The 71575-nt window shown below is 41.8% G+C and overlaps 5 protein-coding genes across 5 annotated transcripts; 3 read left to right on the top strand and 2 right to left on the bottom strand.

Annotated features, from left to right (window-relative positions):
• LOC110435634 lies at positions 13917-15855 on the top strand. The gene is made up of 2 exons (XM_021461400.1): positions 13917-15756; positions 15842-15855. Exons 1-2 carry the CDS (start codon positions 13917-13919, stop codon positions 15853-15855), a joined length of 1854 nt encoding a protein of 617 aa, XP_021317075.1.
• LOC8069305 (heavy metal-associated isoprenylated plant protein 32) lies at positions 26302-29564 on the bottom strand. The gene is made up of 4 exons (XM_002448933.2): positions 29424-29564; positions 28750-28849; positions 28227-28302; positions 26302-27941 (listed from the first exon to the last, which is right to left on the bottom strand). The coding sequence occupies exons 2-4, from the start codon at positions 28777-28779 to the stop codon at positions 26539-26541; spliced, it is 1509 nt and encodes a 502-aa protein (XP_002448978.1). The 5' UTR covers positions 28780-28849; positions 29424-29564; the 3' UTR covers positions 26302-26538.
• On the top strand, positions 44551-49454 carry LOC110435675 (microfibrillar-associated protein 1-like). Its single transcript, XM_021461534.1, has 4 exons — positions 44551-44705; positions 44911-46131; positions 46488-46610; positions 49115-49454. Exons 2-3 carry the CDS (start codon positions 44957-44959, stop codon positions 46600-46602), a joined length of 1290 nt encoding a protein of 429 aa, XP_021317209.1. The 5' UTR covers positions 44551-44705; positions 44911-44956; the 3' UTR covers positions 46603-46610; positions 49115-49454.
• LOC8085655 lies at positions 51205-54733 on the bottom strand. The gene is made up of 7 exons (XM_002448932.2): positions 54167-54733; positions 53965-54035; positions 53589-53697; positions 52755-52837; positions 52436-52594; positions 51697-51798; positions 51205-51592 (listed from the first exon to the last, which is right to left on the bottom strand). The coding sequence occupies exons 1-7, from the start codon at positions 54231-54233 to the stop codon at positions 51443-51445; spliced, it is 741 nt and encodes a 246-aa protein (XP_002448977.1). The 5' UTR covers positions 54234-54733; the 3' UTR covers positions 51205-51442.
• LOC8085654 (long chain acyl-CoA synthetase 6, peroxisomal) lies at positions 57562-69181 on the top strand. Its single transcript, XM_021460760.1, has 23 exons — positions 57562-58041; positions 59435-59495; positions 59567-59644; positions 62602-62673; positions 62768-62849; positions 63156-63261; positions 63344-63420; positions 63547-63591; positions 63664-63750; positions 64736-64825; positions 64924-65003; positions 65107-65200; positions 65713-65801; positions 65928-66016; positions 66486-66615; positions 66729-66844; positions 67344-67467; positions 67553-67639; positions 67927-68030; positions 68109-68194; positions 68405-68491; positions 68600-68686; positions 68768-69181. Exons 1-23 carry the CDS (start codon positions 57915-57917, stop codon positions 68861-68863), a joined length of 2094 nt encoding a protein of 697 aa, XP_021316435.1. The 5' UTR covers positions 57562-57914; the 3' UTR covers positions 68864-69181.

The following is a 71575-nucleotide window of genomic DNA, read 5'->3' as shown; positions in this document are numbered from 1 at the left end:
CCATAGAGACTTCCACAAGTTAAACCACTATATTAATCATTACTAATAGAAATATGTGGCCTGTAGCTACATTTATATCATAATGCCTTAAAATGCTAAAAATAGTCCACAACACAAATAGTTTTTTTTTATAGAAAACTATATACTTATACATCCACAAGAAGCACTCACACACTAAATAAACCAAAACATTTGTATTTTATCTGTGGCTAGTAAAAATGCCCGTGTGTTGCAACGGGTAGTTATTTTCACTCTTAAGATGTTAAAACATCTTTCGCACAGTTCTTCTATCTTTGCATCCGTCAATGATAATATCTATCGACAACATAAATGACAATATGTATTGACACCCTCGATGCACCTACGAACACATTATTTAGTTGTTCACCTTCACCAGAGTAGTCATGAACAGGTGGTTCTCTATTGCACGCGCTATCAGCTTGATGACAACGATGGCTCAATATTTGTCGTCTTTATTAGTCATACAACAAATCTGTCTCTTCTTAGACATGGTCGCACTAACGAGGACTATGCTCGTTCATCCACAGAAGCTAATATCATCCACAAAAGCCACCGCTATGACCGTTGTCGCCTGCTTTGTTCCAGTCGTCGAGGAGCAGCTACAACACAGCCTGCAAGCTCCGCCCACCATGGCTGCCCCCACTTACTCTGCTCACCATAGAGGATGCAACCGCCCAGTAACCTCCCTGCTCCACCCGCTGAGAACGTCCAGCCACTTGTGATGGAGCTCTCTATGCCGGCCCACAACTGATCTCTCCTGTGTCGTCACTCATGGAGGAGCTAGATCGACCGCCCGGGATGTTGTTGAAGTGGGACGAATCTCACATATGTGGCATATATTGAAAGGGGATGGAGCTTGCATATGATCAGCTATATGTGCTCTTCTCTTCGGGTACCTGTGAATCTTCCAAAGCGTGACAGTCGATGGGGCCGGGTGGAAGCTTCGGTACTTGTGCGCCACCTTGGTTGCATGCTGCTTGCGTAACATATCTATTTAGAATTATTAGAAAAGTGAGAAGGTGTTCGATTCTCACAAACTCATAGGTGGTTTTTTGTTTGCTTTATTACTTTGTGTGTATATGTGTTGTACCTGAGCTTTTGCTCTACCAGGAGCGCCTAGGATTAGATTTTTATTGTTATTGTAATATTATTCATGTATCATTTTTTTTATTTTCATTTAGTTGAACAGGTTTGGATCGAGAGAAAAAAGGACAAGAAAATTTAGTAAAAAGAAGACATCCGAAAAAATAAATAAATTGAAGAAGAAATAACATATATAGATAATGGATGGTACTCCTGTGCAAGATGGATGAGGACGCATGTACGGTAACCTTGTGCATGACGGACAATTCTCTCTTGCTCTAAGCTAGAGAAATTTGAATGCTCACATAAAAAAATCAGAGAAAGAAAAAGATAGAAAAACAAAAAAAGGCCAAAGATAATGAGATAATTGTCTAATTTCTATTTTTTCCTTTTCTATCTGGATTAAGATTTCTATTCAACTTACTTAGGATCGGAGAATATATTTGGAAAAGGACTCCTAGCTATGCTTGGCACTGAGAAAAATTAGCGTACATATGAGAGCGCTTATTACGTGCAATAATCAATCATATTTAGATTAGAATTTCAACTATATATATATGTTACCTTAAGAACTGGTGTTGGATTAGCATTTTGATTCATACCTATCCTGGTTATCTCAAGAAGGCCTACGTCTTCTTATCTTATTCTTATACAACTAAAACATACGAAGAACAATCGTCCACAGACTCCTTCGCTCCGCCCGCGACCAAGCATCGCCTCGACTCCTTCGCGCTGACAGGTGGGCCCCACATGCACAGACGCGACCCGTGCAAACCACCAGGCCTCACATCTAGCACGCCAGCCGGCAGCCGCTGCGTCCGCTTCCTCCCGCATGGCCACCACTGGCGGCGGTGGCGCCACCGTGGCCGATGGTAATACCGCCGACGCCACCACCACCACCACCGGTTGCTCTGCGCGGGGCATAATTGTCGGATCCTCAATGAAGGAAGCCGGCGGCGGCGGCGGAGGAGGAGGGAGCGGGAGTGGCAGCGATGGGACTGTGTCGGCGTCAGGGTCGATGGGGAAGACGCGGCCGAGCGATAGGATGCGATGCGGGTCGAGGAGCCCGCCGAGCCCGGCCAGCCTGGACAAGGTCAGCGAGCTGTAGAATGATGGTGTCGATGACGAGGGCGACTTGGGTGGCAGCTTCCACCTCGCCCCCCACTCCCTCGCCCCCGCCGCCGTCGGGGACGCGGCTGAGGACAGGAGCAGGCGGAGGTCGGGGCTGTCCGACACACCGCCGCCGCGCCTCCGGTGGGCGCACAGGCCCTGCCGCGCCGCATCCGCCGCCATGTGGTGTGGTGTGGCACCCTGTCACGGCGTGGGATCTGGAGCCGAGCGAGCTGCTGCGTACTGGATGGGGATTGGGCGGAGGAGGAGGCGGCGGCCATTGGGAGGTGGGAGCCTCCACCATCGGCCATCGTGAAGATCATGTCCAAGATGGACATCTGGGGCTGAACATCACCTCCGACCTGTTCGGTAGTGCTGCGTCGCCTAGCCTGTTCGCTTGTGACAGCTCGCTCGCCCGCGCCTGTGCCCCTCGTCGACGATAGATCACCAGTCCTAGTCCCAACGACCGTTTGCCTGAGGTAGGATCTCGATGCTGGAAGCTTGATTCATGTCGGGCCCATGCGTGTGATGCTGAGATGGCACGATGCCCACGATGTCGTCAACCACAACCATCATCCTCACCGTTTCCAACTTCATGCCTTCAGCCATGCACGCGACGAGGATGGCATCTGGAAGGGGAAGGAAAATGATGAAAGCATGAAGATCTGAGCAGAGTTTTGACGTGGAAGGGGAACGCCCGTGGTCTGCTGGAGAACAAAAGATACGACTGGGAGGTGGGAAGACGAACGAGTGGATAAAGAGCAAGGTCGGCGTCCGTCTGTGAGGTAATCTTGTGCTGGGTCTTCCTTTTTTTTATTTTATTACACACGGTGACAGCTTTTTCATGTGAGAAGTTTTGACGGCAGAGTCTTCCTGTTCATTTGTTACTTTACTTTTCAATTTTGTTTGATAATTGTAGTTCCTATGTTATCCAACTACGTGTTTCAGTTTGGTGATAAACTGAAATTAACTGAATGACAAGCCAATGCCAACATCTTTCATTTTTTTTTGATCTTGTGATGCTCAGGCGCTCACTGCTTGTAACTCTCCATTTGTTAAAAAAATCATGTTTTGTGAATTGCAGATTGTGCCTATTCCTACATGGCGGAGCAAGTCTCCTTATCGTTACTAAACTGTCGTGCTAACAAGTGTCAAAATATGGGACTTTATGTATATATTGGATTCCGATATTGAATCACTTAAGGACCAAAATCATTAACTCTCCATTTGTATATCCCTCACCCTGATATGTAATGTAACCTATTCACTATTCTTGGCCTCCTAATGCATTGGTTATCCTACACTTTCTGCATATAGTTAGAGAACTAACATGTTACTCATTTTGTTCTGCAGCTATTTGGAGAGCACAAAGACAGAGAACTTATTTGCGTAGATATTTGGATAGCAGACAATTGTCTACCAAACACAATCTGTGCATCCAAAAAATCAAAGTGGTATGGTGAATTTGGCAACCAATTATTTATTTCTTATTCAGTTTCTTGTATAAAGGTGTCAATGCTCTATCCTTATCTATAGGTTGATTCAGCTTCTTCTATAAAGGTGTCAATGCTCTGTCCTTACTTGTAGGCAAGTGACCTATTTCTTTGTTGGGATACATCACAGTATTTTTGCTTAGTAATGAGGTACTTTAAACATGGATCAACCAAAAAACAGTGGAAAGGAGGCAATACCTAAATGTGTTTCTTTGAAGCTTTAGTTTCCTTATTAGCCTCGAGCCCCAAAGATACCTCATTGCTGAGTCACACAGCCTATTCTTGACAAAATTCCCTAACCATTTTAGTTTAAACTTGCCCATGCTGCTCCACTGCTGTGCTCAGTAATTTGAAGGACAAAAGGATATCAGGCAGGAAAAAAAGGCAATGACATTGAGTGGTAACAGTAGGTAGCCAAGTTTCAAAAATTTATATGTTATAGCTTGTTCTCAGAAGAAACTCTCCCCTTGGTTGATGCAGCTTGGAAGAGATTCTTTGTTCTGTTATAGGAATGGATGCCCAAGTGTCTTATATGTGTTTCATTCTTAGTGAAAATTGCATCCAAAGCTTAAGTTGTCCAATCAGGTGAAATAAGCCATTGTGCTTTCTCTATTTGTTTGGATCAAAGGATCAATGTTAAGGTTGCAGAAAATCATTCCAACAATATGTAATCAACGGACCCCTTTTTCAAAGTTGCATTCATCACTTCTGTGAAGACAGCTTCTCAATAATTAAACTGTCGGCCGGCCATGCTCTGCAGGCTACATTGTTGGTTGCAAGGATATGCATTATATTGTTGTTTCTTTGACATTTGAAATGCTTAGGGAGGTGCGCAACTAGCAAAGGTGAGTGTCGGGATCCCGACATCAACAGATGGTACAACGACAATTCTGAATGGCCAAAAACTCAATCTGACATCCGATGGCAACTCAAGTATGGTATATGAAAAACTTGATTTAAAAATATCAAATTTGATACTATTTCTTTCGGGACTATGGGGGTGATTCATGCTCTTTCATGAAAAAAAATGTGATTCCTATAACCCGCTTCATGTTTTGTATTGTTGCAGGTGCTTTCCTGATGGTGACCAAACTCTGAGCTGATGATAGCTTGACCTACTCCATATGCTTGAGATTTTTGGCATTGAGCTGCCTGTAACTACTGTACAATGAATCTGTTGTCTGTAATTAGAGAAGCCAATATAATGTTGGCATTCATATGGTTGGGAGTGTCTTTCACAAGCTTAGAAGTTCATTAATACCCTTTCTTTTTACGTGAATTTGAATACTTAAGAGAATAACCAGTGCTAAGATTCATCTATATTTTTCTTATTTTTGCTAATTTAATCTTGTTACTACCAATTTTTGTTGTTGGCAGCAACATACCAATTATACTCTTAAAACTGTTTCCTTTCAGTCAGTGGCAGAGCCAGAAGCTTTCAAGAGCCTGGGCAATCTTTATTATGTAAAACGTATTTAGTAAATTACAGTACTCTTCTTTGACATAAAAGAAAATTTTTTTAGGAGTCACTAACGAGCCCGGCCGGCCGCCCGAGGTGGCCGGGCGGTGGCTCCACCACTGCTTTCAGTTCCCGTGGAAGCAAAAGCGAGAGCACATGCGTGAGCTGTGGCAAGCCGGAGGTTAGAGGGAAGAAGAGCAAATGTAAAATGGAAGAAAAATACGCAATGTGGATACAAAACATTATACCCATCATCAATGAACTTCCCAACCGCCTTATGATTTCACTCACACATAAGTTTAATAGGATAATATCGTTTAGATTTATATAATGGTGCTAAATCCTCTATTCTGTTCGGCCAGGCCTGCTAGGCTATAACTGAAAAAGTCACGTTTGCTAGCAGCATATTTATTTACTCAGTGAAATTATCAATTTAAAATTTTGTTGCATGTCATGATACTTCTTGTATGCTTTAACCATGTGAATATATATTATGAAATTCTATATAAACCTGTAGCAACGCACGGGCACTTAACTAGTAAGTTATTATATATATAAAATAGAAGAGTCGTAGAGAGAGAGGAACAGAAATAGTTTTCACGTTCACGGAGTTAGTTAGAGAAAGCCACATACACCAAAAAAAGGTACAAAAAAGGTGAAAATTTTACCTTTTTGTTATTAAGTATAGATTTATTACTGCCGCTAGAGATAGACACGCATGTTCTGCTATAGCTAGACTGATATCATGATATCTTCAAGTGCTACGGAAAGATATCATAAAGAAAAAGGATTAATATAATGTTTATAAATTAGTAGGACTCCAAATATTTCCATATGTTTGCAGGCTTAACATTCAATTCGCCCTATTCACTAGGCTAAAAAACCACGAGTAAAAGTATTGCTTGCTCATGGCCTGTGATAGCTACATAGATTAATATAATGTCGTGTCTCGGTGTGAAAATAATCAATCTCTAAGTGTGAAGATAACAGTAGTTTTTCCCTCTACAACTCATTTTAACACGGCCTAGTACTATCTACAATGATGATACGATGAATGGTCAGATAGACAAAATGCATGTGCCAGTATGTATAGCTCGACACACAGACTTCAATGATCGCCTCTTCAAAGCCTAGTTATTCGAACCGGACCGGACCGGCGGTTCGACCGGTAAAATACCGAAACGGAGCCTTCACCGGTCCGGTTCACCTTAGAGGATCGGAATGCAGTCGAACTGGTGAAAACCGGTTGAACCGGCCGGTTTTTAGGTCAAACCAGTGAACCGGGCGGTTTTATGCGAACCGGTGATGTTTTGAGTTTTTTCAAAGTTACCCCTCTGGATGTTCAGAACGACATGGTCTACTCAGGGGTATTCATGGAAATTGCATCTTTAGGGCTTCTTTTGGCGCTGGGCGGCTTGGGGAGGGAAATGTATGTTGTTTGTGTTCGTGATTGTCTTTTTAGCATGAACTTGTTTGGAACTTTGTTACCAGTTTATTACGGTATCATGCATGTTGTTATTTTTTGTATTAAAGAACCTGTGAGGTTGTGTTGCTGCCTTGCTAGCCATGAGCCCGTGACTGTTTTTATGAACTATGAATATGAAATTATGAACTATGTGTTAAGCTGAAAGCTATGTTATCAATATCGATATTCTTCACTACTTCACTTTGTGTTTATAATATATTAAGAACATGTCGTTGCATTTGCATTGCATATATATATATATATATATATATATATATATATATATATATATATATATATATATATATATATATATATATATATATATATATATATATATATATATATATATATATATATATATATATATATATATATATGGTAGCGCTATTCTACACCATAGGTGTAGAATATTATTCTACACCGCAAGTCAAAACTAACCTGAAAATAATACTAAGCAGTACTGAACATCGTTCAGTATCATCCAACACTACACCTAGGACCACGAAATACTGAACAATACTGAAACACAAATACTCAATGATGTGTTTGGTGTAGAATAGTATTCTACACCTAGGATGTAGAATAGCACTTGTATATATATATATATATACCGGTTCAATTATTTTGTGGCCGGTTCGATTTGTCCGGTTCAAAACAATCGAACCGGCGGTTCAACCGGTTCCTAATGGTTGGACCATTGAACCATTGAACCGACGGCTTAGCCGGTTTGATTTTCGGTCCGGTCCTATGCTTCAAAGCGCTAAAACAGGAACAACTACGTACGGTCGCTTTTTACTACTGTACTATTTTTTTTCTCTCCTATAACTTCACAGCTCAGTGGAGTTCAAAAAAAAAAAAACTTCACAGCTCAGTGGTTAAAAAAAAATTAATGGGCTGGCGTAATAATTTCTTGAAAGCGCATGAGTAGTGCACAGCTGGAACTACTGCCAGCATTAATATATATCTGGTAATACTGAGCTGTGATATTGTGACTTATTTCCCATATTCTCCCAGCCAAGCTTTTTATTATATTAAAAATATACTCACCTGCATAAAAAGAGTATATACTCACCTTCCAATAAACAAGTGTAATTTTATATTCAAATCAAAGTTTGACTAAGTATATAAAAAATGATATTAGAACTTTGATTTGGACCGAAACAAGCGAAGTTAGGCTCGACCAAAATCCAAAACGACGAGAACTTTTGTCTTTTTATTATTAGATAGAGAAGAAGAAGAAGGAACCACATATTAGGACTTTGATTTTTCTTTTGCCTCGGATTGACATCTAACTAAATAAAGAAAGCAGAGCAAAATAAAGAACGTAATTCTTATCTTTTTCTGTTTGGCTATTAAGAGTTCTATTTAGAATACTTAGGATGTAAGGAATCTATTTATATTAGGACCCCTACTTCATATTGGTTTAGATGCAAGTTATTCTAACTCGTATGAGCACGGGTTATATATATATAAGTCCAGATAAATCTTTAGACCGACGGACATATAAAGATATGATGGACTGAAATTTTCATAATTATATATTAGAGAAATATTATTAGATATATAATTAGGTAATAGAGATATAGATATAAATATAGATTCGATAGCTTTTTTGTTCTTCTGTTGCAACGCATAGACATTTTTGCTAGTTAATAATAATATGAGAGAGAGAATGTGAGAGAATGCTTCTGGCCGGGTACACGGTACAGGGTACACAGGGCAACACAATTTGCAACTGCAGACACGGAATACCTGATGGTGGTGGGCGATGACGTTAACGTGTCTGCCTAATAACGCCGCTACACAACGCGGTACGTAGCGCTAGTGTGTTGCAGCGGCATCAGAGGACAGAGGTAGACATACATGCATACGGTTCGGTGTTTGTACTTGGGTTATATGTAGTCATTGCCTTTTTACCTGTACTGTACTAGTACTTGTATCAATCAGAGAGGCTCTCGTTTGCAATAAATTGGTCGGACGTACTCGTACACGTATGCTTGTACGGTTGCGAGAAATTGGCCTCAGCTGTGTACATCTTCCAAACGGTGAGGTCCAGTTCCTGGTTGTACGAAGGTTAGTAGTCTTCATTCTTTTTAATGCATGGCCTTCCCTCAAGAGGATGATGGGCTTTATCGTTCAGGTCATATAAGGATACTAAAAATTCAGTGTCTCATACTGTCTATGTTTCATTATATTTGGGGTTTTCAGCAGTGGCGAAGCCAGAAGTTTTAGAGAGCCTAGACGGGACAATACGTCATTTTTTGGTAAGAGCCACACACAAATTATAACATATTAAATTAAGCTACAATTTTCTCGGATGCAAAATTGGATAAAGATTGCGTCCTAAACCTTTTTAGAGTGAAGGTAGAGTATGTGTTAATTTAGGTAACTACGAGCAAATAAAATTGATCTTTAACAAGTAACTAAGAAAAAAAAGATTTCTAGCACTATAGATCTACATGAAACAGTGTTGATGATCAAACATAACAATACAATTAATTGAAACCGTCAATATATGGACACGAATACATAAAGATAAAAGAAGAGCACGAACTAGTGTTCCATGGAAAAGATTTTTTTTGAGCAGTCAATTGCATAATATCAAGATGAGCTAAAATCAAACATTCAAACATATCTACAATAATCAAATCAGGCTACTATTCTTGGCACTGTGGTCAACATTGCTCCTGCGACCTGCCACATGCTGCTCATATACCCTTGCAAGCGTAGTATATTAAAGGTTACCGTCATCTGTTAAAGACTCGCGCCCTCACATATTAGTGGCAGATTGGCAGGGGAGCCCGGCCACTGGCCTAGGGTGGCCGAGCCTTGGCTCCGCCCATGGTTTTCAGAACTGTCTTTTATAATTTCTTTAACGTGTGTTTGTTTCGGGGACTATATGGATTGAGGCATTGTTTAGTCAAATTTTTTTCAAGATTTCTCGTTACATTAAATCTTTAGACACATGCATAAAATTTTAAATATAGATAAAAAATAACAAATTATATAGTTTATCTGTAATTTACGTGAAGAATATTTTGAGCCTGGTTAGTTTATAATTAGACAATAATTACCAAATAAAAACAAAAATACTAGCCAAAACCAAAAATTTTCTCCAATTAAACAAAGCGTGAGTTGACCCCTTCCAATTTCTTTAAAGTCATGTCCATTATCGAACCTGGGCCACCCCTCACCTGCACACGCACCTTTACTCCAAAATTAAAAAAAAATAAATATTTTTATTATATCGAATCTAACGGCAAATGCATAGAAGGTCACCACTGCTGCTACTGTACACGTCCAAAGTTCCGAACTCCTTGTGTTGGAGCTAGCTACTGGTCTCACGTACGCCACTGCAGCAAAGTGGTCATTTGTCTCATTGTTTGGCAATTAATTGTGCTGGGAGCGCATATGTATGCATCCTGTTTGTGGAGATTCACTAAAGGCAGGTAGGGAACAGATCGGACATGATTCTAGACTTCTAGTGGACATTGAGTTTTTTTAAGCTCCTAACTCCTAATATAAATAGCGAAAAGATTAATTTTTTGTCTGATACAAACTAGAATGTACGCAGATTTTTTCATTACTCCTATTTGGATATAAAGAGAGTGATATTCTTGCGGAGAAATTGTTTTAAGAAACAACTTATCGTGTATAATATATATTCCACTTTTTCTATATTTTAGGTGTTTGAATTTTAAAATAATTTCAGGCAACACTCTTGTACTATAATTAGTACAAGTAAATTGTTACTTTTGTGATTTGTTATTTATATTTATCTTTGTACCATAACATATTGTTTTTTGTCCTTGTCTGACTATAAAAAATAATTTTTAATTTTTAAATTGTCTTTGTGCCAACAGATATAAGATTTTTTCAGGTTTGCGGTTTTGTCTAACTATTTTATTCTCGGAACCAAAAATTACAGATTGTGTTTATAAAAATTGCAATAAACTAAAACTACAATTTTAATACAAAATATATGCAATAATCATTGCCTGAAGGAAAACTAAAATTCAGGCACCTAAAATTTAGCAAATCCTACCTTGTATATGACTTATTGTCGGCACTTTTTTTAGGCAAGCTTGCCTTTCATTCATATCAAAAACCAAATTAATCACACATACATGTCGGTATTTCATGCCACATCTCTGACTAGTGTGTGTTCATGACTTTTTTAGCTAACACATGAGCAGCCTTATTATAGGATCTACTAACATACTAAGGATGGACCTTTCCCACAATTGAACAATCTCTAGACAATCCGTTTCCTGGTGAACCCGCTCCATTCTGAATTGTCTTGTCAATCTCGATTACCGTGTCTCTAGATGCCAACGCCTTACCCTGGCCGGGCACATGGTCGAACAAGGAGCTTGGGAAACAAACCATCTGGCCCATCATTGATCAAGCACACACCTCTATCTGGCGCGCCAAGTGTTAACTAAACTTGCTTGGCAGTCCACCAAAGGGCGACCCGAGATGGTTGGTTTGTTTTGACTATCAGCGTGACGTAACACCCTAGTCATGTGTCCTGTTGATTATTGCTGGGTATCATATATGATTGCATGTGTTTGAGGGGGTCCCCTACCTGCCTTATATAACATAGGGCGTAAGGTTGCACGTTAGCCAGGCGGCTGGCTAACCAACTACGAAACTAGGATTACATCAAGGATTACATCTGGCACTTTCCTAACAAACTCTACGATATTTTCGGGATCATGCCGACCCGTCTTGCGGCAGATGATGAGCTCCCCCAAGGCGAGTTCTGCAGGGTGCCGTCGATCGTTATGGGCTGGGCTGCCTATGGTGGCGTGGCCCATGTAGTTCGCCGTGGGTACGAGGGGTCAGACCCCCCACAGGCAGAGTGCCCTGAAAGGGTTTGAGAACTTCGACATGGAAGACGTCGTGGATGCTAGTGTGCTCCGGTAGTTGTAGACAATAGGCAACCAGACCAATGTGTTCCACCATCTTGAACGGCCCTGCATACGATGGCGAGAGCTTGCTGCGAGGTCCAGGAAGCACTGATTGCGCCGGTTGGTGGAGAATGCGGAAAAGCGCCCAATCGCCGATGGTAAACTCCAAGGGTCGATGATGGGCATCATTGTGTCGCTTCACATATTCCTGTGCCTAGAGCAAACGGTCGCGAACATCCACCAAGAACGCATTGCAGTCGCGGAGGATGTGTAAGTGCAATCAAGCCCTATTGTGGGTTTTGGTGATAATGACAACAAAATTAGAAGACTAACAAGTTTTATCGAGTTAATGAGCAGGGGATCAAACTATAGAAGTGATGAACAGGTTGCTGGTGTTCTGAAAGCATGTTGGAGCTGATCCAAACTCAAGGACGTGTTACTCAGTTTTATAATCTTTATTTGAGTTTAGGAAAAGCCGCACTATAAAGGGGAATTCTAGAATTGTTGATCAATTGTGCAACCAGATGCTCATCTTATCAAAACAACTTCCTCTTTCTCAGCCAAAGCAGCTAGCAAAACAGTTTACCTCTTAACCTGCTCTGGCCAGGGTGGCAGTGCCGCCCATCATGGGCGGCAGTGCCGCCCTCTTATGACCGTTGGGACCCAGGGGAGGTATATACCTCTGGACGCTCCTCACAACGGTTATCACCAACCTCAGACGACTTACCTCGTGCTCAGACAGAATAGAGCTCTCTCTCTCCCCTCCATTGTTGCTCCTCCTTCATCAAGCAATCTTTGATTTCAACCATCATTCCTTGAGAGAAAAGGCAGCAAAACTCGATTGGAGAGTAGATCCATCGTTCCCCAAAGTCTAAGAGCATTTGGTTCACGTTTGGTCGGCGATTCTAGGGTTTGTTACTCTTGGAGCTTGCTCCTAGCCGGCTAGGCGTCGCCCATGAGCTTGCCATCCTGTGTGGCAGCCTTGGGAGGTTTGTAAACTTGTTTTTGCAGCTAAGAAATCACCCCTCACTTCAAGAGTTTACTCTCTTGACTTGAGAACGAGGGTAGGGCAAGCCTTTGTGGCAAGCCTAAGCCTTTGTGGCTTCCTCAACAACGTGGACCTAGGCAAGCCTTTGTGGTGAGCTGAACCACGGGATAAATCTCTGAGTCTTGTGTGCTCCTTGCAGTTTATTTCTCAAAGTTTTACTCTTCTAGGGTTTGGCAACCCGATCTAATCTTGTGAGACTTTTCTGTGGTATCCAGTCTTCGTACTGGATATGTTCTTTGTTTTGCAGGATTGGACTCTTCTTTACCTAAGTTAATTTACTACGATTTCCTAACACCGTGGGATTTTTATTTGCAGGCCGGCAGTGCCGCCCTAGTAGGCCGGCAGTGCCGCCCTCTGTTCTAACACAATGTTGAGTTATTTTTTTTAAACAGGCCTATTCACCCCCCCCTCTAGGCCTCCTTTGCTTCCAGGAGATCCTACAAGTGGTATCAGAGCCTCGTTACTTCAGATACGCTTCACCGCGTGAAGTATAGAAGTTGGAGGAGGTTCGAGACCCGTTCGAGAACCAAAGGATGATGTGATTGTCGAGGATACAAGGAGTGGCAGTGAAATGTCACTGTCCACAGCAAGCAATGCCACCCTCAAAGATGACAAGACCACCGATGCGGAAAGAAAGAAAGAAAGAAGAGCAAGAAGAGAAGCAAGGAGAAAAGCAAAAGAAGAACAACAAAAGCATGATGAGAAGCTGAAGAGAAAAGAAGAAAGAAAGCACATACGCGAAGAAAGAGCAAAAAGAAGGGCTGCAAGAACAAAGCAAGAAGAAAAGAAGACCTATGATGCTTCTTCTAGTGAGCTATCTAGTATCTCGGAAGATGGTGATGATGATGCATCGTATCACATTTCCAAGGAACAAGGGAAGAACAAGAAAAAGGCAAACAAGGACAGGGAGAGCAGCAACAAGAAGAAATATTCAGCTGTATCCTTTAATTATTCTTACTTGACTAATCATGACCGCAAGTCCTTCATTAACGTGCCCGCCGGGAAGCTGCCTCATTTCGATGGGACAAACTTTGCCAAGTGGAAGCACTTGATGAAGGCTTATCTTATCGGTCTTCACCCCGGTCTTTGGGAAATTGTGTGTAGTGGATTTCAAACACCGGAGAATCCCGAAGAGCCAACAAATGAAGAGCTAGCTGCTGTCCACCTCAATGGTCAAGCCACAAGCATTCTCCTTAGTGCTCTAGATGAAAATGAGTACAATAGAGTGATAAATGTTGATGTGGCAAAACAGATTTGGGACACCTTGCATCTTGCACATGAAGGTGTGGACAAAGTGAGAAGAGCCAAAATTGACCTACTAATGGCTAAGCTAAATAGGTTTGTGATAATTGATGGAGAAGGTCCTCAAGAGATGTTTGATAGATTGATGACCTTGGTTGGCAAAATTAGAGGGTATGGTTGTGAAGAACTTGATGATCACAAGGTAGTAAAAATCATGTTGGAAGCATACTCACCAAGAAATGAGACCGTAGTCACCTTGATTAGGGATAAGAAAAAGTTTGAGCACTTCACACCAAATGATGTGCTTGGAAGATTATTGACTTTTGACATGCAAAGAGAAGAAGCAAATGAGAGAAGGAAGCTCGGTGAGCTGCAAGCAAAACTAGATGGCATGAAGATTAAAGAAGTTGCTCTCAAAGCCAATAAATCAAGCAAGAAAGGAAGCTCAAACAAGATCAAGGACAGCAAGCAAGCATCAACAAATCAATCCAAAGAACCAAAACAAGTGCAAACAAGAGAGGACACAAGCTCATCTTCAAGTGAAGAAGAAGGAACACAAGGGGCTGATTTCGAGAAAATTGATGACATGGCTTTGTTTATAAGGAAGTATCACAAGGGGCTGAAGCAAAATGGATATAAAGTTGTCCAAAGAAAGTTTCCAAACAAGAAAAAGAAAACTTACTATAACTGTGGCAGCACCGATCATTTTGTTGCCAAGTGTCCTTATGAGAAGAAGGAGAATAACTACAAGAGGGACAACACTAGAGAAGGCAAGCATGAATACAAGAAGAAAAATAAGCAATTGGGAGAAGCACATATTGGACATGAGTGGGATTCAACTAAAGAGTCAAGTGATGAGGATATGAAAGTTGCAACCTTGGCGATTCAAGGATCATCCTCAACACCGAAGCTCTTCTCCAACATGTCCGATGACGATGATCATATCTCCCCTCACATTTGTCTCATGGCAAAGGGTGAGAAGGTAAAAACGAAATCTAAATCCTCTTTAATTCCCAGTGATATATCAAGTAGTGAACTTAGTGAAAGCTCTAGTGATGATGATCTTAGTGACAATGATGAATTCGTTCAAATAACAAGAAATTTAGATCCTAAGACCAAAGTATTTATCACTAAACTATTGGAGGATTTAGAGAGTGTGCGAGCTGAGCTAGCAACAAGAGATGATGACTTACTTGAGCAAGAAAATATGTACATTGCGTGTAAGGAAGCTCTTGTGCTGGAGAGAAGTGAGGTGGACTCTTTGACCAAGGTCTTGACCGAGGAACAAAGAGAACATGCTCTCACAAAGAAGGCAAATATTGCACTCAACGATAAGTATTGTGTCTTAAAGGAAAAGCACAACAAACTCGAGAAGCAATATTATCTTCTTTTGGAGAGCAACTCACAGCCCTCTAGTACAAAAGACACCTCTAATTCCTCCACTAGCTTAAAATGTGAAACTTGCCATAATGTTGACAAAAATACTTATGCTACTAACCTTATGAACATATGTGAAATGAGAAAAGAGATCTCAAGATTAAATGTTGTGATAAGTGAGAAGTGCAACAAGGTTAGTAGTGGCAAGGAGAGTTCATCAAAGAAAACACAATACAAGGATGGAAGACACCCCTATATAAGGGATGGACTTGGTCTAAAGAAAGGGGCCAAGACAAATGGAAGAAAGGTAATAAATGGATATGAGTGTGTGAAATTTACTAGCAAAGGAAAAATAGGTACAGAACAGCCTGCACAGAAGGTGACACCATGGCTGCCTCGAGCAGCACTGCCAACCAAGGGCGGCAGTGCCGCCACCCACTGGAAAGGGAAGGCTACCCATACCTCCTACGCTAGTGACAAGTCCAAAAGGCACATGTTCCCGCAGGAGAAAAAGATTCAGAAGCCAAGAGATCCAGTCTGGGGTACATCAAGCAAGCTTAAGTATCAACCCAAGGCACAAATATTTCAACAAAGCTTGAACTCTAGTTTTGTGCTGAAAAACAACAGCAAAGGGGAAGTGATTGCCAAATATATTGGCAAGGACAGAAATATTTATCTTCACACCTCTATTTGGGTTCCTAAGGTTCTTGTGACTAACATGAGAGGCCCCAATAATGATTGGGGACCTAAACCTAGCAACTAAACTTGTTTTGTAGGCATACTCCTCCGGTGGATCAAGTTGGGTGCTTGATAGTGGCTGTACAAATCATATGACCGGAGAAAGGAGTATGTTCACATCATATTCCCCAACAACAAACTCCAATGACAACATTGTTTTTGGTGATAACTCAAAAGGGGAAGTGATAGGTCTTGGTAAAGTAGCTATATCACTTGATCATTCTATTTCAAATGTTTTACATGTTGATTCGTTGAGTTACAATTTGCTGTCCGTTTCTCAACTATGTGAAATGGTATACAATTGTCTCTTTACGGATAAGGGCGTGGAAGTTTTCAAGAGGGAGGATGCCTCTATTGTCTTTACGGGTCGGTTGAAAAATAAACTTTACCTTGTTGACTTCAGCAAGAGTGAAACCAAGATTGAGACCTGTTTAGTGGCAAAATCCAGCATGGGTTGGTTGTGGCATCGACAGCTAGCTCATGTTGGGATGAGGAATTTGGCCAAACTCTTGAAAGACAACCACATCCTTGGACTAACAAATGTTAGTTTTGAAAAGGACAGGATTTGCAGCGCTTGCCAGGCCGGAAAACAAGTAGGTGTACCTCACCCACCAAAGAGCATAATGACTACCACTCAACCCTTGGAGTTGATACACATGGATCTCTTTGGACCGGTCGCCTACCTAAGCTTTGGGGGTAACAAATATGGATTAGTAATTGTTGATGATTATTCACGTTTCACTTGGGTGTTCTTTGTCTATGATAAGTGTCAGGTACAAGACAAGGTGAAAACCTTCGTCAGACGAGCACAAAAGGAATTCGGTCTTCCCATCAAGAAAGTAAGAAGTGACAATGGGACCGAATTAAAAAACACTCAAGTTGAAGAGTTTCTTGATGATGAAGGTATCAAGCATGAATTTTCAACCGCGTACACCCCACAACAAAATGGTGTGGTAGAGAGGAAGAATAGAACAATTATTGACATGGCAAGAACTATGCTTGATGAATACAAGACGTCGGATATATTTTGGTATGAGGCCATCAACACCGCTTGTCATGCCATCAATCGTCTCTACCTACACAAGAAACTCAAGAAGACTTCCTATGAGCTTCTCACCGGTAACAAACCCAAGGTGTCTTACTTTAGAGTGTTTGGGTGTAAGTGCTTCATACTAAACAAAAGACCTAAAACCTCTAAGTTTGCACCTAAAGTAGATGAAGGTTTTCTTCTTGGCTATGGATCAAATGAGCACGCCTATCGAGTCTTCAATAAAACTCTAGGTAGAGTTGAAGTGTCGATAGATGTGACATTTGATGAATCTAATGGCTCTCAAGTGGAGCAAGTTGATCTAAGTGTTGTAGGAAAGGAAGATCCACCTTGTAAGGCAATCAAGCAAATGTCCATCGGTGACATTAGGCCACTGGAAGGACAAGTCTCAGAAGAGGAGGATCCACCAGCTGTTGCTGCACAAATTTCCGCTGACGTACTCGACAAGGATGTGCAACACACACCTGCTGGAAATCAGCAGGGCGGCAGTGCCGCACCTAAGGGCGGCAGTGCCGCCCCCTCAACCTCAGCAGCAGACCCTCCTGTTCCTACATCACAAGTTGAAGGGCTCAACCTAGAGCCCATTTTTGAACAAGAAGAAGCTGAAGACTCAGAGGAGCAGACAAATCTTAATGAGTATCCAAGACTTCGACAAACTATACAACGAGATCATCCCATCGACAACATTCTTGGAAGCATTCGAAAAGGGGTAACAACCAGATCTCATTTGGTTAACTTTTGTCAATTTTACTCGTTTGTCTCCTCTTTGGAACCACTCAAGGTAGAGCAAGCACTTGGAGATCCGGATTGGGTCATGGCAATGCAAGAAGAGCTCAACAACTTTGAGAGAAATCAAGTTTGGACCTTAGTTGAAAGGCCAAATACCAATGTTATTGGAACAAAATGGGTCTTTCGCAACAAGCAAGATGAACATGGTGTGGTGACAAGAAACAAGGCAAGATTGGTAGCTCAAGGTTTTACTCAAGTAGAGGGATTGGATTTTGAAGAAACATATGCACCGGTAGCACGGCTTGAGGCAATTCGAATGCTCTTAGCCTTTGCTGCCCATCATGACTTCAAGTTATATCAAATGGATGTCAAGAGTGCATTCCTCAACGGTCCAATACAAGAATTGGTCTACGTTGAGCAACCACCGGGATTTGAAGACCCCAAGTTTCCAAACCATGTATTCAAACTCCAAAAGGCGCTCTATGGGCTGAAACAAGCACCAAGAGCATGGTATGAATGCCTTAAGGAATTCTTGCTCAAACAAGGCTTTGACATAGGGAAAGCCGACCCTACACTCTTCACTCATAAAGTTCGTAATGATATATTTGTGTGCCAAATATATGTCGATGACATAATATTTGATAGTACTAATCATTTGTATGTTGAATAATTTAGTAGGACCATGACAAAGAGGTTTGAGATGTCCATGATGGGCGAATTGAAGTTCTTCCTTGGGTTTCAAATCAAACAAGTGAAGGATGGAACTTTCATAAGTCAAACCAAGTACACTCATGATATGCTCAAGAAGTTTGACATGGTGAATGCAAAGCCTATCAAAACACCCATGCCAACTAATGGACATCTTGATCTAAATGAAGAAGGGACAGCCGTGGATATTAAGGTATATCGCTCCATGATTGGCTCCCTTCTCTACTTATGTGCTTCTAGGCCGGACATAATGCTTAGTGTGTGCATGTGTGCTAGATTTCAAGCCAACCCGAAAGAGTGTCACTTAGTGGCTGTTAAGAGAATTTTACGATATCTAGTTCACACACCGAACCTTGGCTTGTGGTATCCTAGGGGTTCCAAGTTCAATCTACTTGGCTATTCGGACTCCGATTACGCCGGTTGCAAAGTAGATAGAAAAAGCACTTCGGGGACATGTCAATTCCTTGGACGGTCCTTAGTGTCTTGGAGCTCTAAGAAGCAAAATTGTGTAGCCCTTTCCACCGCGGAGGCCGAGTATGTTGCAGCCGGCGCATGCTGTGCTCAACTACTTTGGATGAAGCAAACCCTTAAAGATTTCAGATGTCACTTCACCAAAATCCCATTATTGTGTGACAATGAAAGCGCCATAAAGCTTGCAAATTAATCCCATAAGCCACTCAAGAACTAAACATATAGACATCCGACATCATTTCTTGAGAGACCACGAAGCTAAAGGAGATATCAAAATTTGCCATGTGAGCACCGAAAAGCAACTAGCCGATATCTTCACTAAACCCCTCGATGAGTCAAGGTTTTGTGAGCTGCGTAGTGAACTAAATATCCTTGATTCTCGTAACGTGACTTGAAATCCAGCACACGTGTGTTTGTCAACCTAGCGACATAGGCAAAATCTTGAAAAATTGATTCACTTGTTTTCAAAAACATTTTTAAAATGTCTCTTAGTATTATGATCATAGTATGTATTGTTGATTGTGTTCTGATCATAATATTTAGAGATTATCATGTCCTTATCTAAAGTAAAGAATAGGAAAAGGTTTTAGCTATAACCCTGCAATTTGGGCAGGGCGGCAGTGCCGCCCATTAAGGCCGGCAGTGCCGCCCTTTGAATCCACAGCGGATTCGGGTCCAATTTGACAGAGGCGCGGGGCCCGTCTCTCTCTACCTCTTGTCTCTCTGGCTCCGCCCCTCTTCTTTCCCTTCTCTCTCAGATTGCGCCAGCACCTCCCTCTCTTCCTCTCCTCTCCTCTAGGGTTAGGGCAAGGTGCAAGTGCTCTTGGCCGTGATCTCCACGGCCCTTGGCGAGTTCCCAGCCTCTCCTCTCGTTGCTGGTGACTGCCTCCCCTCGCTCAAGCTTTGGGCATTGCTCTTCTTTCCTCTTCACTCAACGCATAAGGTAAAAGCCTAACCCCAATTTCTTCGATCCATGGAATATGATGCTCTGACTAGGGATTTGAGTTTCTGGGGTGAGTATGAAGGTTTTGGGAATAGTTTGTGTGAATAAATCGAGTTGATTTGGAAGTTCACGGTTAGGGGGATCTCGGGTAGGGCGGCAGTGCCGCCCTCGGAGGGCGACAGTGCCGCCCCCAGCAGAATGAACCTGCTGACTTGATTTCTCCCTGGCAAAGGACTCTCAAATGGATTGGATTTATTCTTACAAAGTATTTTACAAAATCTCTCATACTTACCCTACCAAGTCTCTAGTTAGGGTTTCACTTGTTGGTTGGATAGAACTATGTTTCTGAAATTGTGATATGTAGTAGAGGTTGTTGAAACAAGGATTTAATTAGAATGAGAAAGATTTGACATGAAGTAGTGAAGCCACTGAGGGCGGCAGTGCCGCCCCTTCCAAGCTGATTCAAAACAGTTGGCTTCTCACTTCATATCCAATCTTCTTCTAATTTAAACCTGTTGCAGCTATCTTTACAACATACTTAAACAGTTTCTTATCCAATCCTATTACCTCTTTGCCTAGATGGATCGAGGAGGAGATGATGCTAGAGGAAAGAGAAAAGTGTTGACAAAGCAATTAGCTCGCAGAGGCAGGGGGAGGACAGCTGGAGGCAGTGGTGCAGCACCAAGAGCCACCGATAGAGCAGCACATGATCAATATGTGGCTGAGGAGGAAATGAATCAAAGGATTGGATACACCATTCCAATTATGCATGGTACACCAAATCACCTCACTGAGTTTGATAACAGCTATATGAGGGACAACGGGGATCAGTTTGTTCTCACAGAGCCTCACAACAACGTGAGACATGCAGTGGTTGACTACGGGAGGAGTTGGAAGGCCACTAGTGATGCTAGAGAGATTGATCCCTATGCTGCAGACAAGCTTTTGGGGGTTGATTACAGATTTTGGAATGTCTTCCACTCCAACTTCTATGCCACAGCCATCATGACAAAGCCTAAGGGAAAAATCTGCAAAATGCAATATGTTGATTTCAATGAGTTGCAAGATAGAAGTGAGTTTGCTGCTGCAATAAAAACCTGTGATAGATTCCAGTTGACCGATATCATGAGCTTCAGGTATGATTGGAATAGAGAAATCCTTGCACAGTTTCATGCCACATATTTTTGGAACAGGGATGAGGATGAGATTCACTGGATGACAGATGGTAGGCATTATCGCATTGATTTTGTCACCTTTTGTCGTATTCTTGGTTTTGGACAGATTCACGGATCCTTTAGTAGGATCCATGATGTGCGTCGCCTTGAGCCACATGAGGTGAGCTTTATGTGGGAAGATCCTAGCAAGGCTGATGGGAGAAGGACAGGGTTAAAGGCAATTTATTACACCATGAACAACCTGTTTAGAATCACCCTCAATCCTAAGGACAATGCAACTGATCTAAATGGATATATCACTAATGTGTTGTCTAGATTCCCAGGAAAGATTCAATGTGGGGAGATTTATTTGGGTTGAGTTGGCCTATGCCATGGATGATGGGCGAAGATCGCTGCCATATGCACCCTACCTAATGTTCATGATTGAGAGGGTTTCAAGTCAGAGATTCCCCAAGGACTGCATTCATGGTGTCTACAACATAAAGAAGACACATGGGGGTAAGGATAGCAGCGGGGCAGCAGCTGGTTCACCCATTAGAGAGACTTCCTTTGCTCACAGAGATGTTCCTGAGTCCTCTAGGAGTGGCAAGAAAAAGAAGAGCAAGAAGCTGGAAAAAAATGAGTGAATGGATTAAGGCTATTTTTGCTACATGCACCTATGCTGCGAACACTGCTTATGAGGATCGTTTGGAGAACAGAGAGGCAGTTAGGGAAGCTAGGGAGTTGGCTGGTCTTCCCCCTCTTGCACCAGTTAGGCCTCCTCCTCAATTCCCTAACCTACCTAGTCTGTCAGACACATCTTCTGAGGATGAGCAGCCCCATGGAGATACACAGGAGCAGCATTTTGAGCAGCCTGATGGTGATGACAGTGATGATGAGGGAATCCGGGCAGCAGAAGAAGATCCACAGGTTTAGGAGACCTTACTGCGTGTCTACTCTCGTCGCCCTCGTGACCCTTCAGAGGCAGCTGGGCCTTCTTCGTCAGCTCCACCCCGCCGTTCAGGACGCTTCACCTCGACCACTCACGTTCAGGGACGGGCTAGAGTTGACTCCAGCAGCGATGACGAGTGATTTCTCTTCTTTTCTCTTCTCTTTTTGGTGCTTGACGCCAAAGGGGGAGAAAATTAGAGGGGTCAAATTATTTTCGAGATCTAGCTGCGTTTCTTGTTTTAGCTTGTGAGAGAGATCAGTTGAAAAACTCTACTTTATGTATTATCGCTACCTTATCTTACTATTTGCTTTGGATATGGACATGTATTTAAGACCAGCAGTTTCTTTATGGTGTTTTAGTTCACTGTGTTGTTTCTCCTCTCTAGTTTCTGCTATGTTTTTCTGTCTGTGGTCTGACTGTTGGGTGATAGGCCGGCAGTGCCGCCCTGTGCCTCAACAGTCAAGTAGCTTTGCTGTTTATCTGTCTGTGCTTCACGTCTTGTCTTGTGACACTTTGCACTTCACCCCACAGCAGGCATGGATGTAGGGGGAGGCCCTCCTACCTGAAGTTGTAAAACCTTGCATCATAAAGCAAGTTCTTAGGATTCAATCCTCATTTACATCTTCAGGGGGAGGCCCCTATTTACCTAGCTCGAAAATCTTAATTCTTGTTTATATTGTTGGAAGCCCTAATTAGGTTGTCATCAATCACCAAAAAGGGGGAGATTGTAAGTGCAATCAAGCCCTATTGTGGGTTTTGGTGATAATGACAACAAAATTAGAAGACTAACAAGTTTTATCGAGTTAATGAGCAGGGGATCAAACTATAGATGTGATGAACAGGTTGCTGGTGTTCTGAAAGCATGTTGGAGCTGATCCAAACTCAAGGACGTGTTACTCAGTTTTATAATCTTTATTTGAGTTTAGGAAAAGCCGCACTATAAAGGGGAATTTTAGAATTGTTGATCAATTGTGCAACCAGATGCTCATCTTATCAAAACAACTTCCTCTTTCTCAGCCAAAGCAGCTAGCAAAACAGTTTACCTCTTAACCTGCTCTGGCCAGGGCGGCAGTGCCGCCCTCTTATGACCGTTGGGACCTAGGGGAGGTATATACCTCTGGACGCTCCTCACAACGGTTATCACCAACCTCAGACGACTTACCTCGTGCTCAGACAGAATAGAGCTCTCTCTCTCTCTCCCCTCCATTGTTGCTCCTCCTTCATCAAGCAATCTTTGATTTCAACCATCATTCCTTGAGAGAAAAGGCAGCAAAACTCGATTGGAGAGTAGATCCATCATTCCCCAAAGTCTAAGAGCATTTGGTTCACGTTTGGTCGGCGATTCTAGGGTTTGTTACTCTTGGAGCTTGCTCCTAGCCGGCTAGGCGTCGCCCATGAGCTTGCCATCCTGTGTGGCAGCCTTGGGAGGTTTGTAAACTTGTTTTTGCAGCTAAGAAATCACCCCTCACTTCAAGAGTTTACTCTCTTGACTTGAGAACGAGGGTAGGGCAAGCCTTTGTGGCAAGCCTAAGCCTTTGTGGCTTCCTCAACAACGTGGACCTAGGCAAGCCTTTGTGGTGAGTTGAACCACGGGATAAATCTCTGAGTCTTGTGTGCTCCTTGCAGTTTATTTCTCAAAGTTTTACTCTTCTAGGGTTTGGCAACCCGATCTAGTCTTATGAGACTTTTCTGTGGTATCCAGTCTTCGTACTGGATCTGTTCTTTGTTTTGCAGGATTGGACTCTTCTTTACCTAAGTTAATTTACTGCGATTTCCTAACACCGTGGGATTTTTATTTGCAGGCCGGCAGTGCCGCCCTAGTAGGCCGGCAGTGCCGCCCTCTGTTCTAACACAGTGTTGAGTTATTTTTTTTAAACAGGCCTATTCACCCCCCCCCCCTCTAGGCCTCCTTTGCTTCTAGGAGATCCTACAGGATGTCGTCGATAGCTTCTGTGCGTGCCATGCCTGCAACATAAGGAAGTAAGGCCAGCAGTGGCCGCCCGTATACCACCTCAAATGTGTCATCTGTAGCCCCTAATGGTACAGTACGTATTGTAGCTAGCAATATTCAGCCAATGGAAGCCAGTCTAGCCATACTCAAGGATGGTCACCTATGATGCATCGTAAGTACATAGCGATAGACTGATTCACCACCTTGGACCGGTCGTGTTTGAGGGTGGAACGCCATGCTCCATCTGTAGCTTGACGTCGGCCATCTTGAACATGTCACGCCACACAGAGAGGTGCATGAGGCAGCACGCACAAGCGCCACCTCGGGCTGGTGACCTCTGATGAGTTTCTTTCCTTACGGTTCTCAATCTAATATTCTTGTTCTTCTGTTCTTGACTGCTTGTTGCTTGATTTCCCCCTTTTCCCTCCCCGTGGCAGCAGCAAATTCGATTAGTGCTGCTCCTATGTTAGCTATGGTGGCATGGAGAGAGAGAAGGTATATAAGTAGAGGGGAATTTAGACTTTGTTTCCTTCATAACAATACTCGATAGCCACTATAAAATTTAGAGTCTGCTCCTATATTAATTAGTTTTCATGAGCTACTATAGAATTCCTTCATCTACGTATGCAAACTATCAAGTGATTTTTGAGCTCACATGCATATATGATAAATCAAAATATTCACCATTGTTCCCAATCTAGAAATTAAACCACAGGTTTCTCTATTTCAAGACCATGAAATGAGGCAATAAAAGGTGCATACTAGTTTTGATGAACTACTATAAGCTTCCTTCACCTCGATATTCAAATTGTCAAGTGATTTCAAGCACAAATGGTATATAAATTAAACAAAAATGCACCATCATTCACAATCTAAAAAACCATAAATTTCTCTATTTCTGGACCACAAAATGAACCATGCTAGTGTGAAATATGAGAGGATGAATCTGCTAACCTTTTAGCACCAAAAATGGATGGAGGAGTCGAAGGAGGTGTTGAAATGTCGACCAGCGACGAGCAAGAACAAAGAGCTTGAAATGGCTCGGGACGGAGGAGAAAGGAGAGAGAGAGAGAGAGAGAGAGAGAGAGAGAGAGAGAGAGAGAGAGAGAGTATATGTCAGGCTCTGTAGTCTCGGTTTGTGATACGAACCCGGACTATAGATTGACTTCTAATCTCGGTTGGAGCCACCAATCGGTTTTAAAGCTTTAGCCATGGCTGGTGGCTCCAATCAGGACTGTAAGTGGACCTTTAGTCCCGGTTTGAGCCACAAATCGGGACTAAAAGTTCCCTCCTACACCTCTCCCGCAAGAGCTATGTGTCTAGCTGTTAGTCCCGGTTGGTATGCCTAACCGGGACAAATACTTTCTTTAGCCCTAGGTCCAAAAGTCGCGACTGAAGGCTCGGATGGAAAGTCTCATCTGTACTAGTGAGGACATCCAAGTAATCAGTTCACTTCCAGTGCAGAGATGGATGATGTAGCAGGTTGGCATTACGACATCAAAGGTCATTTCTCAGTCAAATCGGACTATAAAGTGCATTGGGCTAGTGAAGAAAGGAGAATGCAGAAAGCTAGACCAGGAGCAAAGGAAGTGGAGGCAAGGATGACCTGTGGCAGAAACTATGGAAGTTTGATTGTCCACAGAAGATCAGACACTTTCTGCGGCGACTCGGCTACAATAGGCTTGTGCTGAGGAGCTTACAGCAACGGGGGCATGAAAACTGAGACAAGCTGCTGCCTATGCGAGAGATTAGATGCGGACGGTGATTATTTGTTTCCAAAATGCAAGGAGGTGAGGATAGTTTGGAGGGAGTTAAATTTGGAGGTGATGTGATGTCAACTAGTTGAATCTACCTCACCAAAAGAAATGGTATGCTTCATTCTAAAGTTAGAGCCTAAAACACAGATTACTGTCATACTGCTTTTGTGGCTCTGGTGAAACAAGTTTAGAGAAGAGGTAAGAATGAAGAAGACCGGCTCTAGAAGCAGCATATGTGACTACAACATTTTGGTGGAAAGAATTCAGACAAAGGGCACCCAAACCCTGTTGTCGGATTCCCGTCAATGAATGAAATGGGCCAAACCACAACAAGGAGTACTTAAGAACTGATGGTGCATATGACAATGTAACTAGCTCGGACGATTGGGGCTTTATAATTCGTGATGATCAAAGGCCTTATGGTGATGGCGGGCGTAGGTAAGGAACAATTCCTACATAGCGCTTTTCTAAGAGAGTACCATTGAGATGGCTTATCTTACCCGTTTCTAACCAAAACTTAGATCCTTCTGAATCCATAGGAGTTATTAGATACGAATACGAGAGAGTAGACAGGCCAAGAAATCGTGTGCAACATAACATGAACCACAATCTGGTTTTAAAATCAGGAATTTCAGTGATATAAATGTGCAAAAGCATCAGAGTACTAGAAACATATAGGTTTATCCTATGCAATAATATTGCAATGCATCCACTCTTTTACCGATTTTCTAATCTCCTATAAGAAGCAACCTATAATAATATAGGTTTATCCTATATGCAATGCAATGCATCCACTCTCCCATCCAGCCACGGCGATCTCCTCCGACGAGACCTGAACTCTCCTCTCCTACCCCGGCGACCGACCTCCACAGCTCACATCACCGAGCACGCGTTGGGGTTCTCGTCGCTGAACATGTTGTCGTGCGGGTGACGCTGCGGAGGGATCGCGTAGTAGTACGGCGCTGGCGGTGGGTACTGCGGCATCGGCGGGTACGACGGCATCGCCGGGCGCCCGTACCCGTACCCGTAGCTCGGCGGCGGCGGCGGATACCCCTGGCCGCCGTGGCCATGGTGGGTGTGGTGGTGGTTGCCCATTGGCATGCCCACGCCACCCATGTAGTAGGGGTGGCCGCCCATTGGCAGGCCGCCAGCCGGCTTGCCATGCGCGCCGCCGCCGCCGCCGCTCGGCTGTATGCCGGGGACACCCATGTGGGGAAGGCCCATCGGCATGCCACCAGCCGGCTTGCCGTGCGCACCGGCGCCAACCATATGGGGGTGGCCCATAGGCATGCTGACCAGGGGTCCGCCACCGCCCATCTGGACCATGGCGGGGAACCTGGCGCCGTCACCCGCGCCCATCATGTGGCCGGGCGGCCTCATCATCATCGGCGGAGCGCCGCCGGCCATCATGGGCCCGCCGAGACCAGCGTCGGCGGGGCCGCCGCCCTTCTTGCCCTGCCTGGGCTGGTTCTCTCCGCCCAGGCCGTTCTTCGGCGGCTGCTGCGCGCCGCCACCGCCACCCTTCTTGCCGCCGGCGCCATTGCCTCCGCCGTTGCCGTGGCCGCCACCAGCCTTCTTGTCGCCACCGCCGGCGGCCGGTGGCATGCCCATAGGCCTTGTCATCATCGCGGGGTCATCGTCGTCGAACATGTCGTCGTCGAGGTCATCGTCCTCATCCTCGAAATCGACGTCGTCGTACTCGTCGCCGAACCCGCTGCTGTCGTCGTCCCCGAACTCGTCGCCCCCGGGGAGGTCGAACTTCACTGTCCTCGGGTCCTTGGCCGCCACGGCCTTCGCTGGCGGCGCTGCCGCCGGGAACGGCATCGGCATCGGCATCGGCATCTTGCCGGCGCCCATGGGTATGGGTAGGAGCGTCGTCATCTGCTCGAAGCGCTGCGGCGTCGGCTGCGGGTGCGGCGGCGGTGCCACCATCTTCGCCTCCTTCGCACCGCCGGCAGCGGCGCCACCACCGCCCGCTCCACCCTTGGGCTGCTTGCCCTGGCCATGGTCCTTGCCGCCGGCATCCTTGGGCTGTTGTTGCAGCTGCTGCTGGCCCTTGCCGCCGTCATCCTTGGGCTGCTGCTGGCCCTTCCCGTTCCCATCGCTGCCAAGCTTGAGGTTCTGGAGCTGGACCTCCAGGGGAACGCCAGGCTTCTCTCCCCAGACGCGCACCGGCTTGCCGGACTTGTGGATCTTGGTGATGACGGTCTCTGGGTCCATCAGGCCGGTGACCGTCACCTTCCCCAGCGCTGCGTCGACGCTGCTCTGGTACACACCTGCACAACAAATCATCCCAGCGCATTTGTTCTTGTTAGAACACAAGAAAACGAGAGAGGAAAAAAATGCTATTTTGGAATGGACAGCGAAGTGTCCATCGTTTCAGTTATGAAGAAGAACAGAGCCTGACTTCTCTGAAGTCTGAACTGAACACACTCCAGATGTGATCTCATCTCATTCTCCCCGAGCAGCAGGGAAGAAGACGAACACTAAAGAAGGGAAATAGTAAAATAAAAACAAATAAAAAAGGCAAGCAATCGATGGTTCTTAATCCAGAAACTTACCATCAATTTTTTGAACAATCTTCTTCACTTTTTTGAGGCAGCCCTCGCAGTGGATGGGAACTTTGAGCTCCAGGGTCTGTGGTCAGAGAGAGAGATAGAGAGAGTCACAGAAACGGATTAGGAGAATTCGCAAAAAAAAAAAAGAAAAGGATTAGGAGAAGACAGATATGCGGGGTGAAACGTGCATATACATTGTGTGGAACATTTGAAGAAAAATGAATAGAAGGATCTTTCAAAACGTGCACATGACGGCGCAAAAGTTGCCTCTATGACCAAAGATGACATGATGCAGAGACATAAGACCATGTTAATGGGTGGGTAAATAATTTTGTGAAGTTTGAATTTTTCTTCTACTCTAGTCCAAAGCACCATGTGTTTTGGCATAGCAGTTGCCATGTGTACATAAAACCTCTCATGCAGCATGGCATGGAATGCATGTGAAGTGAAGTTGCTTGACCTGGAAGAACTGAGAAGAAGCAAACAAACAAACAAACAAACAAACAAGACAGGCAAACAAACGCACCTGGACCTTCAGGATATCCTGCCTGCTCATGCTGACCGGCCGACTTCTCACGCTCTGCCACACGTACGCTCCGATGGAAAGGCACGAGAGACCTTCAGATCTGAAATCAGGGAGAATTGAAATCAGGGAGGGAGGAGAAGAACAGTGACAGCGGCATCCGGCATGCAGAAGAAGCAATCCTCTTCCTCTCGTCTGCCTCTCTGAGAGAGTGAAGACTGAAGAGAGACGCACGAGCACCAGACGGACAAAAAAAACAGCAGGCTAGCCCCTTGCCCCCCTTTTTTTTAAAAGAGAAATCTTCTGCTTTTAAGAAAGCACCACGTTTGGATACAAAGGATACCAGTATCTCAAGCAAACAGAAAACAAACTAAACCTATTACACAGATAGGCAAAGTAGCCCCTTGCCCCTTGCTTGTTAGAGTCCGTATCTTGCAGAAAACCAAGACCAAATCAAGAGCCAGCCCCTGCAGTCAGCCGGGCAGCCGGCAGCTGCGCCTGCGTGGTCCAGGACCAGGAGAAACCAAAAAAAAAAGAAAAAAAAAAGGAAGAGACTCTCATCTCCTGGCTCCTCATGACTAATCCCACCACCTAATCTCTCTCTATTCACGGATCTACTATAGATGAAAACTAAGCACCTAGAGAAAATGACTGGAGTGGAGTTCATGCGCGTATACCTTCTTTTACTCCGCTCCTAGAGGTTGGTTGCCTTAGAAGCGGAAGGAAGACCTTTTAGCTTTCTTCTTCTTCCTCTTCTTCTTGACAAGGGGAAGGCTCTTTTTCTTTTCTTCCTTTTGAGGGGAAGAGAGAGAAGGCTTCTTCCGTTCTGAGATGGTGTTGTGTTATGTGAAAGATCATTACCCAAAGTGTGGTTTAAATAGGCTATGACATGGTGGTTTTCTTGGGTTTTTTTTGTTAAGAATTCTAATTTTAGAAATCGGTCCCTGTATTAATTCCACTAGGCTAGCAAGTATTATTACTATTATGACCTTTTGGAGGAAATAACAACTGTTCAACTAGAGAAATGGTGGAATATGCAGTACGAGAAGGAAAAGTTTAGCGTTTGTAGCATCATTAAATCAAGATATATGAACCAAACTATGAAAGAAGTGATCCTTTTTTTAGCCAGAGAAGCCGTGGAACAAAGTGGCATCGCCTATGTAGTATAAAAATGACTCCCGCGCTCATTGGAGCTTCACTCGACAAGCCGTCTCTGAAATTATGTAGAGATCCACCAAGAGCCATATAGTGGAACCGGAGCTAGAGCTATTCAAAACTCCCGCCAAAGAGGGTCTCTGTCGTATCAACACGTGTTCCGCACGAAACGTTACGTTTTGCATGGGAAACCATGCAGCGTACCGACGTCGTGGTAGGCAAGTTTGCTCGGACTAACGTAGTAACACATTTTTTGCTACATTTAATTAGTAATCTGATGTGATGAGAGCATGTGATGGGGATCCGTTAGTTGTCATTACAATGTACTTCAAGCATCCGTACTTTTCTATGATCGAAGCAAAACTGTCTTCGTAATAACTATGTCAGCAGTGTTAGCTCTACGTGTAAAGTTTCCGAAATTAGCAGAGCATACGTTAGATGCCCTCATTATAGGATGCGGTATATGACAAAGATTGTTCATGGATTCGGAGGCATAGGTCATGCTCGTAATACGCTAGACATGTTAGCTCTATGTTCCGTAACGTTTCCAAAATTTGTGGAACATATCTTAGATACCCTCGCTATAGAGCGTGTATACGACAATGACGATCAAGGATTCGACGACACAGACATGTTCCCTATGGGGACATTGTCAGTATCCTCAATTATTGAGAAGAATTAATTTTCTCTTATATACGACAATAATAAGTGGTCAATGTCATTAGACAAATCAAACCGCCGAAAACATACATTTAGAATATATGAACACCACTCCAACCACTTGTTAGGTTATTTTTCAGAGCACTAAAAATAATTTATATCTCAAAAATATGGACTAACAAGCGGGGTGAACTCTTCATACATGGATATTTTCTAAATTTTCCCACCTTTTACTATGGTGGTGAGGGTGGACAGGTTAACAACTGAAGTACTTGATTAGAAATAGTCCACAAGACGAGGGCTTGGATGCAAAAAAATACTGGAGGACAACGGATCCGGCCGCAGGCTGCAGCACATAGCAACACATGATGACTCATCCCACACCAAACCATGGTAATTAGCTACAGTTTATGGTAGCTCTAACCATCTTTGTCTCTTGTGGCGTGCTAGCCCGAGACGTAGTGCCATTACTCCCCTCCCTGCATGGCTGCATGCGACAATGCATATGATGTGCTAGAGACGCAACATCTCTCCATCTCTATCTCTATTTATATCTCTATCTCTATCTCCCTAGCTTGCTGCACAGGCAGCACAGTTCCGACGGCTAGCCACGATCCACTTTAGCCTGTGTAGACCACACATCATCCGCTGCTAGCGAATGCAATGTGGCGTCCATTGTCACGTCAGTTTGTAGAAATGGACGGTGGACAACAAAGTAACTCTCAATGATCATCATCATGTCCACGTTATAAGCTGGTCTAAGATTCTTTTTTTCTTCTTTTTCTTTCCGTTAGTTTGTTAGTGTCTTCTAGTGGTAGCAGTAGTAACTCTTCTTTATGTGCTTCCAAAAATTTTTGCTCTTCTGTTAGTGTCATCTAGTAGTAACTTTTAAATTTCTTCTATAGCTTGGACCTGGTTCACCATACGTTTTGTCACAGCATCGCCACACAAGAAAGCAGGCAAAATGCATGAAAAAGCCAGGCCATCGAAATACTGGTTGTCGACATGCATGGTTGTTCTTTACAGGACTACTCAATTAATAGATACACAGTTATATGTTGATATCGTCGATCATAACACAAGAGATATTCCGTAGGAAGTACACTAATTAGTAATTTCCATATATAAAAAAAAGGTTTTATTATATTAGTAGTGTCGTCTATATATGATATGGCCATCTGCAACCAAGGTATTTGAGTCATACAAGCATATTTTGGAGAAAAGATTTATAAACTAATCTACTACATTTAATGTTATGGCTATTGTATGTTGTTGCTACTAGAAATATGGTCATCTGCAGGAGGCAGGGTATCCAAGTCATACAAACATAATCTTGGAGAAAATATTCATAAACCAATATAATAAAATCTACTACATTTATTTTTTGGCTGCTAGATAAATCACTGCCAGTAGAGATAGTAGACATATATGGTCTGCAACTATAGCTAGATGTAGTGATGTCATAATGTACCCAAGTTTTATCTATATAAAAATGGCTAGATGTAATGATATCATAATGTCTCCAAGTTCTATCTATATAAAAATGGTAATAAAAAAGGAGTCATTAAATAAGTAGGACTCCTAATATGTTTGTATATGCTTAAACGCTAAACCAAAACATTTGTATTTTATCTACAAGTTATTTATTGCTAATGCTAGAGATACATGTATGGTCTGCTACAGCTAGATCGACATCAATGCAAAGAAAAAGATAGTCCTATTTTATCGAATTATTGATGCTAGAGATAGATATGCAATGTCTGCTATAGCTAGACTGATATCGTGAGACCGTCAAGTGCTAAAAAAAGACAATGTAAAGAAAGGAGGTTTATAAATTAGTAGGACTCCTTAGAAAAAGATTCAGAAACCAATCTACTATATTTATTTTTTATTGGCTACACTATGTTGTTGCCACTATGGCATGATCTTCTAGCTAATAAGTCGTTGGCAATAGAGATAGATATATATGGTCTGCTGCTATAGCTAAATGTGGTCATGCCATAATTTCTCCAAGTTCTATATATAAAATGATAATGCAAAGAATGAGTCTTTGAAATAAGTAGGACTCCTAACATGTTTGTTTATGCTTGTAGATCTAATAATATTTGATTCAATCAAACTTACACATATCTATAGAGACTTCACAAGTCAAACCACTACATTAATAGTTACGGAGAGAAATGTGTGGCCTGTAGCTACATTGATGTCATAATGCCTTAAAGTGCTAAAAAAATTGTCCAAAAAATAAATAGTTTTATTTGGCACTAAAAATTTTGAACTTTTTCACTGAGTTGAATTTTCCTTTTGTAAATGGCACAACGTCTATTTCGATCATCCATTTGTTCCTTCCAATATTCTCCTAGCCACAATTTTTTATATTAAAAATACACTAACCTTCCACTAAAAAAAGTAATTTTATATTCAAATTTAAGTCAAATTTTTTTAAGTTTAACTAAGTCTATAAAAATGATATTAAGATTTATATTTCCAAATAAGTTTACTACCACAAAAAATTGTTTTATGTTTAACCTAACAATACGTATCAGCATCATAAATATTAGTATTTTTTATTGTAAATTTGATCAAACTTAAAATCATCTCAGTGTTTAAAAAATGAGAATTACATTCTTTAGGACGGATGGACTAAAAAACACGTAAAATCCAACCCAACCAAAATGAAATCAAGACGAGCCTTAATAATAATCTGTGTGAGAGAGAGAGAGAGATCGAGAGAGAGGATGCATATATGGCCGGGTACACGGTACAGGGGTACAGAGGTTAGCACAATTTGCAACTGCAGACACGGAAACACCTGGTGGCAGGCGATGACGTTAACGTGTCTGCCCTAACGCCGCTACACACGACGCGGCGTAGCGCTACTGTGTTGCTGCGGCATCAGAGGACATGCATACGGTGTGTGTACTTGGGTTTTGTACACGTATGTACGTAGTAAGTTGCCCTGCCCTGCACCAATACCAGTACCAGTACTAGTATCAATCATAGTCCGACGTACGCGTACACGTATGCTTTGTACGGTTGCGAGTAGTTGGCTCTGTTGTGTACATACGTCTTCCAAATGGTTTAGGAACAACAGGTCCTGGTTGTACGAAGGTTAGTCTTCATTCTTTTTATGGCGTTCCCTCAAGAGGATGATGATGGGCTGTGTATTGTTTAGATTGGATACTAAAACTAAGGCCTTGTTTAGTTCATTCCGAAAATCAAAAAGTTTTTAAGATTTTCTGTCACATCAAATCTTTAAGCACATGCATGAAGCATTAAATATAGATAAAAATAAAAACTAATTGCACAGTTTACTTGTAAACCACGAGACGAATCTTTTGATACTAGTTAGTCCATAATTGGACAATATTTACCACAAACAAACGAAAGTGCTACAGTAATGTGGGGGTATAAACCCCTATACCTTTACGGCCAGACTTGGGCCAGGAGGCTTGGCCCATTACGAGACAAGTTCAAGGCTTGATCTGACAGCTCGGAGTTTCATGCAAGGAAACAAGACGTGGAGATCAAGCAGGATTCTAGTAGGTTAGAATAGAAATTGATATCGAGCTGTCTATGGCAATTGTAACCGACTATGATTAATTTCTAGATCTGTAACCCTGCCTTCCGGACTATATAAGGAGAGGCAAGGGACCCCCCTAGGACATCATTATTCTCTCAACACAAATCAATACAACCAGACGCAGGACGTAGGTATTACACCAACTCGGCGGCCGAACCTGGATAAAAAGCTTGTCTGTGTCTTGCGTCACTATCGAGTTCGTAGTTTGCGCACCGTCTACCGACAAACTACTACCGTGGGTATACCCCAAGATAGACTGCCGACTAGCTTTCGTCGACAAGTAACGAAATCTAAAAACTTTTCGTATCTAAACAAGGCCTAAGTAGCGTGTGTTTGGTTCTGGGACTATGTACAAATTAAACCACTCTGGACTAAAAAGTCATAGTTAAAAGTATTGTTTTTCTGATTTATTGTGAGAGAAACAAAATTAAATGTCAAGGGAATAGGGTCTGAAAAGACTGATCTCTTTCAGCTTTTTTATTATTGGGTTTGTTTCATTTCGTGTTTTTGGTTAATAATGGGTTAGTGTTGTCCCTCGTTTTTAGTTTGGTTGGAGGAGAATGAAGCGATGCGGAGCCCACATGTCACTCTCTTTTTCTCATCACCGCGATCTGATGGAAACGCTCGGGAAGGGGGCTTGGAGAAACTTATGGCCTTACTTTCTGAAATTTTTTCACGACACTGTAGTATTTTCGTTTATTTGTGCTAATAATTGTCTAATCATAGATTAACTAGACTCAAAAGATTTGTCTCGTAAATTTCAACCAAACTGTATAATTAATTTTTATTTTTGTTTATATTTAATATTTTATGCATGCGTCTAAAGCAGATTCGATGTGACGAGGAATCTTGAAAAGTTTTTGAATTGGGTGGAAGTAAACAAGGCCTATGTACGATTACGATCGTCTCCTCTTCCTAGACATCTCCAAGGATTAGACTCAGTTGCGTGCTCGATCGGCTAGGCCACAGACACGCTCTGATTTCGCTGCGCCATCGATCCCGCAGCCACGGGACGTGGGCGCCATTGCCGGCGGACCAAGCTTTGCGACACACACTGCATGAATGAAATTAAAACGCGCATGACGCGGGACGACGACGTCGCGCACTATGCCACTCTCCCTAGGCTAAGAATAGAAAACACGTACGACATGCTTATTCTTTCTTGGCGGCGTCGCTCCTGCTCTACCAAGACTATGGACGACGGAGATCACTCTGCAGGCAGCCTAGGCCCTCTGCTCCATGAGGGGACTGGCCTTGATCTAGCTACGAAGCCTGCATGTACGTGGGCGGCGGCGGTGGAGCGCCCGAGTCTATTGCTGCCTCTCAGTCGACGTACGTAGAGACCGGCATCGGGTGGCGGCATCTCGGCGGTCTCAGGATCTGCCGTCAGTACTGTGTCGCACATAGCGCGGTGGGGCGGGAGGGACTCAAACCCCTCTACTGCAGACGCAGCACTGGTAGTAGATCTTGTCTCACGATCTTAGATCTTAGCGCTCGGGAAGGAGAAGGAAGAAAGATTTTTTTTGGCTTTCTTGTTGTTATTGTTGTTGAGGAGTAGTTTAGAAAACTAGATATTGTTGTGTGAAAGTTTAAATAGGCTTTGACATGGTGGTTTTTCTATATTTTCTTTTCAGAATTCTAATTTTAGAAATAGGTCCTTATGTCAATTTCACTTGATTGGTAATTAATTTAACTATAAGCTTTTGGAGCAAATGACAACCGTTTACCTAGAGAAATGGTGGAATAAGCCGTGCACGTGAGAAAGGAAAAAATGTGAAAGAATATGGTCTTTTTTTAGCAGGAGAAGCCACAGAACGGATAGGGTTCACCTCTGCAGTTTCAAATGACTCCCGCACCCACACGAGCTTCACTTGACGAGCCATCTCTAACATTCGATAGAGATTCATCTAGAGCCGTATTGGAACTGGAGCTAGAGCTATTCAAAAACTCCCGCCAAAGAGGGCCTCTATCCTATCAACACGTGTTTCACACAAAACATTACATTTTGCATAGAAAACCATGCAACGTACTGAGCAGGCAAGGTTGCTCAGACTAACGTAGTAAAGCATTTCTTTTGCTACATTTGGTTACTAATCCGATGTGACAAGAGCACGTGACGGGGATCCATTAGTTGTCGTTATGATGTACTTCGAGCATCGGTTTTTCGTGCTCGATGCAAAACGGTCTTTGTAATAACTACGTCAACCATGTTAGCTCAACCTATAAAGTTTCCAAGAGCCTATGTTACATGCTCTTGGTATAGGATACGGTATATGACAAAGACAGTTCATGGATTTGGAGGCATAAGCGTTGCCTCATGGGAACCTCATGTCCGTGATACGTCAGACATATTAGCTCTATGTTCCGCAACATTTCCAAAATTAGCAAAACATATGATAGATGCTCTCGCTATATAGAGTGTGTATATGACAATAATGACTGATCATGAATTCAATGGCACAAACATGTTCCCTAGCTATGGGACATAGCCGTTATCCTCAATTATAAAAAAGAATTAATTTTCTCTTATATACGACAATATGAGGTCAATGTTGTTAGACATATCATTTCTTTTAACAGAAAACGTATATAGAAATTGCCATAGAATATATGAACACTATTTCAACCACTTGCTAGGTTATTTTTCAAAGCAACAAAAAATAATTTGTATCTCAAAAAATATGGACTAATAACAAGCAAAGTGATTTTATTTTTTCCACTTTTTACTTTGCTGGTGAGGGTGGATAGGAAAATGACTGAATTACATGATTAGAAATAGCCCATAAGATGAGGGCTTGGATGCAAAAAAAAATACTAGAGGATAATGGATCCGGCCACAGCACATAGCAACACAATAACACACGATGACTCAACCCACACCAAACCATAGTAATTAGCTACAATTTGTTGTAGCTTTAACCATATTCGTCTCTTGTGGTGTGCGAGCCAGGGATGCGGTGGCGTTACTTCTCTTCCATGCATGGCTGCATGTGACGATGCGCATGCTGCACTAGAGACATGACGTCTCTCCGTCTCTATATGTATCTGTTTCTCTACCTCTATCTCCCTGGCTTGCCACGCATGTAGTGCAGCCCCGACGGCTGGCCCCGGTCCACTCTAATCCATGCAGACACCACACGCCATCTGCTGCTAACGGATGCAACGTGATGTCCATTGCCGCGCCAGTTTGTAGAAAAGGTTAGTGGCCAACAAATTAACTCTCGGTGATCATCATCGTGTCCACGCTATAAGCTAGTCTAAGATTCTTTTTCCTTCATCTTTCTGTTAGTTTGTTACTTCATCTAGTGATAGCAGTAGTAACTCTTCTTTAAGTGCTTCCAAAAATTTATGTTCTTCTGTTAGTGTCTTCTATAGTAGTAATTTTTTTAATTTTTTCTATAGCTTGGACCTGGTTCACTATATATCTTTGACGACAATAGCCTCACACAAGAAAGCAGGCGAACGCATGAAAAGGACATTGAATTACTGGAAGTTGCCATGGTTGTTGTTCTATCCAGGACTCCTCAATTAACAGATACACAATTATGTGTTGATATCATCAATCATAACACAAGAGATATTCCGTAGGAAGTACATTAATTGGTAATTTTCATCTATAAAAACAAAAGTTATATTATATTAGTAGTGTCGTCTATATATGATATGGCCATCTGCAACCAGGGTATTTGAGTCATACAAGCATATCTTGGAGAAAAGATTCATAACTAATCTACTATATTTATTGTTATGGCTGTTGTATGTTGTTGGTACTAGAAATATGGTCATATGCAGGAGCAGGGTATTCAAGTCATACAAACATATTCTTGGAGAAAAGATTCATAAACCAATATAATAAAATCTACTACATTTATTTTTTGGCTGCTAGATAAATCATTGCCTATAGAGATAGACATATATGGTTCTGCAGCTATAGGTAGTTGTAGTGATTTCATAATGTCTCCAAGTTTTATCAGTAGAAAAATGGCTGGATGTAATGATATCATAACGTCTCCAAGTTCTATCTATATTAAAATGGTAATTAAAAAGGAGTCTTTAAATAAGTAGGACTCCTAATATGTTTGTATATGCTTAGAACTAAACCAAACATTTGTATTTTATCTACAATTTATTTACTGCTAATGCTAGAGATACATGTATGGTCTGCTATAGCTAGATTGTCATCATTGCAAAAAAGAAAGAGTTCAATTTTATCTGATTACTGATGCTGGAGATAGACATGCAATGTCTCTGCTATAGGTAGACTAATATCGTGATATCGTCAAGTGCTAAAAAAAGACAGTGTAAAGAAAGGAGGTTTACAACTTCTTATAAAAAGATTCATAAACCAATCTACTACATTTATTTTTTATTGGCTGCACTATGTTGTTGCCACTATGGCATGGTCGATCTACTAGCTAATAAGTCGTTGCCAATTGAGATAGACATACATGGTCTGCGGCTGTAGCTAGATGTAGTAATGTCATAATTTCTCCAAGTTATATATATATAATGATAATGCAAAAAAAGCTTCTAAATAAGTAGGACTCCTGATATGTTTGTATATGCTTGTAGATCTAATAATATTCGATTCATACAAACTTACACATATCTATATATAGAGACTTCACAAGTCAAACCAGTACATTAATCGTTACAGATAGAAATGTGTGGCCTATAGCTACATTGATGTCATAATGCTTTAAAGTGCTAAAAAAATAGTTCAAAAAATAGTTTTCTTTATGAAAAACTATTTACTTATATATCCACAAGAAGTTCACACGCTAACTAAACCAAAACATCTATGTATTTTATCTGCAATTCATGATATCTTCAAGTGATACAAAGGACATCGTACAGAAAAGAGAGAATTATATATTTGGTACTAAAACAAATCATATACGGCACTGAAAATTTTTGAACTTCTTTTATCTGCGGCCTTGTTTAGTTGTGAATTTTTTTTTGATTTCGCTACTGTAGCACTTTCGTTTTTAATCACGAAGTAACTAGGCTTAAAAGATTCGTCTCGTGATTTACATGCAAACTGTACAATTATTTTTTGTTTTTGTTTATATTTAATGCTCCATGCATGTGTCGTAAAATTCAATGTGACGGGAAATCTTGAAAAGCTTTTGGTTTTTGGTGCGAACTAAACAAGGCCCGAGTTGAAATTTTCTTTCGTAAATGGCAATGTCGTACATTTAAGCTACCTATTTGTTCCTTCCAATATGTTCTCCCAGCCAAGCTTTTTATATTAAAAATATACTCCACTAAAAAAAGCAATTTTTATTTGAATCAAGTCAAACTTTTCTTAAGTTTAAGGAAGTATATAAAAATGATATTAAAATTGATATTTCCTAATAAGTTTACTACCATGAAAATTTATTTTATGTTTGATAGATTAAACGTATTCAGCATCGTAAAAAAATAGTACTTTTTTATTATAAATTTAACCAAACTTAAAATCATCACACTGTTTAAAAAAATTAGAATTACATTCTTTGGGCCTTGTTTAGTTTTCTCGGCGAAAAAGTTTTAGCTGTAGCACTTTTGTTTGTATTTGGTAAGTATTGTTCAACCATAAACTAACTGGACTTAAAAGATTCGTCTCGCAAATTACAGACAAACTATGCAATTAGTTATTTTCTTATCTAAGTTTAATATTCCATACTGTATGTACTGTAAGAATCGATGTGACAGAGAATCTTAAAAAAAATTGAATTTTGGTTGGTAATAAACAAGGCCTTTATGACGGATGGGACAGAAAAAACGAGAGATGATGCATCTGAGTATCTGACCGGCTACGAATGCATCTGCAAACACGGAAACACGGTGGTGGGCGATGACGTTAACGTGTCTGTCTGACGCCGCAACACGACGCGGTACGTTTTACGCCAGTGTTTGTAGTGAAGAGGATCGGACAGAGGTAGACATACATGCATGTACTTGGGTTTTGTACGTATACGTAGTCATTTGCCTTGACCGCCAGTACCAGTACTAGTATCAATCAGAGAGGCTCTAGTCTGTAATAAGGCCCTGTTTAGCTTCTAAAAATTCCCAAAAAATTTTAAATTTTTTTGTCACATCAAATCTTTAGACGCATACATAAAACATTAAATATACATAAAAAAACAACTAATTACACAGTTTATTTATAATTTATAAGACGAATCTTTTATAATCGAGAGAGATGGAAAGTAAGTAGATCTGGTGGCCAGCTGGCCGCACCTCCGAGGTGGACGAGTCTGACTCCGGCGGTTGGTCACGCATAGAACCGAGCTACTGGTCGCGGATCCGAGGTTCGAGCACGACCGCATCCAGCCAACTCCGTGTCGATGATGGCCGAGCTGCGCCCTCCATGACCGCGAGCGTGTGATTGTGGGAGACTGAAGAAATGGAGAGGGGGATGTGCAAGATGTCGACACCGCGTGCAGCGCAATGGCTAGACTAGAGGGTGGAAAATTGAGGAATTAGGGTTGGAATCGCATTATATACTCTGTGACTTATTGGGCCTTTACACGGGCCCGCCCGCCCGCCCCTGGCGCCCTAGCTGCCTGGTGCCTGCTTTCACGGGGTGAGGAGGCGGGGATTGGGGTTGAGAACTAGGAAACCATCTCCGTCTCTGCCATCCCCGACGGTGACAACATTCCTACCAATTCTGTCCCCATAGGGGTCAATTCTCTTCCATCCCCATCTCTTAATAGAAGAATTCTCCGTGAGGAATTGGGGATCACGAGTCCCTGTTGACATCTTGAACTCACAAAGTGCTCATTTGTCCCATTATTTAGCAATTGTGCTGGGAGCGTATATGTATGGATCCTGTTTGTGGAGATGCACTCAAAGCAGGTAGGAACAAGTTGAGTTTTTTTAAGCTCGATCCTAACTCCTAATATAAATAGCGAAATGTAGATTTTTTATAACTCATTTTTGGATATAAAGAGAGTGATGTTTTAGGGAGAAATTGTTTTAAGCAATGCAACATCGCCAAACAGCCCCGTACAGTACCGTGAATAATATTCCCGTATACGACAAACTGTTGGCGCCTTTTTTTTTTTGAGACAACAGACAAGCTTGGCTTTTTTCATTCATACTAAAACATGGCCAAAACCTCAAAGAAAACCAAACCACGCAAACATGTTGGTATTTCAATTCCACTACTACAAAACAGGTCTTTGGTCACTTGCCCAAAACAATTATAGGTGTGTGTTTACATAAAATAGCAGCGAATAATACGCATTCAAAAATAATAATAATATAGTTGTAAACCCTAAATGGAAAACCAAAAGAAAAGAAAAAAAAAGAAAAAACTCTTTAGTCTCGGTTGGTGTTACCAACCGGGACTAAAAAGTGGCGGCCAGGTGGCACACCCTGGCACACCTTTTAGTCCCGGTTGCTATTACCAACCGGGACTAAAGGTGGGACATTTAGTCTCGAAACCTTAGCCCCGGTTCCGTAGCCGGTACTAAAGGTCCTTACGGCTCGGGGCTAAAGCCCTTCCCTGTACTAGTGTTCATGCCACATCACATCTCCGACTAGTGTGTGTTCGTGACTTGTTTAGCTAACACATAAGCAGCCTTATAAGATCTACTAACATACTTAAAGTCTTAAACACAAACCTTCTAAAGGAAAGCCTAAGATCATTTTCTCTCCGACAAAATTGGAGCAAGGATGGACCGTTTCAGCTCCATCTTTTCCCACAGTTGAACCATCTATATAGACAATCTGTTGTTGAACTAAAACTTAGACTAATTAGCAAGATTCTAATCTTAGTCTAAACGTGATCAGTAGCTTAACCTTATGCGGAACAGATCTTACTAACTAGAGTATGTAGATGTCATCTATGTCTCTCTGCTTGATGTAGAAGTTGGTGTAAATAAAGCAGATCTTAGTCTTCACAGCTTGATGCTCCTAGTTGATGAAAAACTTGATGTAGATCTACAGCAGCAATACATGGACATGGGAGATGGCCTTCTTAAACCCTCCGGGTTATGTGTTTTGTTTCACGTGGATGGTGACAACGGGGTATCTCCTTTCTATTTATAGATGCGCTGGTGCTGAATCCTAGAAAATGTATGGGTTGACATAAATCAGGGCAAAACTAATTTACAGAAAATGTATGGCAGGTGGAGTAGAAACTTAATACTCCATCCGTTCCAAATTACAAGTCATTCCAAGAATCTTGAAGAGTCAAAGCATTTTCAAGTTTGACCAAAAATATAGAGAGAAATATAAAGATTTATGTCATAAAATAGATATACTATAAAAATATAACTAACAAAGAATCTAACGATACTTGATTGGTACCAAAAATGTTATTATTTTGCTATATAAATTTGGTCAAACTTGAAAAACTTTGACTCTCCAAGATTCTTGGAATGACTTATAATTTGGGATGGAGAGAGTAATTAATTAATCTTGGAACTAACCGAGATCTCACTCTTCCACCAACTGTTATGCAAACTCATCTCCCTTCTAGGTGAATTAACCCACTGCATTCGAGATCTCACTCTTGCCAATCTCACCGTGTCTCTACACGCCCCCCCCCCCCTTGCCTGCATCAAGGATGTTCTCGTACCATTTTTGCTTGTCGGCACCTTTTTAGGTTCAGGTTGCAGATCTTCCATGCAAAGGTGCCAGGCATGTTTTTCTAACTAGACAGGCATGCTATGGCCTCATCAGAGGCCAGACATTTTTTAGATAAAGATTAATAGTCTATCCGGCTTCATTCATCAAAATTGGATGAACTCAGGCCAAATTATCACAAGGTCTTACAAAATGTCACGGCGAAAGCCAGTGATTAACACGACCGGGGTCATAAGTAGACAAAGGAAGACCCAGTAACTAGAAGAAGTTCAACACACGAAGATCAATGTAAATCAATCCTAACAACAGACGACCACCCAAAGGATGAAAACATTTGGAGACACGAAGTTTCAAGAGCCCGACAAGCGTCGACTAACTGTTGCTGACGGTCTTCAAGATGTTATAACATGGCCCATTGTCGGAGCCAGTACGTCCTTCTGAATAGCACCTTTGTTTGGAGTAGCAGGACATGCATGGCGTGAGGAACTCTCCTGCAGGGGAAGACGGTACCTGCATACGTGTCTCAGCTTTGTTTAGATGTCTTTAAAATTATAAAAGTTTATAAGATTATTTATCACATCGAATTTTTGAACACATATATAAAATAATAAATATAGATAAAAAAATAACTAATGATATAGTTTATCTGTAGTTTGCGAGACAAATCTTTTGAAACTAGTTAGTCCATAATTAGATAATAATTATCAAATACAAATAAAAGTACTACAGTATCAAACTTCAAAAACTTTTGGCATCTATGATAAAAATTTGACAAGTGAAGAAACCTCACAATACACGTAATGTGCGTGATGAAGGCTTGAAGGTGACACATCTCAGTTTGTTGCTAAATGATGTACAGTACGTTTTATAAGGCATTAGTTTTACATCGAGGCGGTGGTAGTACCTTGCAAGCATTCCTCAAAACAAGGCTAGAAAAACGCATCGCTCTCTTTAAACTTGTCTACGATGTTTCGTTTTGGAAGAAGATAGCACGCACAACTATCAAGCTACAGAGTATATGATCAAGTATATTTGTTATTATTCTGCGTGTGTGTGCGCCAGCTCAAATAGTTGCGCACACGCATCTGAAGGCCGAACAACGCACGCACGTATTATTGAGGGTTGGTCTTAATTAGCTTTCTTCTCTCTTCATGTTTACACATTATATTGAGGGTCGGTAGCAGCTTTCTTTTCTTTTCTCATATCTAGCTTTACATTGGGCTGGTCCATTGACGTTTCTCCTGTTCAGAATCTAAATTGGCCCATTTATATTCTACGAGCTTCTTTTTTGTTTTTTTGAGATAACGGGTTTATGGGAGATGAAAAGGGTGAAGAGATGGTTTGGCATCCACATAAATCCCTAGGATTTAGATATGAATACGAGAGACTGGTCAAAAGAAATCGTGTGTAGCATGAACCAAGATCTAGTTTTAATAAAATCATGAATTTCAGTGAAGGCCCAAAATGGCTTCTTGATGTTGAGCGCAAGCACATTATTAAGCTTATATATTCAATGAAGGCCCTAACTCTTCTCCTGTACAAGTGAGAGAAACAGAATCTATGTAACCAAACCTTGATTAAATTTGTTTTGGCTTAAGTTTAGTTTTGATCTTATGCTCTATTTTTTTTTCCCTCCCGTCACTCCTAAAACGTGCAATGCGCAGTGTTCTCGTGGGCTGGCTAGTTTTTTTTTTTTTTTTTGAGGAAATCGTGGGCTGGCTAGTTGGGCTGTTATATTTTGCGGAAAGTTTCAGACGGCCCATAAACTTGGGCCCGTTCCAGTTGGGCTTAATTTTGCTCTTCTTTTCCTCGTTCACCGACTCAACGAAAAATATTTTCTTCTTCAAAAAAAAAACAAGCAAAAAACAAACAAAATCTCCCGTAGCCTTCTTCTCCCTCGTGCCCTTCTTCTCTCCTGGCGGCGACGGCTCGGCGAGGCGGCCGCCGTTCGCAGGTCTTCGCCGGCGACGAGCATCACCAGGTACGCCCCTTCCCTTCCCCTTTCCTCGCCGCTCCTTACTTTCCCTTCCCAGCTTCCGCTGTCCGAAACCGAGCACCCCAAACCCTAGTAAGCGATTGCTGTTCGAATTCGACTCTGACCCGAACACACGCATACATATGCACCGAAGTGCTGTTGTGGATCCACCCCAGCTACTGAGTCACATCACGATTTCTGTATTTCGCAGGTCGACCGGAACGCAGAGGGTGGGGGATCGGTGAGCAGCTGCAGCCATGTCCGTGGCGGCCGGCGTGAGCGATGCGGCCATCGCGGTACGCGACAAGCTCCGTGGCAAGATTGGCCAGACCAAGGTCAAACGGTACTGGCCGGGGAAGGCGCCGGAGTGGGCCGACGACGCCGATGAGGACACGGATCTCAGGACGACACGGGTTGACAAGGCGTTCCCCAAGGACGACGACGGCGATGTCCCCGCCAAGGATGACCGCCGGCTCCGCCGCCTTGCGGAGACTCGCGCGGAGAATAAGGAGGAGCTGAGGGCGGATCACCGCCGCATACGGCAGGCGGAGATTGTGTCGACTGCGGAGGAGGAGAGCGAGAGGCAGGATGCTGACATCGACGAGGAGGATGAGGAGGCCCAGGAGGAGAGGAGGAGGAGGATAAGGGAGAGGCAGCTGTTGAGGGAGCAGGAGGAGCTGCTTCCTCAGGAAGAGGAGGAACCGGTGGAGGATGAGGAGTCTGAGGAGGAGTCCGAGTATGAGACGGACTCTGAGGATGAGCAGATGGGCATGGCCATGGTGAAGCCTGTGTTCATACCAAAGTCACAGAGGGACACCATTGCGGAGCGTGAACGGCTGGAGGAGGAGGAGCGGCAGCTTGAGGAGCTGGTCAAGAAGAGGCTAGAGGCTAGGAAGATTGAGACTAGACAGATTGTGGTTGAAGAGATTAGAAAGGAGCAGCACATTGAGAAGGCGCTGAATGAAGAGGCCAACATTGAGGATGTCGACACAGACGACGAGTTGAATGAAGCAGAGGAGTATGAGGCATGGAAAAACAGAGAAATAGCAAGAATTAAGAGGGACAGGGAGGAAAGGGATGCGAGGTTGAAGGAGAAGGAGGAGATCGAGAAGGTCAGGAATATGACCGAGGAGGAGCGTCGGGAATGGGAGCGGAAGAATCCGAAGCCACTTCGTCAGACGACGAAACAGAAGTGGAAATTCATGCAGAAGTATTATCACAAAGGTGCCTTCTTCCAGGAAGGTGCTGATGATGTTATCCAGTCAGCTGGTAAAGATGATATCTACACCCGTGATTTCTCTGAACCCACTGGAGAAGATAAAATGGATAAGAGCATCCTGCCCAAGGTCATGCAAGTCAAACATTTCGGGCGCAGCGGCAGAACGAAATGGACACATCTTGTTAATGAGGACACTACAGATTGGAATGCACCGTAAGTACATATGTCTGTTGCATCGTTATTTACTCTCATGATATTATTCAGTTGGCTTGTTTAGTTTTCTTGCAAGCGCTTTCATTTCTAATTTCCTAGTGAAATTTTGATGGGCTGAAAGCAAATTATTTTGGATGCTTTTAATAAGGAAGTCCAATGGAGGCCCCTGACATAACTATTGTAGCTTTTGAGACAGAATCTGACTGCAGTTCTTTGATCTGCTAATTCATCAAAACCTCAAAGCCTAGTACATGTTTATCAATTGAATTGCTTCAAACATGGGTGCTGTATGTTGGTCTTTTATAACAGGAATCTGTACTGAGTCTGGACTAATAATTTCTTATTGATTTTTTCAGATGGTCAACAAATGGGCCTCTGCGAGCAAAGTATAATGCAAAAATGGCTGGCATGAATGCGCCTATAGCTAAACCAAAGGGAAGTAAGAAGCTGAAGGACTGGGATACAAAATGAGATGCCAGGTGAGCTGGCATTGTCTAAGCCTTATTGCCATACAAGCACTACCTAGCCAACAAGTGCAAACGATGCTTATTCAGATGCTTTCTTTTCATTTTGACTGCATAAACCATGGGAGCTTTATGTAATCTGTTAAAGTGTCCCACTAGTATGATGTAATGATCCATGAATGATCATTAATGTTGCTTTCTTGTGATGTTTTATCAGAAGCGTATCCCTGGAGAAGTCACTCATTTTCATTATTAAACACTGACAAATGTACAACTCAAACACAAAACACTCATAACCCATGCACTCTAGCACTACTGTTACGTGTGCGCCACACCTGAGCAAAAGAAACAACCAATAATTAAACACTGACCCTGGAAGAGGGTTCGAACGCTGGAGGGTCCAGCTGAACACCAAAGGGTTCCTTCCACCATCTGCACCACTGAGGCCACACTAGCGCTAACATTGTTAAAAATGCTGCCGTTACAGTTACAGTGTTTCCAAATTTCCCAAGTGACTGAAAATGATCAAAGTGTTGAGGCCTCTTCAGTGCTCCTTGTCTGAACCCTTCATTTCACCATCCTGAGAAGGAATCAACATCCTACTGGTGGTGAGAGAGTATGCAAACCAAATTTCTGAAAAACAGTGAACCACACTTCCCTTGCGAGTTGCAACCACACATGAAATCAGCATATAGTTAATGGTCTCTGGGGCTTATCACAAAGTAGACATGCTGCTGGGTTTTGTAGTCCTAGCTTTGATATGCTATTATGTGTCCAACAGCAATTAAGGACCTGAAACCATCTTGCACCTTAAGGGACCCAAGACTGCCAAATCCTCTTCCATGGAGTGAACCTAATGGTCCCAAAAAAAGAACTCATTATAGGCAGAATTGGTAGAGTAGGTGTCAGAGCTAGTTAGATTCCCGATATGCCGATCCTGAACATCCGATTGAAGGTGAATGTTTTTGAAATTTCTTATAAGTGGAGATATTCCACCAGGACAGTGACAGAGAGGTCCTTCAATATCGCCCACCCAACACCAGATGTCCAAAGTTTCTTGCACCGTTCTCTTATTGATAATTTTTCGAGGGATGATTGCAAGAACATTAGGTGCAATCACAGCCAATCTTTCCTTGTATCCATCGATCAAACCAGAATTTGGTGCTGGCACCATTACCCAATTGTTGTTATTGGCATTGCAAATAAAAGCTCAACATTTTGTAATTTTTTTTTAAAAAAACCAGGCTGGTGGAAGAAGATCACCCCCACAGCATTTCATTAAGAGGAAGGAACTCAGCCTTCACCTAACTGAGAAACCCCCGAACCCTGACAGTGCAGCCCCAAATTTTGGATTGCCAGCAAGGCGGAATTTTGCAACCCAACCCCAAAATTCATCCCCATGGGAAGGTTGCTGTGGTGCTGCTAAGGAGCGCCAACCAACCGAGTTTGATTCCCTTTCGCAAAGCTCATCATGGTGAACCTGAATCTGAAACCCTGTGCATGGTTTGGTTGGGTCTGTTTTTTTTTCTTGCCACAGTCATCCGATACGTAGAACCCAGCACATGAGAGAGATCATGGATGCCCAGCCTACTGTACCGGATAGGTCTTTGAACCCTTTGCCATGAAACCAAACAATTGCCACCATTATGCTGTTATTCACCCTTCCAAATAAACCCTCTTCTTTCTCTTGTCCATTAGAAAAAATAAAGATCATTGGAGAGAGTGGATTGCCCTGACAGAGGTCACGCTGGTGAATAATCTCCTCTCCTGGTTCCCCGTTTACAAGCATGTGCAAAGGAGGTTGCACCAGTGTCGTCCAAAACCCAATTTGATCAAGACTTTGAGCATAAATGCCCAGGACACTGAATCAAACACCTTGGAAATGTCCAGTTTGAGGAAGACATGAGGTTCCTTTTGTCTATGTCAACATTTCACAGTTGTGCTGGATATCTATTAAAGAAGCACTGATTTGGAATAAGATACTGTACCTGGGATTGGTTAATTCTAGGAGATAACACAGATGTCCTCGCTCTTTTTTATTTTTCTTTACTTGGGGATTCTGGGAGATAACACATGGTGTCAGCTTGGTGCATCTGGAATAAGAGGAGCACTATCATCTTTGAGGGCACTGCTCCTAGTTTGAGCTCCTGGAAAGCTGCTGTCAATTGGGAAAGAAAAATAAGCAAAAACACACTTGTTCAGAATTTGGAAGGAGCTTCATCAAAGCATTTTGGTCTGGCTTAGCAGTCTTTAGATTTTGGTCTGGCTTAGCAGTCTTTATTTAGGTTTTGGTAGGTTTTTTGTTCTAGTAGCTAGGTTTTCTTTTCTTTTTCTCTCTTGTTTTCTTCTTTCTCTTGCGTGAGTATATATGATTGGGGTTCACCTTCTTGTTCTCTTGTTTGTTTGGCTTCAGGTTTCCCCCACGGTTTCAGTTAAAACAAAAGAAACAAAATGTTAGATTGAAAAAGAATTTCCCAGGGATTCAACTGACATTTTATCCAAAAATTTTCTTTCTGCAGAGACAGGCACTTTGTGGAATGCTTCTAACAAGCTTCAGCTTGAACAATTATCATAAGAAAAAAAAAGGGGGCAGACGGCCAGAAGTCTTTAAGCAAGACCTAGTGTCTTTTTTGTAGTTTTTTGTGTTACGCTGAAGTGATTTGCAATTTGCATAGTGCTCTCTGCTGTGTGTGTAACATGTGCTCTAATGTGCGCTTGGCAACCCATCGTTCTTGTAACTCGGTCTTATTTGTTTCTCTTTTTCTAAGAGAGAGAGAGAGAGAGAGAAAACTTACTAGCTTTGGCTTATCATAGTATAATGTTTTTCTCTCGTAAAAAATCAGCGAGCATATCAGCGAAGCGAACAGGGTATAGTGATTTGGCAAAGCTGTGAATTAGGCTTATGGTGCGAAAACCCTTGACTTGAACAGCATCTACCTTCTTAGGCAAGAGAGGTAAAAGTCGACCAATTTTAGGCCTTGTTTAGTTCACTCTAAAAACCAAAAATTTTCAAGATTCTCTGTCACATCGAATCTTTCGGCACAAACATTAAATATAGATAAAAATAAAAATTAAATGCACAGTTTAACTGTAAATCGCGAGTCGAATCTTTTGATCCTAGTTAGTCTATAATTGGACAATATTTGCTACAAACAAGCGAAAGTGCTACAGTAGCGAAATCCAAAATCTTTTCGCATCTAAACAAGGCCTTAGTGCCACGAGAAGTTGAACAGACCATAGAGCCTCCATTATGTCATGCACTCATTGCTTAATAATTTACCAACAGGATCTGTAAAATGGCCTGTGAAGCCGTCCGTCGTCCGGACCCGGGGCTTTATCATGTGGCACATCCCTTATAGTCCTCCAGGCCCTCCTCTTCAGAAAACAAACCATCTAAAAAGCTTCAAGATCATGGTGCTGAATATTAAGGTCAATGGTGAAATTCCTCTGAACTGGAGTACCTCGCAAATCATCAGAATAAAAATTGGTCATCTACCTTGAGTGAGAGCCTCTTGGCAATGAATGAGAGAGGTATTAGCATCCCCCTCTTTTCAATTTCAGCATGCTCAGCTGCAGCTACGTACAGTGATCTGTGAGAGAGGCCAACCCGAGGCACTGAGATTCGAATTCTTGCGTACATGAACATTCTTGGTCATTTCCCACCAAAAGAAAAAAAAAAGAACATTCTTGGTCATTAGATTAGATAGCTGCCGATGATCCCTAGCTGTGTCAATGTGATGAAGGTGATCTCCTTGGCCATGGTAAACTGAATTTTGATCCACTCTGCGCTAAAGGATCCCCAGCTTAGTTACAGCATTATGAAGAAATCCTTGAAGGCGGGGTCAAAAACTTTGCCACGGGGCGCAACACTGCCAAATCCTCTTCCATGGAGTGAACCTATTGGTATGCCTATTCTGAACATCCCGGTTGAAGGTGAATGTTTCCTGAAATTTCCCATATTAGGCCTTGTTTAGTTCACCCCAAAATCCAAAAAGTTTTCAAGATTCCTTGTCACATCAAATCTTGCGGCATATGTATGAAGCATTAAATATAGACGAAAACAAAAACTAATCACACAGTTTGACTGTAAATCACGAGACGAATCTTTTGACCCTAGTTAGTCTATAATTGGATAATATTTACCACAAACAAACGAAAGTGCTACAGTAGCGAAATCTAAAAATTTTTCACATCTAAACAAGGCCTAAGTGGAGATATTCCACCAGGACAGTGACAGAGAGAGGCCCTTTAATATCGCCCAACCAACACTGGATGTCCGAGGTTTGCTGCACCATTCTCTTGTTGATAATTCTTCGAGGGATGATTGCAAGAAGATTAGGTGCAATATATTTTCCTTCTTGATCAAACCAGAATTTGGTGTTGGAACCATTACCCACAGTTGTTATCATGCCATGGCGAATAAAAGCTTTGAGTTCCCCAGGCCCAACGCTCCGCCACCCATCCACACCGCGCAGCGCGGTGCCGCCGCAGCCCTCCGGCACCGCTAGCCGCGCCACCACCGCCATTCACACCTCTGTTTTTTAGGAACACGAGCGCGTTGTTCGGTACAACCGGAAGTTACTACTCTCTGTCATGGTTTCAAACTGTATAGATTGCCAGCAGGTTGATGCGATATAAGAGCATACTGTAATTGCCAGTGACCCATCACTTGCATTGCAATGTGTTTCAAAAGGAAATACCGATAATTTACATTTGAGAACAGCCTAAAGCCCTAAACGGAATCTAAAGCATCAAATTTGTTGTCTTCTTAAGCCACAACAAGATACTTCAGTACACACTCAGACAAGGTCTGAGCACCCAAACTTCAGGTCCTCACACAACTAACGTTACTGGGACCCATTCTTCTTCATCCTCAGGAAGTTAACTAAAGTGATTGCGGAGGGAACACCCGTGCCCTGCCTCTTCTTGATGGTGGTTGTCTTCCAAGGCCTCCCATCTCTTACACTGCTCGTGGTTGTCGAGCTCACGTTGTAGAACTGCATATAGACAAGCCATGATCAACACTGCAGCTGTTTAAGAGATAATCTATGTTCTTCCCGACGAAGCTGCTGGATTTTCTTTGACTTGGGAACAAACTCACCTCACAGACACCGTGCAGAAGCAGCCTCTGAAATGGGTCCTGGATGTTCAGCATAAGCACATCCTTGTCACTAGTATCTTCAATGAAGGCCCTAACTCGTTCCTGCAAACAAAAAAAGGCCGAAGCAAGGTGACGTGAGCAACTGACAAGCTGAACTAAATCAGCTGGATGAAAAATTGGCAGAAGTGGCCTAAATGAAGTTAAGAAAACCATAATTCAGGTGGAAAAGAAAACTCTGCTCCAGTTTCAAGTGAGCAAAAGAACTTCAGTTATCTAGTATTGATAGATACCAACTTTTGAAACTCTAAACAAATTTTCACACAAGGTATAGTTATAGGGCTTTGGAGAATAAACACCCAAGATATTTCTTTAATACAGCCTATGCACCATAGATACAAATATATGATTGTACGAAAGCAGATATCTCTTCTTTTACAAGCATAATGGTGTTAGACTGATATATTTTTTAAATACTCGAAAGGTAACAGTTATTAATTAAACAGCTATTAAATAAATAAACTTCACTTTTTTTTTGTTGTCTAGAAACTACAAAGTAACAAACTAGATGTGTTACTGATGAATTATCTACATGTGCTTAAATAGCAGATACAGACTGACAGACATACAAATACATAATCAAGAACTCTCATGTCTTCTTTACAAGAAAAACTAATTAGCTATGATCCATTATAATCATTTCAATAAATAGAAGTCCAAACTTGAGGAAAGAAGGCAGTACCTCATATATTTCAAGCAGATCAGGAAGAAAATTTCTCTTTATTGCTTCTCTAGTTTGGCGATCTATCCGGTGCCAGGCATTCAGCGCAATCAATTCCCCTTCGTCCACATGATTCCTGGTTTTTTGGGATGATCTTTTCATATTTTGCATCAATCTTGCCTACAAATAAGAAAAAACTTGCTAAAATACAACTGATCCACAAACTAATGCATGGTGTGATATACAGATCTTCTGTCTCAGCTGTTCATTTCAGTAAATTATATTGTGGGCAAAGATGAGCAGAATGTGGCTAGCAAGAAAGGCATTAACATGCATGTACCTCAGCATCCATGTCAATGCTCCTGAAGGCATCCCATTCACCAACACTTGTCCTGCAGAATGCTGACAAGGGTACTTCCTCACCTGCATAATCATTATAATATAAAGATGAGCTTTTCCAAAGTATATACATGAAAATATCATGTATGTGATGCCATGATTATTGGAAGAGTGATTCCACACAAGAATTTAAATGAAAACATGTGATCCATACTAGAAGAGCAACAAGCATATATGTTTCGACTAAACATTTTTTTAGTATTGTAGTCCGTGTGTAAGTTCAAAATGAACATGCTTAAGAGATGATAATCTCTATGTTTGTGACAAATGCTAACATAATTTTCAGATTTTTCTGGTACACCATTACATGAAGCAATGCAACACTTTTGTGACAAATAGTGAAAGTACAACGAGAATATATTGAGTCCGAAAATTTTCAGTACATCCTTGTTTTAAAATTGGCATGCTTAAGAGAAGACAGCCTGTATTTTCCTGTAAAAACGCTGCAGAGTTTCTCTAGCACATGTATACATGAAACCAGTGGCAGAGCTGGTGAACTTTCACGACTAGGGCCAATACTATGAACCACCAACATTGGATCACATGTTAATGGACAAAAATAATGGTAATATATATTTAGCTGGAAAAAACAAAGGGAATACTCTAGTGTTTTTTTCCCACGCCTAGGGCCATGGCCATATTGGCCCTAGGCTTATATCCGCCACTGCATGAAACAATCTAAAACATTTACAACAAGCCGACAGCAAAGTTCATTGCTAGGCTAGGTTAGTAAAATTGCATTATTATAGAAAACTAAAGCAGCACTGGAGTTTACCCCACGGTGGAGGTGCGAAAAGGCCTTTGATTTCTTCAACATGAAGACGGGGGACAAGTTCAATCAGCAAGCGGTCATTCAACCACTTTCGTGATCTCCGGTTACTGACCTGTGTATTTAACATTGTAATGTGTAAATCATCAACCGGCAGACCCCAAGTGTAGAAAACATCAGATGTTTCATATTACATCAGACATATTCCATTACATTGCCTTGCAAACATAGACGATGTGATAGTGCACAATTTCATATTCTTTTTTTTTTTCATCACAGGAGATGCACAGAAATATTTTTGACTTTAAGCATGCACATCATAGAAGAAAAGGGGTGACAAGAGGTACAGAAGGCAAACTCCAATCAGGATGAGCATCCTCACCTTGGTGGCCATGTCCTCGAGGACTTCAATCTTCTTCTCTATCAGCTGTGAGCGCGACTTGGCGCCATCGCCTGCGTCCACACGCCACAATTTCAGCAAACATCGGTGCAATTTGTGGGGGCGAGATCCGCATCGCCATCCGTCCAATTTGAGGGGGCGAGATCCGCATCGCCATCCGAGAGAGTGGCGGGAAAGGCGTTACCTTTGGCGGAATCAAACAGGGAGGAGTAGAACTCCTCCTCCCTCCGCAGCAGATCCGCGCTCGCCATGGCTGGGGGGGGAACCTTCTCTCCCACACGTCACAGTCCCGGTCCCTGTAGCTGCTGCGCCGGTCGACGCGGTCCCCGGTGGTCTCGGGCACGGGCAGCGCAGCGGCGGTTGGAGCGAGGGAAGGGCGGGGCTGGGTGTCGGAGGACGCGAGATCGGTCGACGGTGATGCTCCGGCGGCGGTGGCGGGTGCGCCTTGTGGAATCGCGGGCGGTGGATTGGGGATTGGAACTTTGGAAGGAGAGATTGTGCGCGCTATTGATTCGCCTTCCGAGATTCCGTCACGAGGGAGGAACAGACTTGGGTTGGGCGAAAAACTTTTGGCGCGTGTACGTACGCATTCTCAATGACAGTGGGACCGTCCTGTTATGGGGCCCACATGTAAGTCATACGGGTCTCTTTTTCTTTGGTCCCGTGAGGTCAAGCAGTTTTCCTGGTAGCCTGTAGTCGGTCTCTGGAAAAGAAGATTGGCGGCCACGGAAACGGGAGAAGGATATCCGGGAGTTTGGGCCTGGGATCTTCTGTGGTGCCAACTTATACGTCAAGTTGTCGACTACTGCCTTTCTCATGTATAAAAAGTGCCATTCTCAACTTTAACAAATGTATAAAAGTATTACTATTTATAGCACATAATTAGTATATTAGATCGATATAAACATATTTGTAGTACTTATTTAGAGATATAAACATTTGCTGATCTAGTAGCGATATTTCTCCTTAAGCCGGAATACTTGGATTTGTCTAGCCATTGCGGATCATCAGGAGTATAATTCTTCTTGTTTAGATACCCTATGTTATCTAAAGTATTTTCTTTGGTATGTAAAGTATTTTTTTAAGACCAAATAAAACACATAAGGGCTTGTTTAAATACGCTCGTATCTATCTCAATTTACGTGTGTAATAGTGGATCAGGGTGAAAATGATTAGTTATTTTTTTCATATCCATATACATGGATTGAGGTGGATATTAGTGCATTAAAAGGAGTCCGAGCATCTCCAACAGTTAGACATTTGCGTTTGGCATTCTTGTTTTTTTGCCAAAAGTCTTGAAAACACGTATCCAACAGTTTTGCATTTTGAATTGGCATTTTGGACAAGTTGCCATTTACCTGGTCAAGCTGTGCATATATGCAAACCAGTGGAGCACTTGGCAAGCGCGATCGCCGCGAATCCCGCACTACTCCCTCGCACAAAAATTTCGCGGCAAGTTAAGTTGGTTCCACAATTTAATAAATGACAAGTCAATTTTGTAAAACTCTTCGAGATGACTTGTTTTTCTCCTCTCTATTTTGTTTTGGGAGTTGGCAAACTACAACAAATGGCAAAGAAAAAATGTCAAATTGTTGGAGATGCTGAGTTTGGTAAAATACTAACTTCCTCTCTACTGATTAGTAAGTTTGGTTGTCAACTTGCTTAATTTGTTGTAGTTTTAAAGATTACATTACAGATTGATTGTGCAAGTAGTGAGCTGCAGACAGTGATAGCGATCTGAACCCCGTCCTAATCTAGTCATCGGCCTCACATATCACTTTCAGCCGCACCTCCTGAACTCCTGCCACCGAACGCGAGAAGGTTCTACTATTTCTCTCTTTCTAAATGATCCAGGAGACGAGCAACATATAACTATACAAGAGAATCAAAAGTCGGACGCACGCACGCTCCAGACCCAAGCGCTGGGCAGCCACCATGACGTGATGGACTCACTGCTATCTGGTGTTAGTGCTAACAAGCCTACAAGTGCTAGCAGGAACGAAGCCAGAAAAAAATTTAGGGGGGGCTGAACAAAAATTCTACATCGACTTAGCTCTACTATTATCCCTCGTAATAAAAAAAATATGTTAGTTTAAAGTAGTCTTAGATTAAAAATATAGACCAATAATAAAATTCACAAAATATATCTAAAAAATAAAGTTCTCAGCTCACCCTACTTTATAAATTTATGTCTAAAATTAGAAAAAAAACACTAAAAATTTTACTAGGCCAGCAGCGGTAGGGGGGCTGGAGCCCCCCTAGCCCCACCGCTGGCTACGTGCCTGGGTGCTAGCAGTAAGCACCAAAGCTCTTTGGTGATGACACAGCAGCGAACAGGTGGTCTCGGCCATCTCCAATTTCTGGGCACTGAGCACGCATTCGTCTAACTTTTTTAGTAATGTTAGGCAAATTTATGTGGAGGATCAAGATGGCTAAATTTTATACTATAGGATTCAAAACATTGGAATTTAGAGGAAACAAAAAGGTTAATAATGATGACAGGAAAATTAATATGATTTATTTATGAAAACCGTGGGCCATTATAATAAAAAAAAAGAACTATTAGAAACATCACGTTTCCGGTAGAATATATAAGTGAAATATAGGAGGTTAATAGACAAGACAACTGTTGTACAAGTTTAACACCGTAGTATTGAAAAAAGGCTTTTGACCAAAAAAAAAAAACAAAAACGATGATATAGTTGTGAACATTCTATTTTTAAGTTAAGGACTCTCTTTGCGTAAGAACTTGCTCTATTGATTTCTAGTTTATTCTAGACATAGAAAGCGTGTTTGGTTTGTGGGCTAGGCATCTTTTTCCAGCTACACAACGTTTACATAAGAGACTATTGCGATCCGAAATGTCAATATGGACATGTACCGAGTTGCAGGAATAATAATGGGCTGATGGCAACCCCTACCGTAGTACAAACATGAACACAACTCCACTTGGTTTTGTTTGGCACGTCCCACGTCGAAGCCGTTGGCAGGTACAATAGCAACCAAGGAAGACGAGGTCGCGGCGCCCACGCCACACCCACCCCATACCACCCGCGCCGCGCCCTGTCCGTCGGTTCTTGCCGCGGCCGTACCGTGTGCCGTGCCGTGCCCCGACGCACGACGAGACGAGAGACGCGCACGCCGCCACGCAAGCAAAGCAAACTGACGCTGAGAGACAATAATATATATATATATATATATATATTGAAATTATTATTATTATCATCTATTTATTTAGATCTTGTTTAGTTTACCTTACAATTCATTTTTTTTAAGATTCTTCATTTTATTGAATCTTGCAGCATATGCATATAGCATTAAATATAAATAAAATAAATAAATAATTATATAATTTATATGTAATTTATGAGACTAATTGTTTAAATTTAATTAAGACAATAATTATCACATACAAACGAAAATATTATAATAACTTAAAATCTTTTTGCAAGGATATTAAACAAGGCTTTAATTTTTATAGTATATCCGTAATAAGCTGTTCCCTAGACGACTCCAAAAGGCGTCGAGAACACCAATGCACTGCACGCATCCATCTAGAAAACCGTCTCGAGCGACGAGGCTCCCTGTGCCTGTGCCTGTCCAAACCCCGAAGGCGAAGGCCTGCCTGAACCCCGAGCCGAGCGCCATATCTGTCGACCACGTCCGTCCCCGTCCCGACTCAGCCCGTCAGCCGTCCCCGACGCGACGGCGACGGCGACGCGTCGCTCTCGCTCGCCTCTCGATTCCCACGCCACCCAGGAACACGCATACGGAGTACTATTACAACCGTCTCCGGTTCCTCCTCCGCCACCTCGGGCAGCTCTCGACCTCCTCACCTCCCCCCCCACACATCGTCCCCACGCAACGCAACCGCAACGCCAGGTACAGGGACCGGAGGGGACTCCAGCCGAGCCGAGCCGACCACGGAAGCAATGGCGCGGCAGGAGCAGGAGCAGGACACAATGGGCGCCGCCCACGTCCGTCACCAGCCGCCGCCGCCGCCGCCGGCCGGGGGATGCGGCCTCGCCGCCAACCCCGTCGCCGCCGAGTACGCTCACGGTACGTACGCCCCCCAATCCCCCCTCACCTCTCCTCCGCAGACCGTAGTCCGGAACGCACGCGGCGCCGCGGCGTCGGCGTGGCGTGGCGTGGGGGTGTCAGGCTCAGAGAGACCTACCCGCCCTATACTTCCTGTTGCTACAATACCCACACGGCGTTGTCGGTGAGGCCTCCGGTGTTCCCCCGCCGCCGCCGTCGAATTATGCCGATCCAAAGTGCCATTGGAGTTGAAGGCCTGTAGAGGTAGTCGCAATCCTGTCAGAGTGTCAGGGCATCTCTGGGACGCCGTGGGACGGAGGGAGCGTCGGCTGCCGAGCCGCACGTGCCGGCGGGCCGCCGCCACGTATCAGCGGATCGCTCGGTTGACCGCTCTACTTTTTTTTAAGAATAAGAATGGAACCGTCGCTTTTGCACTGGATCGGGGGTGTTGCTTTGCTAAACGCACTGCTCTTCCGATTGGATTGGACTCTCCCTTTTTGACCTTTTCGTTTATGACGTACAATATCTGGGGCGTTCACCCCGAAATCCAAAAAGTTTTCAAGATTCTCTGTCACATCGAATCTTGCGGCACATGCATGAAGCATTAAATATAGACGAAAATAAAAATTAATCACACAGTTTGACTGTAAATCACGAGACGAATCTTTTGATCATAGTTAGTCTATGATTGGACAATATTTACCGCAAACAAACGAAAGTGCTACAGTTCCGAAAACTTTTCAGTTTTCGGAACTAAACAAGGCCTGGGTGGGTGGGTGTGTAACCCTGCAGTTTTGATGCACAAACCGGTTGAATGGAAAAGAGTGCTGTTCTGTTCAGTTAGCTAGCCTGTTTGGAATTTGCTACTGCCTTATTGTCCTGTATCAGCTGAAACCCACTCTGGTTGTTTCATGTCCAGGTCCAACTCACCACTGTGCATGTAGCAATAGTATGGCATAGTATAAAATGTAGAAGCATATATAAACTACTAGTCAATGCAGTGTCATCCCCAAGTTCAAAACCATACACTGAATTTTTATAATTAATTAATATGGGCATGAAAGGTTTTGCTGCTCCCTGTTTCTTGCCTGTCCATGGCCCATTGGTCCCATATATCATCCCAATTTCAACTGTTCATATTTCAGTTAACTTTGACCATTCTTATAGGCAATCCATGGCCCATTGGTCCCATATATCATCCCAATTTCAACTGTTCATGTTTCAGTTAACTTTGACCATTCTTATAGGCAATCCATGGCCCATTGGTCCCATATATCATCCCAATTTCAACTGTTCATGTTTCAGTTAACTCTGACCATTCTTATAGGCAACATGTATATTTGTGATTTTAGCTTATCCAAACCAAAGGTTCCATTAGCAGTTGACTTCTCATACCTTTTTTTTCCTTTAACAGAACAGGGCTACAGTGTTGTCCTCCCTGAGAAGCTGCAAACTGGAAAATGGAATGTGTACAGGTAGCTTGCTTACATGCTAAGCTGCATTTTGCTGCTTGTGGTGGCTTATATCACCTCTTTCTGTCTTGCAGATCTGCACACTCGCCTCTAAGATTAATAAATAAATTCCCTGATAATCCGGAGATTGGAACGTTGCATGATAATTTTGTGTAAGAATTCTTAGTCTCTCTCATTTGACTTCAATTGAATGCCCATGACTTTCAACAGATCAAACAAATGATGGCACTATTTTTTTAAACAAAATGGGCGCTATTTTTTTATTCACCAATCATCAGAAAAAACTAATTTCTCAGCCAAATAACCTCTGAGATTGGAAAGTTTGCTAGTAGAGCTGGGAGAGTTTGTTATTGTGTATGTTTTTGAGAGTATCTTTTCTGGCCTTTTTCCCTTGATGAGGTGGGAGTGAGATGTTGTGCGAAAGAAAGGATGACTAGCACCATCAACCTACTTCATCTGTTTAAACTGTAATAAATTCTCAACTCAACTTCTTTGAGGGATGCTTGGTTACGAGATTTGAGAACATACCCTATGCTCCCACCAGGTTAGGTGCTCCCATATTCCTGGCGCACGTTTGCAAATATAAGAAGTGCATGAAAAAATCCAACAAAAATATGGGTAGATAGATCATGCAACTGTCTCTGTCTTGTAAAGTTTGAGCTTGAATAAAAAAATTGCTATGAGAAACAAAAAAGAGAAATCAGCATGTGAATTGGTTCGGGCAATGTTACCCTGATAACTCTTTTTTTACGGTAATGATATACTTAAGACGTCCGTCCGTCCGGACGTTGCTATCCACTCATTTTGCTGCTCCTCCATACCTTCTTATCCACTCATCCTTTTCCTCCCCACTCTTTTATCTCGTCTTGCTGCCGCTCCCCACCGCTCCCACCATGCATGCGCACTTCCTGCAGCACCATTGGCGACTCCCTCCTTTTCTCTCTCCCTGCTGCGACCTCTCTCCCCGCTGCGACCCACGCGCCCTCGAAGCCACCAGAGTAGAGCGTGACGGTGGTAGCTTCCACTGAACACCGCAACCGGCAACTCCCTTTCTCCCTGCCCTTTCTCCCTCGCTCTTATGACCTCCATGCATCTGGAGATGGAGACAACGGCGCGGCTCCGACGAGGTAGGTGGGGAGGGATTTGGATCTGAGGTCTCCCTCTCCCTTTTCCCTCCCTCCTCTTTGTGGATCTGGATCTAGGCCCTCCTCTTCTCCTCCTCTTCCTCTGGATCTAGATCTATGAGATGTTGTGTTGGCTAGGGTTCCAGCGAGCTCTTGGGATTTGGTGCTCTCGCATGTTGTAATGGTGTTCTCTGGTTGTTTGCAGTAAGTTTTTCAGGTGATGTTGCAGTAGGATAGGGTTTCGGCGAGCTCTCGGCTTCAGATTTTCTCATTGTTGCAATGGTTCTCTCTAGACGTTGCAGTAGGTTCCAGTCGTTGTTGCAGTATTTGTGTTTTTGAGATGTTGTTTCAATTGCTTCAATCTGCATGTTGTAGTAGTTTGTTTCATGTTGTTACAACAGTTGTTTGGTGTTGTTGTAGTACTATGTCCATGGTGTTTCAGTTGCTCCATCCAATGCTTTAATCTGCATTGTTGTATTAGTTGTTGCATGTTGTTGCAACAGTTGTTCGGTGTTGTTGTAATACTACGTCCATGGTGTTTCGGTTGCTCCATCCAATGCTTCAACCTATGCTGTTGTATTAGTTGTTACATGTTGTTGTAACAGTCGTTCGTTGTTGTTGTAATACTATGTTCATGGTGTTTCAGTTGTTCTATCCAATACTTCAATCTGTATGTTGTAGTAGTTGTTTGCATGCTGTTGCAGTAGTTGTTCGTTGTTTGTTGTAATACTATGTTTTATGATGTTTCAGCTACTTCAACTTGTTTGTTGTAGCAGTATGTCATGTGTTGTTGCACTATCATGCATATTGTGTTGCAGCGCCAAGTATGGAGGCAGGCTATAGGGACGAGTTAGCGGCAGGTAGATCTACTAGGGGCTGACAAGGCGAGGGGCGGGGCGGATCCTATGCTCGTGGGGGTGGGGCACAGACTCCTTGCGCGAGGAACGGACGAAAGGCGGTCCTCTGTGCGGGCGAGTGGCGCAGGGGCGAGTTGGTTGGGCGGTCTTCTGTGCGGGGCGAGTGGGGCAGGGGGGAGTTGGTTAGGGGCGGGTGGAGTTTCCTTTTCTTTTCTTTTTTTATTTTTCTCTATGGTGGTGCGGGTGGTGGGCTCGGCGTCCGGACACGTTGCTAGCGCCGGACGTCCGGGCGCTAGCAGTTCCGCTTTTTTTAACCAAGTCATACACCCCACACCTGTGTCGGATTTCCGACACATGCTATTACAAGTGGTATCTAGCATGTCCCCAAAAAATTTGGCAAATCAGATACTCATGCTCGAGTTGGACAGTGACACCCTCATCGGTGGGCATGTAACACTGTGTGTGGGTTGCAGACCACACATGAAGAGTTGTGCCCACACCAATTATCCAATTCACATGATATTTTTCTTTTTTTTTTGTTCCTCCTTGCGCATTTTTTAGTTCAGGATCAATTTTTGCATGGTCACATAGATGATTGTATGTCCATATTTTTGCTGAAGTTTGTCATACCTTTTTATATATGCAACTGTGGACGGTAACACGAGAGCATCAAATATGGTGGGAGCACTGGATATGTTCTTGCTTGGTTATGAACCTTTGTTTTCAACTCTCTTTTTTTCTTTTTTGCACATTCAAGAGTGTAAATTATTTACGTTCAAAAAATTGAGTGTAAGTTATTGATGTGATAGTTTTACATTGCTTTTGAAAGATTTCCTAGAAAAGCGGAGTTAGGTAAACAAATGCTAGTTATGTTGTGGAAGACTTGGATCTGAAAAAATATATCATCGGTTTTTTTTGGGTCAGATTAATTTAGCAAAGTGGACCTGTAACTTTTTAAGCAATTGTAAAGTAAGAGCTAAAAAAGTTGAATGACAGTTTCTTATCTGCTGGTTTTATGCAACCTGCTAAAATATGCTTATTTTTGAAGACTATATGATTCATAAGAAAATGCTTTAGTGCTTTAGTCATCTCCCAGGCACAATGACCTATGTATACCGTATTCCACAGATATGCAGTCGAAACTTTCCGAGATTGTAGATATTTGGGTACAAGAATCTCCCCAGATGGAACAGTTGGAGAGTAAGGATCAGTTACCTGATGCATGCCTAATTATTGCCTTTCTGCTACCCTTTTTTCTAGCATTGTTTAACTTTTAAGTCAACAAATATTGCAGCTACAAGTGGATGACATATGGAGAAGCTAGCACGAGCAGAACTGCAATAGGTTCTGGTCTTATATTTCACGGAATACCTGAAGTGAGCCATCATGCTCTCAACAAGAATTGCTCCTCTTTTTTGACTTTTAACAAGCATATATTTTTTCACACATTGATATATTTGTAAAGAAATTTTAGCATTCGTAACAGCAGCACCAACAACTAAGCCTTTTAGTCCAAAGCAAGTTGGGGTAGGCTAGACATAAAACACAGTAAATGCCTCAGGGAAGATCTAGAAAAAGAGGTAGTAGCAATAGTAATAAACTACTAACAGTAGGGGGTGGGGGTAGTATCCAGTGGTGAATTATTTGAACTTACTTCTAGTATTTTTTGTTTTCTTAATCAGGGTGCACGAATTGGTCTATATTTTATAAACAGACCGGAGTGGATCATACTTGACCATGCTTGTGCGGCATACTCATATGTATCTGTGCCACTTTATGATACTCTCGGTATGTTCACAATCACATAAAAGAATGACTATTGATCCCTTCTTCATTTGTGTAATAACGTCTTTTTGTAAACTTTCTTCAGGTCCAGATGCAGTTCAGTTTATAGTGAACCATGCAACAGTAGAAGTTATATTCTGTGTGCCGCAAACTCTAAGTGCTGTGAGATTTCAATATCTTACCTCAACATCAAATAATTACTAGTTCCTGTACTGTATCGTGATATATAATGACAAAGTGTAAACTGATTATTCAACCTGTTTCTTTGGGTTTATCAATCGATTGCAGATTTTAAGCTTTATAACTCAAATGCCGTGTGTTCGTCTTATTGTGGTAAGTTGGACAATTTACAATTGTATGTGCTTTGTATCCTTCCTGTGTACTCAATAACATGTTTCTGCATAGGTGGTTGGTGGAGATGATTCAAATATGCCAACTGTACCAGCAACTGCTGAATGCAAAATTATGACATACAACAGACTACACAATGAGGTGGATTTGCTAAATGATCCTTGAATTTGCTCATATAAAAGATTTGTCTATGACCTATCCTTAGCACTGCATAGTGGTTGTTGCTGTACATTTTGGTTCCCGTAAACCACACTATGTTTACACGATTTGGTGTGGGCACAAATCCTGAACACGTATTTCCGTAAACCACACTATTGTTTGTTTTTTTCGTGAGTGGGTTGGAGCCCGTATTTCATTAAGAAAGGAGTTTTTTTTGAAACGTTACAAGTCTGTTCACCATCTTGGATTGGTCTGGACGCTTGGAAGGCGCAAACTCACCAAGGTGGCAACAGACAACCCTCAGAATTACAGATTATACTATACGGCCAACCACTCTATTGTTTGTATATGTGAAGTTAAGGAGTTTTGAGAGATATCAAGTGCATGATAGCCATTGTTACTATCAATAATCTGAAATAGGCTAAATCAGCTTCTCTTGAAGCACCTCAAAAGTAAAATTGCCATTCCCTTTTGGCCACTTGTTCTATTCTTGTTATTTTCTTGTCTATTGTCTACAAATGCTTTGCTGATATACTTGAAAAGGTTCCAACACTCTTAATGTGCCAACTACAAGTTGCTTTGTTGTCCCCCTTGAACACAAGAGCACAGAATCAATCTTACATAGCAACAAGTTTTGGTCTACTGGATGGAAATGTTCTTATTGTTAAACTCATGGTTCTGTGTTTATAGTAATAGTATGGACACATGTTAAATGCTTATTGCCGTACATATTATGCACATCCTGGGCTTAAAATAACAAACCGCCTTAGCCCCAAGCACGCACATGCTGGGCATACAACAAAAGCCTTTGGTCCCAGGCTGCACTTGCTGGCATTTTTTGTATTGGAGTTTCCTGTATCAACAAACCATCTCTCGTGTTCTAGTTTTGAATAAAATGTTCTACCACTGTTCTAGTTGCTACTTTACCATGTTCACTTGTTTTATGAACTTTTTTTCTTCAACTCAGGGAAGGATGAGTCCTCAAACTTTTCGTCCTCCAAAACCTGAAGATATAGCTACTATCTGCTACACCAGTGGCACTACTGGCACACCAAAGGTAAATCATCAATGCTTTTATTATTCTTTGCTCCACTAGCAGAGTCTTCTGCATTTACCTTTCAAACTGGTGAAGTTGGATTGTCAATCTTTGCCCAGGGAGCTGTACTTTCTCATGAGAACTTAATTGCCAATGTAGCAGGGTCAAGTTTAGGCGTTAAGTTTTACCCCTCTGACGTGTGAGTATTTTACATTAAACTGTTAACTGTTTCTTTATTCTGTAGCTTATTTTGCTTATGTCAGCACTCAATGTTGAAAGTAGCTATTTGTATCACTCCTCAGGTACATCTCATATCTACCTTTGGCTCACATCTATGAGAGGGCTAACCAGGTTGCATTGCTTCACTATGGTGTTTCCATTGGATTCTACCAAGGGGTATGCAGATCTGAAACTATCTAGGATGATATCTTTATACTTTATACTAGTACACTGCATTCTTTTTGTTTGAATAACCATGTCATCTCTACAAAAACTGTATTTTCGTTCTGGTTGTCATGCGGACCAAGCAACCGTGGCCCTGGCTCCTATATGTTGCTTAAGCAACATAAGGTGAGCAAAATGGCATGGATAAAATAATATGGAGAATTATAAAAGAGAGGCACTGAATAGTTCATTAATGCAATATTTCATACTTCTGCTGTTTCTAGTTTGAATGACACATGAAATCTTTGGGCCATTCGATCTCTGAGATTAATATTCCAACAATCTGGAATATTAATCTCAGAGATCGAATATTGCATTGTCCACTGAACGTTATGTTCCTCTCTTATCAAATAGCGAATGTGGCGTATTTACTTACTGTTTGTCATTTATTATTGCTTTACCTTTAGTTTTGTGCGCTTTTTTCATCTTTTTGGTAAGTATGTTTATGTTGCATTAACATCCAGGATAACTTAAAGCTGATGGATGATTTGGCTGCTTTGAGGCCAACAATATTTGCAAGTGTTCCCCGTTTATATAACAGAATTTATGCTGCGTAAGACAATATCAGTAATCTGGATTTTGTTTTTCATGTTTGTAATTATTGCAGGTCATTTCTTTTAAGATTATTGTTTCTTCTTTCTTGGTCTGATAACTTGATGGCTGCATAATCACTTTGTAGAATTACAAATGCTGTGAAGGAGTCTGGGGGATTGAGAGAAAGGTTGTACCATACTGCATACAATGCCAAGCGACATGCTATGATAAACGGTAACAGACTAACAACTTTGTGGAGTCCATTTACATTCGCTTGCAGCTTGAGCTTGTAATTTCTACAACTCTACCTCAGAAACCAATTAACAGGATTTCTTTTCTGAGGTGCATAGAATCAATACAGGAATTCTTGTGTAGCCTGCTAGGTAATGGTAAATCACAATGTTGTTCATGGACTATGTATGACTCCTAAATCCTAATTCATCTGTCCTTGGCATGAACTACCTAATTAGTTTGTTACACAATCCATCCTATATTTTTACATGATATTACTTTGACCAACAACTGAATCAGCTTGAAGTTCAGTTCTTTAATGATGTGATATGCCTCTCTTGCGAGGAAAAATAATAGCTTGAACTTCATTTTGGACTGAAAGATGCAAAAATTCATTCATGCTCCACCAACAGACCAAATTTCCATACCCTACATGATAATGAAATGTTACTTCTGCGCTTTCTGTTCTTAGGTACAAACCCATCACCTATGTGGGACAAGTTGGTATTTAACAAAATTAAAGCTAGACTTGGCGGACGAATGAGACTTATGACTTCAGGCGCTTCTCCATTGTCACCTGATGTCATGGAATTTCTAAGAATGTAAGCTGCATTCGTCTGCGCTAACTTGGTGGCATGATGATTATATGAAACAAGTTTGGCTCTGTTAATAATAAATGACCCTAAATAATAAACACTTTAACTCTTTTCTCTAGATGCTTCGGTGAAGTTCTTGAAGGGTATGGAATGACAGAGACATCTTGTGTCATCAGTACAATGAATATTGGTGACAGATCAATTGGACATGTTGGATCTCCAAATCCTTCTTGTGGTAAGCTCTGATTTAATTTTTTAAGATATAATTAATTTTGGGTAAAGCTTGCTCTTATGTCTAGTAATTTCTCATAAAGCTTGTTAATACATAAAGAGCACAGAGAATAAATCTTCAAATAATGGTGTGTTTATGCTATTACATGCTTTCGATTCACATTTATGTTCCTCACCTTCATACTGAATTGTGGTGATACTTGAGAGTAGCTGTACTGAAGAAATCTGTTCTGGGTTAGTCTTGCATCTGTTTCATGTTATCCTGAGTTACATCTTACATTCATTCAAGGGTTATTTTTATGTTCAATTTTGTTTGAGGCTGCCCAGTTAACAAGATACAGTAGGCCATGAGTGAAATTAGTTCCATGAAAAAGATGTCACCGTTCTTTCTCTTTTTGCACAAATTATACTAGGTTCAACACAAACCTGAAAGATTTGCTCGATGCTAAGATATATGCATGGTTTTCAGTCTTTAATAATGTGCATTCTGTTTTCTTCTTCAGAGGTTAAACTTGTGGACGTCCCAGAAATGAATTATACTTCAGAGGATCAACCATATCCTCGTGGAGAAATTTGTGTTAGGGGGCCTATAATATTCTGCGGTTACTATAAAGATGAAGTCCAAACGTAACTTGTTGTCATCACAGATCTATTTACATCTTTTAAATAAATATATCCATTAAACTTTGATAGTGTATTTGAAAACCTGCAGAAGAGAGGTCATTGATGAGGATGGTTGGTTACATACTGGAGACATAGGTTTGTGGCTTCCTGGAGGGCGTCTGAAAATTATAGATAGGTAAAGCTGAACGATGTCTTTTGGTATTCCAGTTTGAGTGCAGATTTGGCGCCCTCGTTAGCTAAAATACCATGTTGCAATGTTTCAACATGTCAGTACACATAAAGTTAAGTATAGCCACAACAATTCAGTTTGAAATTCATCCTAGATGTCAGTATTTTTTTCAAGGAAAAAGAACATTTTCATGTTAGCTCAAGGAGAATACATAGCTCCAGAGAAGATTGAGAATATCTATGCTAAGTTTTATTTTTGTATTGTTAATTGTTTTGTACTTTTCTGGGTTCAAGGAAAAAGAACATTTTCAAGTTAGCTCAAGGAGAATACATAGCTCCAGAGAAGATTGAGAATGTCTATGCTAAGTGCAAGTTCATTGCTCAATGCTTTATATATGGTAATACTCGTGAATCCATATGAGCTGAAAGCATCAAGTACCATCATGTACATCTTTAAGTTGTTGATCTGGATGCAGGTGATAGTTTCAACTCTTTCCTAGTTGCCATTGTAGCAGTCGAACCGGAGGTGTTGAAGGCTTGGGCTGCATCAGAAGGAATTGAGGTAAAAGTGTTGGACTACTGTCCCCTGTTTATTTGATCTCATGAAAGCAGTTATCACACAGCTCCAGTTTAGAATGGAAACCAAGCACAAGTACTTAGGTTTTTACCACTATCTATCACATCAAAGCTTTGAAATAATTTAGAGCCACAAATAAAATGCTTTGGATTTGCAGTTCATATTTATTTTCTAAATTGCCTTTGTAAAATGTAGTACGAGGACTTGAGACAGCTCTGTGCTGATCCTAGAGCAAGAGCTGCTGTTCTGACTGATATGGATTCCATTGGGAAGGAAGCACAGGTATAATTCTTCACATGTGACCCTTCTCCTTGAGTATCCTCTCCACAAATGAATTGTCTCTTACAGATGTGCCTTCTTATTGACGACTTTATCCATATGATGTACCAGCTAAGAGGTTTCGAATTTGCTAAAGCGGTTGCTCTTGTTGCTGAACCATTCACATTGGATAATGGTCTCCTGACACCAACATTCAAGGTAAAGCTCATTTGCTCTGTTAGAGGCGATTCCAATACTAAATTACTGAGCTGCTGACACTCCATCTCAACGCATCTGTAGGTTAAGAGACAGCAAGCTAAAGCATATTTTGCGAAAGAAATCTCAGATATGTATGCACAGTTGCGTGAGACAGAGGTAGCTAGGTCGAAGTTGTAATTTACATGTGCGATATCAGGAGAAAGGTCATCAATACAGCCATACAGGAGATTGGATTCTGCAATTGTTTATTACAGCTCACGAAATAAGTAAAATCTTTTTACTGACACGGGAAACAACGGATCATGCCATGCTCTGGAATCGATGATTTTTTTCACCAGACAGAGGCTGTGCTTGGCGCATACTGAATATATGGTTCCAGTTATAAAGAAATATTTTTACAAAGTACATGTTGGGTCTGAACAGGTGCCCTAGAAGGTGTTAGTTAACAGAAAATATTGTGTACAAGTCTTCCTAAAAAAATATTGTGTACAAGTATATATATGTGTTACAAATGCAATACTAAAAATACAAAAAACAACTGTACCTTTCGATTTTAACGTTCTTTTATCAACATTAAGACTGTATAGAATCAAGGTGCAATGCCATAGTAAGTTGACTGGGACGAGCTGATAATAACAGACAAAAAGGAAGCCCATTTTTTGTTAAAATTGTATAAAAGTTATGCAAGATCGAGAACAAAGCAAATTTGGTTCCTAGCCATGATTTGCCGATAATGTCCAGTGATAATGTCCATCTAGGGTATTTTGAAAATTTTATAAAATTGAATTTTAAAATCTGAGAAGGCCACTAAACAATCTCAAATCAAAATGTTGTGATTTACGAACTGCAAAATTATAGACACATTGTCCTCCAACGACATGTGGACTTCACACGTTGACATTTAGGACCAACCACCAAGTATTTTTTTTTTCATAACATAGATTGACATGTGGGACCGAATGGCATATCCCATGAAACCTAAGTATTGACTTGGTAGTCACACTTATTTGTGATTTGTGATGAAACATAATTCAACATACTCCATCTGTCCTCTTATGTCTATCGTTGTAGCAGCTCAATTGAATGTTTGATGCACTTGGTCCGAAGCTAAAACGGCCTATTGGGACAAAGGGAGTAGATACCAAATGGTTCTATGACACAAGCATCTCATCATAGACCCAAAAATGTTAGCTTAGTCCTTATTTAGATGTGAATTTTTTTTGGATTTTGCTACTGTAGCACTTTCGTTTGTTTGTGGCAAATATTATCCAATCATAGACTAACTAAGGTCAAAAGATTCGTCTCGTGATTTACAAGCAAACTGTGTAATTAGTTTTTGTTTTTGTCTATATTTAATGCTTCATGCATGTGCCGTAAAATTTGATGTGACGGAAAATTTTGAATTTTTTTTGTTTTTGGGGTGAACTAAACAAGGCCTAGTCTCTATGCCAAGTCATCAGTCATCATCTTTATAAATCTGTTGGTTAATTTTTGGTTTAATTTAAAAATATCTTCATAAGAATATTTTCCTCTCGATAGATTTATATGGAGATCGACCGCGTGTGACAAGATAATTAATATCAACAAAACTGGAGGTAGGTGCCGATCAGAATTTAAATTTTGGAAATGCAAAAGGATGTGATCCAGGTTACTCGTTGGGGTCAGTATGAGAAAAGCTACCATGATATGATGTTTTATAGAAAATTTTGACTGAACAAAAGTCTAATATATAGAGGATTAGCTAAAAGTTATCGGGGTCGGCGGATCCCAATATTATAATGTAGATCCGCCCCTGGTTAAAAGCACCTTTTGAGCAGTAGTAGCACGCACCTCCGATCCGTTACAAATTACAAAGAAAATATTTAGTTATTTTTTTTATTTATATTTAATGCTTTATGAATACGTTCAAAAGATTCGATGTAAAAAAAAATTTGAAAAAATTTAGAAACACACCTGACGCCAGCAATTTGCCGTAGCAAATTTGACCTTGGTGATGATACAAACGAACTAGCGACGTACGGTGTATATTTCAGTAAACCATATGATGTGTAAATTCCAAAACTTTATGTTAAAAAAATACGAGCAAGGATTGCTACAGTGAAACAATAGATGGCGTCTAGGTATCTAGCGAACAGAAACGGGCGGAAGCAACATTCTCTTTTTTTAAAAAAAAAAATCTAGGCACAGGAGAGAAAATTCGTGGCGAAAACAAAGACCTGGTCGGCCTTGTTTAGTTTATCCTAAAAATTTCAAAAAATTTAAGATTTATCGTCACATCTAATCTTTAGACGCATATATAGAGTATTAAATATAGATAAAAAAATAACGAATTATATAGTATATGATTGGACAATAATTATCAAATACAAATAAATGTGCTACAGTAACAAAATCAAAAAAATTTCACCAACTAAACAAGGCCTTAGTTTCCAAAAATTTTTAAGATTTTTTGTCACATCAAATCTTATAGCACATGCATAAAACATTAAATATAGATAAACAAAATAATTATTTATATATTTTGTCTATAATTTATGATGAATTTTTTAAGTCTAGTTAATATATAGTTTTATAATAATTATAAATACAAATAAAAGTGCTAGAGTATCTTAAAAAAATTCGCCGTGTTTGGGACTGTTCTGCTCCACGTTTTTCAGCTCCGCTCCACGTTTTTTTACCCAAACGGCTTCAGTTCCACGCAGTCAGTTCGAGAAAAAAAGATGGAGTTGTGAGAGCACCTAAAAAGTTACTCCATAAACTCCATTTTTTTATGGAGCTGCTCCATAATAAAATCTGTGGAGCAGTGTCAAACACCCCTTACGTAAGGCCAGGTTGGGTTGGCTGCCCCGACTGAAACGTGCGTGCGAGTTTCGCAGAAACTTGGGCGAT

This window comes from Sorghum bicolor, chromosome 5 (assembly GCF_000003195.3).
Source record: "Sorghum bicolor cultivar BTx623 chromosome 5, Sorghum_bicolor_NCBIv3, whole genome shotgun sequence".
NCBI classification, from domain to species: Eukaryota; Viridiplantae; Streptophyta; class Magnoliopsida; order Poales; family Poaceae; genus Sorghum; species Sorghum bicolor.
The sequence above is the reverse complement of the archived record's forward strand: the minus strand, read 5'-3'. Positions and strand labels throughout refer to the sequence as shown.

Bases quoted from the DNA above. Each gene is read 5' to 3' on its own strand.
- LOC8069305 (XM_002448933.2), bottom strand. From the start codon at position 28,779: ATGAGCAGGCAGGATATCCTGAAGGTCCAG. The intron at 28,303-28,749 runs GTGCGTTTGTTT...CTCTGACCACAG, and splicing joins AGGATATCCTGAAGGTCCAG to ACCCTGGAGCTCAAAGTTCC. The intron at 27,942-28,226 runs GTAAGTTTCTGG...TTTGTTGTGCAG, and splicing joins GATTGTTCAAAAAATTGATG to GTGTGTACCAGAGCAGCGTC.
- LOC8085655 (XM_002448932.2), bottom strand. From the start codon at position 54,233: ATGGCGAGCGCGGATCTGCTGCGGAGGGAGGAGGAGTTCTACTCCTCC. The intron at 54,036-54,166 runs GTAACGCCTTTC...GTGTGGACGCAG, and splicing joins CCTGTTTGATTCCGCCAAAG to GCGATGGCGCCAAGTCGCGC. The intron at 52,838-53,588 runs GTAAACTCCAGT...ATGATTATGCAG, and splicing joins TTTCGCACCTCCACCGTGGG to GTGAGGAAGTACCCTTGTCA.
- LOC110435634 (XM_021461400.1), top strand. From the start codon at position 13,917: ATGGCTAAGCTAAATAGGTTTGTGATAATTGATGGAGAAGGTCCTCAA.
- LOC8085654 (XM_021460760.1), top strand. From the start codon at position 57,915: ATGGCGCGGCAGGAGCAGGAGCAGGACACAATGGGCGCCGCCCACGTC. The intron at 63,592-63,663 runs GTAAGTTGGACA...GTTTCTGCATAG, and splicing joins CGTGTGTTCGTCTTATTGTG to GTGGTTGGTGGAGATGATTC. The intron at 68,031-68,108 runs GTAATACTCGTG...ATCTGGATGCAG, and splicing joins TGCTCAATGCTTTATATATG to GTGATAGTTTCAACTCTTTC.
- LOC110435675 (XM_021461534.1), top strand. From the start codon at position 44,957: ATGTCCGTGGCGGCCGGCGTGAGCGATGCGGCCATCGCGGTACGCGAC. The intron at 46,132-46,487 runs GTAAGTACATAT...TGATTTTTTCAG, and splicing joins ACTACAGATTGGAATGCACC to ATGGTCAACAAATGGGCCTC.